At 34.3% G+C, this 72,089-nt stretch overlaps 2 protein-coding genes across 2 annotated transcripts; both read left to right on the top strand.

Annotated features, from left to right (window-relative positions):
• The first annotated feature begins 14,772 nt into the window (after positions 1 to 14,772).
• Positions 14,773 to 33,735, top strand: LOC149903688 (calcitonin gene-related peptide type 1 receptor-like). The gene is made up of 7 exons (XM_090108551.1): positions 14,773 to 14,874; positions 29,740 to 29,858; positions 30,204 to 30,314; positions 30,800 to 30,900; positions 31,529 to 31,620; positions 32,257 to 33,019; positions 33,372 to 33,735. Exons 2-7 carry the CDS (start codon positions 29,783 to 29,785, stop codon positions 33,414 to 33,416), a joined length of 1,188 nt encoding a protein of 395 aa, XP_089964677.1. The 5' UTR covers positions 14,773 to 14,874; positions 29,740 to 29,782; the 3' UTR covers positions 33,417 to 33,735.
• A 4,569-nt stretch (positions 33,736 to 38,304) lies between these two features.
• SMC1 (structural maintenance of chromosomes 1) lies at positions 38,305 to 71,483 on the top strand. Its single transcript, XM_090108547.1, has 27 exons — positions 38,305 to 38,535; positions 39,093 to 39,213; positions 39,975 to 40,074; positions 40,796 to 40,944; positions 43,106 to 43,274; positions 44,085 to 44,297; positions 44,980 to 45,119; positions 46,462 to 46,570; positions 55,159 to 55,317; positions 56,466 to 56,573; positions 57,529 to 57,690; positions 58,404 to 58,615; positions 59,363 to 59,537; positions 59,968 to 60,090; positions 63,603 to 63,734; positions 64,293 to 64,358; positions 64,862 to 64,995; positions 65,321 to 65,442; positions 65,874 to 66,055; positions 67,160 to 67,282; positions 67,411 to 67,508; positions 67,957 to 68,101; positions 68,510 to 68,614; positions 68,760 to 68,834; positions 69,254 to 69,432; positions 70,011 to 70,188; positions 70,864 to 71,483. The coding sequence occupies exons 1-27, from the start codon at positions 38,424 to 38,426 to the stop codon at positions 70,921 to 70,923; spliced, it is 3,651 nt and encodes a 1,216-aa protein (XP_089964673.1). The 5' UTR covers positions 38,305 to 38,423; the 3' UTR covers positions 70,924 to 71,483.
• Positions 71,484 to 72,089: the final 606 nt, after the last annotated feature.

The following is a 72,089-nucleotide window of genomic DNA, read 5'->3' as shown; positions in this document are numbered from 1 at the left end:
TTTTAAAGCTATCTATACTAATATATAATACTAGCAATGCCCTGCGGTTTCACCCGCATTGATAGCGATATCGTGACAGTGAAAAGTCTACTATAGATCGGACTATAGGTTTAATTTTTAATCACATGAAAACATCGAGATAGTATGTACTACGTACAATATTAGTATATAAGTATAGATTATATTTATAAAGAGGAAAGGTTTGTAATTATGTATGTATGTATGGTTTTCACGCATAAACTACTGGACCGATTTAAAAAATTCTTTCACCATTAGTAAGCTGCATCTTCACTGAACATTATAGGCTATATTAGGTACATTTTCAAAAAAAATAGAGATCCTTACCAAAAATTCAATAATGTAACCCAAAGTGTAAAAAAATCCTTAATTAAAATTTTGTCATCGCGTGCGCTGCGGAATCTATTCCTTGAAGTACGAGGATGGTTCATATGAAAAAAAAAAACGTAAACATGTAGGTACCACAGGTGAAGCCGGGGCGGACCGCTATTATTTTAATAGGTTTACAAAATATGACAAAATTTCATTTTTATTTTTTACATTTAGGATTAACTAGGTACTACCTATAACTACTTACTTTCTACTTACTTGTTTTTCTCTATAAAATTTCCATAATTTGTTTCTATAATCCAATATAAATTCTTCCATTTCCACATGACTTCCACGGACAGCATCCATCAATCCCTTATTGCCAGATCCTGCTCCAATTTTTCACAAATCAATTCAACGCGATAGGTACCTATATTTCCGATAAAAGGATTTGTATTTGAGTCACGAGTTCCAATTATTTTGGTTACTGTTGAGTGACTTGAGTGTGATATGGAAGAAAATATAATATTTAGGTAGACCCCATTTAAATCAATTGTGTAAAAGTAGGTACCAAAGAATTATATCGACGTAAGAAATGTGTAATTTAGTATTGTTAAAGTACCTAAAATTATAAAAATGAATAGGTACACACATTAGCATTTTATTTTATTGGACAATATACGGTGGTAAATGTTAAAAATACTTATGTAATGACGATTCGAAAGTGCTAACTACTAAATAGTAGTCTAATTGAATAAATGAATGTTTGAGTTTGAAAAAAATAGGGAAGCGCATCGATCTCGCCTGTTAGTAAGCTAAGAATTAAGATGTGGCCTAAGAACGCGCTTCACTATATACCTGATGGTTCCATACAATCTGTATTCGAAGCAAATATTTATTTATTCAAATAATGCCTCTACCCCGTACAAAATGAATGAAATCGTAACGTAACTACAAACCCACACATTTTCAAATAAACACGAATTTATTTCTGAACCTACACTATCTATATACATTTGTAAAAATAAACATATAGATTTATTATATACAAGTTGTAGAAGTCGGATTCCTTTAATCTCAAATCTATTTCGGACAGATTTGAGATGAAAGGTTAAAAGCATGAGACTTTGACCCTCATACAATACTCCTTGTAGGCTGAGGGTCTAAAGGGCCACAAAGTATATTTTGATCTTCAGTACCCGCGATGCAATTATCTAAATTTTAGATTCTAAAACCTATATAGAATTGTAGCTGTCTGTTAGATTAAGGCAGTCGTAGTTAAAATTAATGTTTTCTTGAAATTCCCTTTTAAAATCCTTTAATTTGATGTAATACAAACTTGCTATGAATGATTTGAATAAGGAAAATGATGACGTAGAATTTGGCGCAAAGGAAATTACCTACTTATATTTTGTCCACTTTTAAATGGCGTATCTATCAAAAGCATTTAGTCAGAAGTATATTTGAAAGAGAAAGATAATTTATCATAAATAGCCTACATAGGTATTCTGTGTATAAAAATATTACCCTATTTATATTGTCATTCATTATTTTTAAGAAGAATTTATTCTCGACTGGCTTTCCGCCCGCGGCTCCGCCCGCGTTTTCAAAGAAAAACCCGTATACTTCCCGTTCCCGGGATTTTCGGGATGAAACCTATCCTATGTGTTAATCCAAGTTACCCTCTATATGTGCGCTAAATTTCATTGTAATCGGTTCAGTAGTATTTGCGTGAAAGAGTAACAAACACACACACATCCTCACAAACTTTCGCATTGATAATACCTATTAGTATTTAGTAGGATGTAAAATCCATCAAGGCGGAGCTTTCCACAAAATCCCATACATAAATACATACATTCACTTGATAAAAATTACTTTTCAGCGAGATCGAATAAAAAGTTCAATTAAAATGCGTTTTATTTCCCCATAGCCCAAAATATATCACACCAAAGGGAAAATATAAATAATTTATTTCATGTCAATACCAATCTCGTTCCATGTTTTATGCTGTTAGGCGCACTGTTAAATTCTTAATACTTTTAAATCTTTGATGTTTCATATTAAAATGTTTATTACTCTGTTTATTACTGTACATTATTCATTGTAAACTCTTAAAAATGTTTAATGAACAGTATAAAATTATTAAAATGTGTATCTTAATTCTTAGGTAATACAAATGCTAGGCCTGTATTTATAATTATTTGCTCTGAAAATCACATCGAATGATAATAATTTTATAATGTACTTTCAATTTAGGTACATGCAATGAAAAATTTTGCAAAATATTCCTTTGAGACAAAATTTGTGTGGGTCAGCTATACGTCGTAATAAAATCGTAGGAAAGTCTGAACTGTACATTGAATATTTTTTTAAATAATACGTGATTTTAGAATTTTTGTCTCTATATCTGTATGTCTGTTGGTCTGTTAGTCTGTCTGTCCGGGCTAAACTCAAAAAGTAATAAAGTAATAAGTAATAATGCATGGATTTACTTAAAATTTGGTACAAAGATAGCTTGAGACATGAGGAAGGACATAGGCTATCACATGGCGGAAAGATTTTTTAGTATTCTATTCTATAGAGAAATTCTATAGAGAACGGCACATAGGTACATACTTTATGTTTATTACTAGCTATTACCAGTCACAACAGGTGGGTCACTTCGCGAGGTACGTACGTACATACATACAAACAAAGCATCTATTTTGGTCATGATATCGGCCAGCTGGTTGACGAATGAAGTCATGGCAGACTCGTAAAAGTATGCTAATTTAAACGTCAACAATTGAAATGACTACTATTACGTCTTATAAATATATTTTTTGTCAATTCAAAGTAAAAAATATGTACCTAATACTACGTAAGTAATAAGCATACCACGTAAAGTTCAATCTTTACCATTTAACGTCTGATAAATTTTCAATTTAAATAAGTTAATTAACTGTCTGAGAACCCTTAATTAACATAAACATTTATTAAACAATCTCATAATAATATTTAAAAATATATAAGTTGTTCACTTCCGTCGCCATAGAATTATTAACAACGTTGATATGTACCTACCTATATGTATTTCAAGACGATCAAATTAGGTACTCTTAATGATGTCCTACTAATTTCAGGACACTACGGCCCGTCCGACTAGAGCCCTTCCGGCCTCCTCCACTCAAGCGACAGTCCAAGCCGAGGGTCGAGATCCCCGTCAAGGGGGGACGCCCTTGCGCATGTCGCTACCAGGGTGAACCTTCAGTTCACCCACGCGTCCGTGTTAAAATGTAGAAGCCCTTCTGGCTAACATTCACCACACACAAAAAAGGACACTACGGGTAAATTATTTCCTATAAAACCGAGTCAACTATGACATGTACATGAACAATTCGTCTTAATACCTGTAGACAAAAATAAAAGTCAAGGAATGCAAACAAATAACGTTTCGTATGTTTGTTCCGGAAGAGCGCAGTAAAACTCTAGTTTACGGCACGCCTCCGGGAACCCTGACTATTTTTACGGTGTTCATATTGGAGTAATCACGTCGTAGAATAGTACTTTCAGAATAACGTTTTAATTGATGCTGTCGGTAGAAATTAGATCTATTAGAGCGGTGGAAATAGCGTAGTGTAGCGTGAAATAGCTTTTTGTGTAACTATGAAGGGGCTATCTATAACTTACTAGAGAATAATTTTCTATCATTTAGAACTAAGTAATAATTCCAATATTTACGTGTATAAATCTCTGTAGGTAATAATAATATCTTGAATAATATTTTCGTTCGTTTAGTATTTAATAGGATAGAATCTTACATGAGGAGTTCATTGTTTCTTCTGAGAAAACATCACAAATCACAAGATTCCAATACATGATTGCAATCAAGATACAACCAATGACATTATTCAGCCTTGCTGATAGTTACAATGCGTCAAAATATGCACCTCAATTCCGTAGATCTAATGTATTCAGAATATGTGCATAGCAAACACAACAGGGTCGCGATCGTGTCACGGGGATTAAATTCAACTGACACACGAATGTTAGGGGTGTTAAAGATTTATGATTTTGCCTTAGTATTGGAGAAAGATTTATAACAAGAATACAGGTAAGGTACCTATAGTAGGTAGGTGGTAAGGTACAGGTAAGATATAGCAGTTTAATTTAATAAGACCAAATGAAATAGCGTGTTTTCTTAAAGTCTGCTGTTCGAGTTGTCATTATGAATGGTGGTGGCTCTGTGGACTTCTTTAATCAGCACACTCGGGACCATTGTGAAAGTAATGGTTACTCCTTTCCTTTCTCCTTTCCACTATATGTATTGAACCTGCAACATGAACAGAAATACTCTTATCACTAGGTACATAGTATAAAACAAAGTCGCTTTCTCTGTCCCTATTTCCCTATGTCCTTTTGTATGCTTAAATCTTTAAAACTACGCAACGGATTTTGATGCGGTTCTTTTTAATAGATGATGTGTGTTCAAGACGAAAGTTTTAGTATATAATTTATTAGGTTTTAGACAAAGCGGGCGAAGCCGCGGGCGGTAAGCTAGTTACCTATATTTCTAAGTAACCTTTTGAAACTCAAAACACGTAAACTTTCACGATATAGTTCTTAACTACTTAGTCAACTAACTTTAACCTGCTGTAAATATTGCAACATTTACAGCAGGATATATCTTGCAATCGACAAGCAAATGAATTACGACCAAAATAAATTAGGCATAGACAAACGTTAACCAGAGACAACCCTAACAGACCGCAGAGTCTGGTGTCTCACACGGTCTTGACACGCTTTAATTAAAACTCCATTTTGACTCTTTTCTTTGTTTCGTTATCTGTGATTTGTGCGGTTGACATTCATTTTGCTATCTTCACAGATAAGCGTTTAATTAAAGAATCTATAGCTCAATTAATATAATCTTTTTTGGTGTATAAAAAAAATTGTAGGGACGACGAAGAATGCTTTCCTATGCCTCTTATTTTTAGAGTCTGGAAAAACCTTGGAAAAACTTAATTGTCATCACATAATATTTTTATCATTTAATCTTCATTTAATATTAAGAAGTTTAGAAATTGTTATTTATGTTCAATGGTTACTGTTATAGAAATCAGAGTAATCAGGCTAGGATAACATAGTTTTTAAGTAAAATACAAATATCTTTTGAAAATATCAATTTAAAAGAAGTAAGTAGTTACCTAATTTTTCTCGTATGTGTGACCTTAAAATTTTCGTCGTTATTGAGCACATTTTAAAATAGATACATCGCAAATATTCAAAGTTCAGTGAAGGGTCTTACGATCTGACTCGTAGTTCCGTTTGATTTGACTCTAGGTATTTTTATAGAGCGATTTGTGTGTCAAATGTTACATCACTATTGAGATTTTAACGACACGATAACGATGCGACTGATGTATAGAAATAATTATTAAACGTACCTTTTTGTCAAACTTTTAGCAAGAGTTCTGTAAAGTGTAACGAATGTTTTTGAGTAGAATATAATGTTTTTTTTTAATAATTACCGACTTAAAGACAAGAGTCCTCCCTTTCCAATTTTCCATTGACAAATATAACCCTAAGTAACAAAAAAGGAAACCGCCTGCAAATGGCCAGAACTGGACAAAATTTAAAAGGAACCAACCAAAAGCTAGTGCCTTTCAAAGAAAAAAAGAATTATCAAAATCGGTTCACGCAGTCGAAAGTTCTGTAGTAACAAACCCAAAAAAAATTAAATACAGTTGAATAGAGAATCTCCTGCTAAGAAGTCGCTTAAAAAATCCCTTCTTTGGATTGTTAAAAACGCCACAAAAATACCTTCCGATGAAATCGTTGTTTATAAAAGTCCCTGCAGAGATTTCAGTAATTCAACATCTATATCACAGCTCACTGACTCAAGAATAAAGCTGTGTGCGTCAAAGAGTTATATTTTGTCGAATGAATTGTTTATAAATGTACCGTTTCTTTAGAGAATATGTTAATGAAATGGCCGAGCGTAAGAATGGCTTGAATTTCCTCTTGCTTGAGTGGGTTTTACTTTGTTGGTATGAAAATATAGGTAGAGACTGATTTTAATCAATAGTGCTAGGAAGATTTCCTTTGAGTTAAATATAACGTAGGTATGTTTTGTGTTTGTAGTTACAGTTATTACCTCTATGTATTTGAAATCCAGTAAGGGTGCTTTTCCACTAATAATCTGCGAGGATGTGTAGCGAGGAATGTGTTTGAAAATAACCAATCATATCGCTTCATATAGTTTGAAGTTTGAAGCGTTTAGCGTTTGAAACGATACTATTGGTTTTTTTACAAACACATTCCTCTCTCGCACATTATTGGTGAAAAAGCACTTTCGATTCCTGTGAAGTGTGAATGAATTTTACTCTCTATTTTTCTCCCAGCCCTATATGGTATGTTCTTGACTTATTTAGGAGACCACTATTTATGATATCTCTTATTATTAAAGGAAAGTCAAAATATTTATACCCGGAAACGATACATAATTTTCCTCGTGACCAATTTGTAGCATAACATTTCGCGAAGCTGTCATCTTGATTTTGTTTTTTAACCAACTTCAGAATGGAAGGTTCTCAATATCTCAGAATGCTGTCATTTATAAAACGATGAAAATTAATAACGTTTCAAATAAAAAATATTTTTCTACGCTCAAATTATTTTTAAAGACAACTAAGGATACGATTAAAAAATCTAAATAAATAAGTATTTTGATTATATAACAATTTTACACAAACTTCTTATTATGTAATATTATGTTTATCCTAAATAATCTTCAATTAGCAATACGACGAAGAAAATTTTCCTTTCATTAGGTAATTAGTCTTCAAACGCACGCACAATCTTTAAAGTATACAGACGATTTGTGTGTCATAACTTTTCCGTAACAACTCTGTAGTTGTAATGAAAATTTCTGGAATACTTGCCGCTAAAAATGGCGTCTTATTTATAGAAGTTGAGGTGATTGTGTCGACAGAGCCGGAAAACTTATTAAACTCATTATTTTCTTTGCATTTAATCAGGTTTTCTTAAAATTTTCCTGGAACGTAAGGATTTTTTGCAATTTTATTCATTTTATAATGGACTACATTAGTCTCCGACGTCACGGCTTTAGTCATGGTTCAAATAATTTGCCTAGCTGTTTGACAGAATGGCTGAATATCACCAGGCTATTAGTTGAACAGCGATGTTTTATAAATATAATAAATGAATTTTATTGGCTGTGATAATTATAATAAAATAAAGAAAGATAAGGTAGGAATAGCTGTTCGTGCAATTTCATTTCATGCTTTTTAGGTTTTTAGGGAGCATACCTATAGGTATAGGTAATTAAGTAAAAGTACCTACCTATAGTACACGTACCTTCGTAATTTTGTCCTTTTTTATCAAATGAAAATCCATTTAATTGTTAAATAAATCGTAGATTTTTTCGTAAGATTTATTTATACCTAAAAAGCTATTTAGCACTACAAATTCTGTTTAGAAATCCTATCCACTTGAATTCTGTTTCATTAATTTGGAAAACAACGCTGTCAACGCTATTGTTTTGTTAATCGTTTGAAGTGAAAGCTTTTAACGAAATACGATTAAAAATAGGCATTTTATTTTATTGTATTTTTTTCGCAGATTTCAGAGCTTAGAGCTTTGAACAATCGGTGGTTCGAGGTTATGTTTTTCTAAATTTATCTACAAAATCATTTCACAAGTTCACTACTGCTACGATTGATAAAGATATTCCTTCGTCGTGAAAAAAGTTTTAACCTGGCCAGTGTGGTGGATTAGGCCAGAAAATTCTAAAGGATATGGCTAAAATAAGGTACCTATATGGATAGATAAATGGACTTAGTCGGGCACAGCTTGAAGGTTGGCTATTTACTGCTATTTTCAACAGGACTGCAATGTGAACTGTAAAATAACGTAAAATAGTGTATTAAGTATTTTATATGTAAAATAATAATCTTTTATCTAAAAAGATTGCAGTTTCATTTATCTTTATCATATTTTTCGTTAAATAGGTTTTCAGTGCAATATATTTGAATCCCCTATAGAATACTATACTCTATTGACCGCCTCCTTTGACCGCCTCCTTGGTACAGTGGTTGACGCGTGAGCGTAGAACCGAGGGGTCCTGGGTTCGATTCCCGGTGGAGACGAAGAAAAAAAAAATGTCTCGGTCTGGCAGGACACAGAAGGCTCATCACCTACTTGTCCCTAAAGAAAATCGATCAGTGAAACAGATGTATGAATAATGCATCTGCCCCTTACCCCACTACGGGGACACGGGACTTCACACACACCTACCTATAGAATACTATAGCTTAAGATATATATGAATTTAGTAAGAGTTTGTACTGTGTATGAAAATGTGTAACTTCCCAAGGGAATGTGACCTAATTCGAGTAGTGCATACGACTTCCACACTACATTATAATTTATATTTCATGTAAGATAAGCATATTTTCTATTATTTTCACCAAAACATAGGCATAAGGAATTGATATAAAAACGATCATAATTGTTTATAACGATCATAATATAATATATTGTCCTATAATAATCTTCCTATAAGGCGAAAGATTACTATGTATGTATGGTAATATGTACCTACACTGACAGTACATATTTACTTATTTCTTTTACAGAAACAGCAGTAATATTAGAAGTTATACTAGCTTTATGGTTTTTTTATATGCTTATATTAGCTTCATTTTTATGATTGTATGTAACCAACTGTTTTTAGAGTCGATAATGACCCACTTTAAACGAACAGTTTTCATCTTTGTACACTTATCAAGGGGTTGGTGACAATACAATATCTCATGAGTTTATCTCATTAAAGTGTGATTTTAGTTTTTTGAACTACATTTATTTATTGAGAGAATCGTTAGAATCGTATAGGTATAAGAATGTATTATTATTAAAGGCAATTTAATTAAGTCATTAACAATTATTTTTCATATTTCAAATATAATTCGCTATCTTCTCTACTAGTCATATTCTGTCACGTTTCCCAAATTCCATTTCCCCAGGGAGCTAGCTGCTCGTATAATGGGACATCGTCAAAGAATTATGAAGTGAGCGATCACGCCACAGGGACTCAATTAATTATCATTTACGATTAATATAAATGATCAAAGAGTTATTTATTAACACTGGTATATTAAAATATTGGGCTATATTTATGTAATACTAACTTGTTTGTACCTACTACTACTTCATTGATACCGGTCAAATGTGGCTACTTGACCACATTTTTTTACTTTTTCTTAGCTAACTTATTTATATTAAACTTTTATTAACATTTTATGATTTGTTCATGTCATGAATGATTTCATCATTCACTTTTACTAGGTATTTCTTTAAAATATATTGAATCTGACATTATTTACAAATAAACGTAATACAGGTCAAGTTGACACTGATGTGGTATCTTGACCTTGCACATCAGTTTTCATAGGTAGATGCTTAACATTCTTGTTTTAGGCTAAGTTGCTATTACTTTTTAATTCTTCGACTTTTTAAATATTGCAGCCCGAAGCTTTACAATAAACTGTTAGGCTCTGGCTACCTGGTCAAGTTGCCACGGGATTTGTAATGATTTCATACAAAGCATTACATGTCGGATAGGGTTGTCACAAACAAGACACAAATTTTAATGAACTATTTATTTATTAAACTAAATTTAATACATATGTATATGTATATTACTTAATACTTATAGGTATTTATTAATAGGTAAGGAAACATTTATTTTTCATTAGAAATATGCTAAATCGTTGTCATCAAAGAGAGTATAAGTATCTGGATTGTCCGAAATTTGCAGCAAATTTATTGATTTTACTATGCAAAACTCGAAACAGATAAAAAAAGGAAAAAATGCAGTCACGTTATTTTTTGTGTCAACCCTAGGCGTAGGTCAAGTTGCCACGCAGCGGTCAATGGCAACTTGACCTAACCTGAGGCATCAATGCCCAAGCAAATATTTCGACAGATGAGCCTAAAGTTGGATAGTTCCCACTGTAAAATCAATCTCTAGGGTGTGCAGTTTAAGCTCTACAAACATAACAATACTGACACCGGCAAAAGATCCTTAGTCACAGTCACACTTCGATACGTTATATTGCGAGAACCAACAGCGTTACCGCTTTAAAATTAAAATATGTTGCCAATTAATATTTTAAAAACCTACCAACATCGATACGTTAGGTCAATTTGCTTTCAATTCTACAAAATTTGATATTTTGTTGTTAAACGGAAGGTGTGGTCAAGTTGCCAAGTAAAGGTCAAGTAGCCACATTTGACGGTACTAACCCGCTCGTTTCGGTTAGATAAAACCGAAATAAAATAGCCTATGTGACGTAGAAAAATGTATAGAGCCTTTCAATAGATGAAAGAATTACAAAACGGTCCCGCTTTTATTGTGTAAAAACATTTCAACATACAAAAGCACAAATCTTTCTACTTTATAATATTATAGTTAAAACTAGCGTAAATACTAGATACCTACGTAATTTCGTTTATTCTCAGAAAAATAATCTCCAAATCCGATCTCTATGCTGCATTAAACCATATTTTATAATTAGTTAGATTATTATAAAGATTATATTAATATTATATTCATTGTATAAGAGCTAGTCAGCTAGAGCAAGAGCATTCTTTCATCCAGCGTTCGTTCGATGTAAATACACCGTAACTAATATAATGAACTAATTAATACAAAGAATAAACAAAATATGTTTCAATAGTTGAACACAGAGAGTTGGTCTAGCAAACTAGAAATAATTTTAATAATTCCCGTAGACACGTTTTTACTTGAGAAAGTCTGAGTTGAATTTATTCATATTTTTTAACTTCTCTGATACTTTGAAGAAGGTTCTTACGGATGAAAAATTATGAAAATGCTGCAGAAAATTGAATCAACTTTATGACTACGGGGCGTTGACATTTTACATATGAATAAAATAATATAGGAGTTTGAAAAAGCTCCCATATTAGTTATTTTAAAAAAGTAAAAGAACGTGCTTTAATAAGATAAATTCATGAGATTATTGTAGTATTGTCAAAGTCTATATATATAAAAATGAATCCCGTTTTCCTTGGTCACGGTATCACGCGTGAACGAGTGGACCGATTTCGATAATTCTTTTTTTATTATATTCCTTGAAGTACGAGGATGGTTCTTATGTGGTTCTTATGTAGAGAAAACGTAAATATGTACCACGGGAGAAGCCGGGGCGGGCTGCTAGTCATAAATAAATTCACAGCAAATAAAGCAAGTTAAAATGGACCCCGGCTTCTTGGCTGACTTAATATTTTATAAACATGCCGACTCAATACGTAGATATTTTTCCCGATGTAACTAACAAAATCTTGGACTCACCAAAAAAAAAATATCAAGATCGGTCCAGCCGTTTAGCTGTGGTTTAGTAACATACATAGTTCAGAAACACACACATGTACAGAGAAAATTTCATAAAAATTAGTTCAGTAGTTTAAGATTAAATAACTTCTATTTGAACATTTAAATAACTTAGTTTTTCTGCACTTATTTGCCGAAGCACTTTCAACACAATAAAAAATGTTCTTTGTTATGAGCTGAATAAAGGGTTTAAATTTTCATATGAATTCATTAATTTTCTTAACACAAGGAAAAACTGCAACGCATAAGAACATCTTAAAGAATGTTTCACAGTTAAAAATGCCAACAAAGTTTTGTTTTCGTTAAAATCTTATTTTCAACTGCTGAAAAGCTGTTTTCACCGACCTCCATTGTGTTGAATATGAAATAATTTATTATTATTACTGGTAGTAATATTTATTTAAAGTAGGTTTTTTGGCCATAAAATAATGAATTTTTTTAATCAACTACATTTTCTTGTTATATAAAAAATTAGGAAAATTATTCGTAATTATATAGAGCAGATGCATTTCACATTATTTTTTAATGATCGATAAATAATATTTACGAAATGATTTTGCAAATTGCAACTATCATTTTAATTTAATACGATTGAATAATATGCAAATTAAATTTTCATTATTAGTACTTGTTACTTCATGGCAATGGTAACAGTGCACCGGAAAAAAAATGAGAAAAACTTTACCGCTAAATTGATGGAAAATGCAGATCAAAGGCGTTACAGGAAGTCTACATGAATGAATATTTCCTTCGTTTAGGACAGGAAAAGGGAGTACAAATATGTTTTTTTTTGTATGTTATAAGCGATATGACGATGTACGATTTTCATATGTACTATAATCTTAATATATATAAATCTCGTGTCACAATGTTTGTCCTCAATGGACTCCTAAACCACTTAACCGATTATAATAAAATTCACACACCATGTGCAGTTCGATCCAACTTGAGAGATAGGATAGTTTAAACATGTAGGTACCACGGGCGAAGCCGGGGCGGAAAGCTAGTCTTATTTTATAATATATTATCCAGCTCTAGTTATGTAGAGTCATAAAATTATTTTATGACTCTATCTAGAGATAGGTAGATTTTTGTATTCGTACACTATAGTTATTTATAAATCTGGTATATTGAATAGGCGAAATTTGAATATTATAATTCCCCGATTTCTCAACCCGAAAATTGGCAGTGCCGCGAAACAAATAGAATTATACAAAGCTAATTTGCATTTGCAAAGCAGAGGCAATTAACTAATTGTTGAGCAGGCGGCCACTGCCACGGAAATAACGTTGACTCATTGACAAAACTGGAACTCAAACTTGAACTCAAGCTTCTAATCAACTAGATTACTTAACTTTCTTTTAGTCTAGTTATATTCATGAATAAATCTTATATAATATAGCTGAAGAGTTTTTTTGCTTGAACGTGGGAATCTCAGAAACTACTGGTGCGATTTGAAAAATTATTTCAGTGTTAGATAGCCCATGTATTGAGGAAGATAATAGGCTATATCGCATCGTGATAAGAGCAATAGAAGCGGATCAATGTGGGTAAATCCGCAGGGCATGGCTAGTTCATGATATATTGCTTAAAAATATATTGTTACCTAATTTGTTAAAGTTCTTAGGTTAAGTAAGGTATAAATGGGTGAATAAATAAATTTATTATTATGAAAAAAATCCTAATTTGAAAAGTATATATATTAATTATATTATGTAAGATATAGTATGCCTTTTCCGGAAACTTACTTTACTTACATAAAAGATCTCTAAGTCTACCTATAATTCAGCTTTCTGTTAGGAAAAGTCCCATTGTAGTCGTTACGAACATTGTCCTATACAAACATAAACTTTGTGCTAGTATTTACTTTCACATGCTCTTAATATAAAGTTGTTGTCATGACTCATGATACTAGAGCAAGATACTTCAATTTAATTTGTATAGAAGACTCTACAATCTAGCTACCTTTTCTTAGAATACAGTTCGCATTCAGAAATGGACTTGAGATTCTCGACTTGTCAAGATCAGAATTGATGAGATTTTTCACTATTGAATATACATATTTTTATCTTACTAATTTACTATACTGCTAGGAAAGATCACTTTTTGACTCTACTTAGGGCTGATTTTTCAATCCTTGGATAAAACTTATTCGTCGAATAATGTATAAAACTACCATTTTAAAAACGTATTCTAATTGTCCGTATTTGACAGTTTACGTGACATTTTAATATTATCGTGTAATACTTTATTGGACGGATAAGTTTTAACCGAGCATTGAAAAATCGGCCCTAAGTGTATAAATATTTCTTTGACATGTTCTGTACCGTGAACTTTAATTAATTATGATTAAATTTATTTTTGCAAGTGTCAAACTGTCAAGAGAGTTTTATTTTGAGTGTCACGGGGTGTCTTTGGGGTGTATTTAAACAATTTAATTTATTTTGAGTGTCACGGGGTGTCTTCAGGGTGTGTAAATTATAAAAACGTCTTTTCTATAGTATCATTTCTATAGTACATAGTCTAAAAGATGTTGATGTAGTTAGTTGATTATAATGTAAAGATCTTTTTTCGCAAAATTTCCAGCTGTATATTTTTCAATAATTAGGTACTTGTTAGTGGGAGTAATAAAATGGCTAATGGCTTACATAAAAGTATCTTCAAATTCTATTAACATTAGGCATATTAATCTTATACCGAGAAAAAACCAACCAAATCTCCCTTTCAAAGATAGCCGTAACAATATTTAAATAAAAGAATATGCTTCTAATCTTCCATTCAATTATCATAAAGGGGTTCTTACGTCATTCTCAGTATTCTTCAAAAGGTAACCTCAAGGAAAATATTCAAAAATAGCAATTTTCTTAACAATGTAACTTTTTCTATTATTTCTAATAAGAGCGGCAGTGTGTGTTGGGCGGTCTTCATGGTCGGATGTCAGTTTGGCTTGCAAAAGTGGTTGCGGAAAAATTTGCGTTTTAAAATAATTTTGTGTGATTTAATAATAGATTGTGTTTATTTATAAATATATGCGGTTGTTTGGATTACGTGATAATTTAATATAGTGTTTAATTTTGGATGCGTTTTGTGTTTGTGAAGTTTATTGCGACTATAAACATTGGAATTTGGTTTGTATTTTCTCTACATTTTATTATACATTTTTATTTATTTTTTTCTCATAATACGTCATATAAATGTTTAAATCATTCTATGATTTAGTAGGTACATAGAAATCAATATTTACGACTTATATTTATTTTAATTTCAGTATCGTATTCTTATACATATTAGCGGCAAAAATTATGTAGAGTTATGTATTTTGTACCTTTTTTATTAATTTTCAGTTTTATAACTTATACTAGGTACAATGCATATAGAAGACGACTGTGTAATGCTTAGATATCATTACAAAAAAATAAACTACAATTTAATCGAGCCTACCCAGTTAGATATATTTCTTTTATTGAGACAGTTTTGTTAGATTAGTCTTACATCCAAAATTGTTTTGCCGTTTGAGAAAATATGAAATCACACGTGAATGACTTCTGAAAACATTACACTTTTTTTGTATGTTCTTATTAGGTATTTATCAATATGAAAATTCATCCTAAAATGGATCAATTGATTAGAAAATTTGATCATAATCGGTTCAATGGTTTCAGAGCTTAATGACGTCAAAACTCTTGCCAAGTTATTAAGTTTAAGCTACTATAACTGCACTGGAAAAACATACGGAAATGTGAATTTTCTTCCTCCATTATATGAAATTGGTTAAACATTAATAAGATTCTATTCTCAGTTTATTATATTCTGAATAACTAAGATCAATCCATAAATACGAGATTCCTCGCGCGTGTAATAATTCATATTATAATCTCTATAAAATTGCATAAATAACCGTTTCATAAATGAAGCGTGGTTCAAAAACAAATATGATTTTATTATTATACTTGCTAATCCCAATATTATATAAGTTTGTGAGGATGACGTGTGTACCTACTATGCATATTTGTTATTCTTTCACGAGAAAACTAACGGACGGATTTGATTCAAACTTAACAGTTATAGGTTGTAATGTATATAGTTTTTACATCAGAATAATACATTAGATATACTTCACATCAAAACGGAGCCATTTTAATATATTATTTTAGTGTCTGGAGATGGTTAGAAGGCTAAAGAGCGACATAATTTTCTTTTTACCGAGATGAAACATATTATTACCATGAGAGTTTCCTTTTACTACCCAAGCGAGGTGTCACCATAAAAATCTACCTATGTACTTTCCACTTCAGGGACACAAGCCTAACTTAGGTTTTACACTGGCCAAGCGCAAATTGCCAAATTCAAACATTTATTTATTCAATGAGACTTCTTCTAGAAGGACTTTTGAATCGTCATTACATATTTTTAACATTTACCACCGATTCGGAAAGCAGTATCTATAGAGAAGAACTGGCAAGAAACTCCATAGTTGCTCCTATATCGTCAAATTCTTGTTTCATCGGGGTGTATTATTTCCACTAGTGAGTAGGTATATACCTACGAGTGATATGAACAACGTGCAAATAAAATCTCTGTACATTTTAAGTACCTCATTAAGTTATTTTAATTGTCATATATGTTGTACAGTGTAAATAATTTTCATTCATTCATATTATAATGTTTGAACCTTCGACATTAAATTGAAGATCTTAACCAATGATACACTGCTCTTTAGAATTGTATATGTACATCTAAATGTATGTAAATACATAGATAATAAGATGTGTAGCAGGTCTCTTGCCCCTAATTGATTGAAAGCATTTTGTATCGAATTACCGATAAAAATCAGCCAATACCGAGAATTTGATTCAACGGTATGGAATATGTTTATAATAAACTGTTTTTAACTAGCTATTAAAAGTAACATAGATATAATTTATTTTTCACAGCTTATCAGTAACTAGCAGTGACCAGCGGTTTTATCCACATTGCGCCGCTCCTGTTGGTCTTAGAGTGATGATATATAGCCTATAGCCTTCCTCGATAAATGGGCTATCTAGCAGTGAAACAATTTTTCAAATCGGACTAGTAGTTCCTGAGATTAGCGCGTTCAAACAAACAAACAAACTCTTCAGCTTATAATTTTAAGTATAGACGTATAGACGTAAAATTTCATGATGATCCAGCCGTTTCAACTAAAAAGTAATAATGTTGTAACTTGTAACAGATAATTTATAAAGGTTACAATAATCCTTGTGTGTTTTCATTTGTCACAAACCTTCTTCTGTCGTCGGTTATCTTCGTGACAAATTTCATCCGAGCCCGTCGAGCTATTTCAGCGTAAACAAACTTTAAAAATTAAAAGGTTATAATATTTTATATTAATTGCAATTATTACAAGTTTTGCTTGAAATTCCCATTCAATTTTCCATTGTGTCATTTTTACACACTATACGCCATGAATTTAAAACTCTACAAGAGAGCTTACATTGTCAGTTAAAAGTTAATAAAATTGGTTTAATAGAATACATAAAAATATCAGTTTAATTCAATATAGTATCCATAAATTGATTTATATTGCGTTTCTTGAGTTCTGAGATGGCATATAATTCAGTTATTGGAAACGTGATAAATTGATTCAGACTTCGTTGCGACAATTTTGTAAAAAGCTCTACAGTTGTACACTCACGCGAATAATTATGGAATTTTAGTAGTTTCCGAGATTAGCGCGTTCAAACTTCAAACAAACAAACTCTTCAGCTTTATAATATTAAGTATAGATATTGTATCTATTTTTAATTCCAGCTGCTGATTTATATTTCTTAAATCTGAAATTATAGATAGATTGACCTGTCAAGCTTCAAGTTATCTACCTACTACGTTATTGGTCTAGTTTTGAAATATATATAAGTAGAGTACTAAGCATTTTATTTATTTTAAAATTTATATAAAAATAAATGAAAAGTTTTGGCACGGAATAAAGATAAGTAAAAAACTCATCCTCATAAATATTTTCGCAATGATTTCGGAAACACCCACAAAATAATTTTATCACTTATATTCTATTTTATCTTCTCACAGATCGTGAAAACGTTGACAAAAACAATGGTCAACATTATTTATTGCAAAAGCAATAATACCGTCATTAGAGGCCTCGTATTTATGACGTGCCCAAAATTTTTACGAGCACTCGTCAAGTCATATAATATGACTTAGTCATATAATATGACTTCTTTATATGTTATACTAGGTACATAGTAAATATATGATAAAACTAGCGGTCCGCCCCGGCTTCGCCCGTGGTACATATTTACGTTTTCTCTACATAAAAACCATCCTCGTACTTCAAGGAATATAATAAAAAAAGAATTATCGAAATCGGTTCAGCCGTTCTCGAGTTATGCGCTTACCAACACATTTTGCGATTCATTTTTATATATAAGAAGAAGATTATATAGATAATGTCCGTGGCCTTGATCGCTAAAATGAGATTTTTTTAACAAGTGTCAAAAAAAACCTGAAAAAAGAGCGTGTGTGCCGATCACACATGCCAGAAGTGAAACTTCTTTGGCAAGATTCAAAGATACCAAAAACGTCGCATTTCTCCATGACGTGACGGTATTGCTATCACGCGACCTTATTTCTTCCTTCCTCTTACATTAAAAAAAAAACACTCAGTACCAACTACTTTTTAACAAAAGTTACTTTTAAACAGGTCCGGTTATTTCAGCCTTATTCAATAAATTACGTTGATTTAAGATACACTCATTTATCTATTTCATATAAAACTTTTAACAGGAGATACTTATTCAAACTTACAAAAGTAAACATCTAATAACACTATGTTTGACGCAAATCTATAAGGTACGTGATACAGTAAATCAAATTTAATTATAAACAAGTAGCCAAACCCATTTTTTTCGGGCTAAAACAAATAAACTACACAGGTGTAATGTATTTTCCATTGGTGAAGGAATTTTCGATATCCATTACAACTTTTGAGTTTATCAAAATAAACAAACATTATTTTCCTTTTAATTTCAATATCTATAGGGTTAAATCTTAACCCGGTTAATATAAAACTTGCAATAACTGTTTTTCAGTTCAAGTCTCTTCTAAATTCGACGAAAATGTCATCCTAGAGCCCATAGTAGAGCCATATTACATAGTACAGGAATTGACCGAGCTGAAGTTGGCATTACTGTCCTGCTTATGTTGGTATTTTTATTACAGACTAGCGGTCCGCCCCGGCTTCGCCCGTGGTACATGTTTACGTTTTCTCTACATAAGAACCATCCTCGTACTTCAAGGAATATAATAAAAAAAGAATTATCGAAATCGGTCCACCCGTTTTTGTTTCTAGAGATAGTTATAAGCACAGAACATATAAACTTTTATATTATGTTCTGTGGTTATAAGTCTAGAGAGTGGCCTATGCCTACTTTTTGCTGTGGGAATTTCTTTTAAACATGCGGGCAAAGCCGTGGGCCGTAAGCTTGTAAATAATCATTTAACTAGTAAAGTATTTTATGTGTTACAATAGTTATTGAAATAAAGAACTCAACTACTAGTATTCTCAATGTTATCACCGCGTCTAATATTATTATTTACGCCGGCTCATTTTAAACTGTACAATCAGCTGTGGTTGTATTAGTCATGATAATTTAGCGTAAAAACAATTCAACTGAAACTGTATGGGACTTTGAATGACTGAATTACGCAATGTAAGAAAAAATAGTTAAGTATCTAATACAGAAAGTGCTCCTGATAGTAAGGTTAAGTAAAATTGAAAAATCAATTGCCTGAATAATAACTTTGACACTGAATTTTCCTCAAATTTGATTGATTTAAAAACTCAACTGTAATTAGATATTAAAATGGTGTATAAAAATATTCTTGGGTTTAATTAACGTTGATTTTACGCGGAATTAGGAATCAGAGGTTTTTTATCGACATTTTAAATTGAGAAAACTTAGTGTTGCCTTCATTGCACTTTGACATAAATATAAATAATGAAAAGCCTTCAATTACCAATATTCTCTACATTTCATTTAAAATAGTACATATGTTAATAAAGTTTTTTTTTAATATAATTTGACTGAAGTAAATATGAATAATTTGGAAAATCCAAAAGTGCACGCCTCATAATTTTTTTTTAATAAATATTTATTAATTATTATTTTTGTTTATTTAATAACAATTAAACCACATCGAATCAGACCCTGAAAAATGAAAGGGTTCTATTCCTGAGCATACTCAAGCGTAAGAGAAAAAAAAAGACTCGATTAGTAAAGTATTTCGGTCGCTATCGTGTTAACAAGAAAAAGGATCCGCACATACAGACACACGGACGTCCAAGACAGAACTTTTTTAAACTGTTTTTTAACTAGTTTAAATAACAAAAATGACATCAAAAATATCATGAACGTTAAAAATAGTGTTTTTTCTTAATATGTGTGTGTATGTATTATCTTACAAGTGCAATGTATGATACATAAAGACATTTTAAGTTTGAAAAATCAGATGTTTTGCGCGAAGTGACAGTAGTACCCACCTCAACGCTTCGCTTATGAGGCGTGCAAAATAAAAATTATCAACAAACCAATTCATAAATAAACAACTTCCTATCCAATAAGTTTAGGCTTTGTCATCGTTAGTTTACTTATTTCACTCACACAATATCGAATTCAAACTCAAATATATTTATTTGCTCGTATATTACAATTTTTTCTCGCATATACCTAGGTACTGGCCATTTTAAATGGCGTGCAAAAATTTTTTTACGGATTGAAACATTCAATTAATACTGTCAAATTATAAAATACCTACATTAATAAACAATTACAAAAATTACACATAAAATTGCAATCAAATTAAATTACGATTCATTTAGATTAATGTCACGATCAATTAACTATAATAATTTTTAGCTCAAGTAGCAGTCTATACAGTTTATTTTTGATAAAATTCAATATCAAATACAAATATAGCACACAGCTTCTTATTTAGCAAGATTTAAGATGATGAGAAATGATTCCAAATTCTCACTTTATGGTGGTTATTGACAAACATACAGACATTTTGTAATAAAGTATTTCTATGGTGAAATTAAATAAGGCGGTTTCGCCTCGATATTAAACCGTGCATGAATCGCTTCAGGAAATATGACAGAAAATTTGGATCGTAGATTGATAAAATTGTACATAAGTACAATAAAGGATGTCAAGGTTTAAAAAGCATTTTTGACTTCCCTTAATCAAATCTCAATGTCCCGTCAAGATCGGTCAAGCCATGTTGGAAATAAACCAACAGAGACAATAGGCATACATTCTCATAATTCATACATTCTCATTTGATAAAAAATCTGTCAATTTAACATTAAAATAGGTTTCAATTAGTAAATAATAGTAAAAAAGAATCAACGGCTTCGTATTCCCTGTAGAAATTGCTTTCCAAACTTTTAATATTTTGCATTTTCACAAAAAGTGGTTTTTATTTTCCACTGCAGTATATTTTTACACTTAACTAGGCACTCATCTCGTGCGATAAGATTAAAAATAAAATTGAAAATGGTCCAGTAGTTTCGTACAAACAAAAAGCTTTCCTCTATTCACACAATACCCGTAGATTTTAATTTGTAGTTTTATTGCATTCAAATGCTTTATAAATGAGAATATTTAAAAATAATTTGGAAAATCCAAAAGTGCACGCCTCATATTTTTTTTTTAATAAATATTTATTAATTATTATTTTTGTTTATTTAATAACAATTAAACCACATCGAATCAGACCCTGAAAAATGAAAGGGTTCTATTCCTAAGCATACTCAAGCGTAAGAGAAAAAAAAAGACTCGATTAGTAAAGTATTTCGGTCGCTATCGTGTTAACAAGAAAAAGGATCCGCACATACAGACACACGGACGTCCAAGACAGAACTTTTTTAAACTGTTTTTTAACTAGTTTAAATAACAAAAATGACATCAAAAATATCATGAACGTTAAAAATAGTGTTTTTTCTTAATATGTGTGTGTATGTATTATCTTACAAGTGCAATGTATGATACATAAAGACATTTTAAGTTTGAAAAATCAGATGTTTTGCGCGAAGTGACAGTAGTACCCACCTCAACGCTTCGCTTATGAGGCGTGCAAAATAGAAATACATAGTATTCAGTATTCACTGGCTGAAGGCTTGAGGCGCGCAGTGGTCACGCCACGCCACTACGATGGCGAAAGGTTCGAATCCCGCCTCATGATTTTTTCTATACCTACATATCTACTTGAAATATCACCCAGATTTTTATTGAATAAAATAAATAATCAGCAGAACAAAGCGTTACGAAATCTATTTCATTGAATAAATACTAAAACGTACATTTCAGTTAGTTTACCTCAAGACAAAGGTACTTACAGGTCCAATCTGTTCCCAGACTCTGATTCAGAATCGTAAAACCATCAGTTAACAAGTTGAAATAAAAATAAATTCACGTAATTTATTACTGACAGTTCCGTTGCTTCAGTAAATAGGAATTACGTATAAATAGTGTATCTGTTAGCAGCAACGGGCCATAAAGTTGTTTGTAATAACAGGGACAGCTGGGATACATCACATAGTCGATGTTTGATGGATGTCATGTGGTGAATGGTGTTTTGACTACCTAGCTGAGTATCAATCCTTCAAACAAGTAAGATTTGAAACACCAGGTTACGGGCCTATAGAAAAGTGTAGTGCCGCGTGGTTTCACCCGCGAACGATCCCGCAGGAAACCCGGAGAAAAGTATTTCTTTACTTAATTTGTTATTCTGGTACATAAGCGACATCACAGCTAAGTATTAGTGGTTTTCCTGTGAAAGAGTAAAAACATACATACAAATATTTACGATATTGACTAAGATATTGTAGATAATTACAGATAGTAGCTGAAGATTTTTATGGAAACTGCCCCTTAATTTCCTAGAAAAATAAAATATTACACAAGTAGTAAGGAACCCACAATAAAGATAAATAAGTTTATCCATAAAAATAAAAACAACTAAATAACGCTCTACGCGCTCTACGAAATATTTAGGAAACTCATTAAGTTTTTTCAGAAGTTAATTATTAAAGAAAAAGGGAAAAATTAAGTTCCTAAAGGTTAATCATAATCATAGTTCTTAGTAATTTGTTGGGAGATTGTTTACAGAAGGCCTCTTGATAACCATAAATATAATATCACATATAGGTATAATAATATTATAAAGCTGAAGAGTTTGTTTGTTACTTTGAACGCGCTAATCTCAGGAACTACAGGCCTGATTTGAAAAAATTTTTCGGTGTTACATAGCCCAGCTAAGACCAAAAGGAGCGGAACACTGCAGGTAAAACCGCGGGGCACAGTTAGTTATACTATATAATGAAAATACTTACTATAATTTTCTATTTTCGTCCAAAAACAAAACTATGAGGAAAACGCAAGAAAAACTTCGTCTAACGATGGAAAACAACTAACATCCAGATGGTACCTACTAATAAGTTCGCGTTGTAGAGAAACAATAAAACATACTACGATAATAGGATCGTTATTTTACTGTTATTATGTTGTCTTTATTGTTGATTTTCTGTGATTTAGAACGCTGTAGAGGCCGTACTTTGATAATACCTACTCCTCACTAATATTATAAACGCGAAAGTTTGTGAGGATGGCTGGATGGATGGATGTTTGTTATTATTTCTCGTAAAAGCTACTGAACCGATTACAGTGACATTTTGTGTGTCGGTAGCTGAAGACATAGGCTATTGACTAGACTAGACTAGGCTAGACCCAGAATAAGACATAGGCTAGACCCAGAATAAAACATAGGCTACTTTTCATCCCGGAAATCCAACAGGAACGGGAACTATGTGGGTTTTTTTTTTTGAAAACGCGGGCAAGCCGCGGTGGGTCTAAGTATCAGTCGAATCTAGTAATTTATATCTAAATGCAAAAGTTACTATGTCATCTGGCTCTTCTTCGCGTCTAAAAAACTTAACCGATTTAGATGAAATTTGGTAGGTACAGATATAGTTTGAGACCGCAGAAAGCACATGGGATAGATTTTATCTCGTAAATCGGGGAACTATGCTGGTTTTTCTTTGACAAAGCGGGCGAAAAGCTAAAATTATTGGATCGACTTATTTCTAACTGTGTCCAGTTTACAAGGGTTTTACTCAGGTACTAAATAATAACAATGTCTATCACGTACTGTAGAGGCTATTCTGAACTTCGCTTTATGACCTGAAGGTGTCTTTTGCGATAAAACAGCTTTCAACCATGTTTATAGCAGAGTACCTACCTACATTCTTTATATCTGAGACATTAAACTCTGTGTATCTATTATTATGTTTTACGACATTTTCTTTGTTATGGGATACTTAAATTTTTTAAATATGAGTTATAAACGCAGTTGAAATACCTTGTTTTTTCAAAAATAAATTCTAATAGGTAATAGGTTCTAAAAATACAACTATCATCTGAAGTTGATTACAATTTTCGGTATTTAATGAATTACCATACATAATATATAGGTAAACTCTGTTAAAAATTTTTTTAACAGAGTATGTGTGCGTGTACTAGTGTACACACGTAAGAAGTGAAACTTTTTTATGACCTTATTTTTCAAAAAATAATTTACTATATGCAACTTTACAGAAATACGTCGAATCACGCGTGGTAGGGATAAGAAAAAGATGACGCGTAACAAAAAAATGTTACACTAAATTTTTTTCCAACCCCGATAAAGAAGTTTCACTTCAAAATCTACGCTAGTATTAATACAAACATTATTTATTAATTAAAACTACTATCAACATGTAACTCTTTTTCCGCCGCGACTACCGGATACATATCCTATGCCCTTGAATGCAATAATGAAACGTTAAAAAAACACTAAAGTAAACAATTGATCTAAACAAAGATTTCTATAGCCCTAATCTCGTACAATCGGTCACAACATAACTTGAAAATGGCTGAAGCAAAGCGCTTTCCGCGTACAAAGCTGTAAGCAAATCTAATTTAGTTCAACAATAAAATCATGAATACCATAGCACGGCGAGTTCATTGAATAGTATTTTATTACGTTATTTCCTCGGTATAATGTACCCATTTCATTATTTGCACAGCAAACGTCTTTAATGCCGTTTTAAGAGAGCAAAGGGTCATTGTGACTAAACTTGAACTATTGATGATGTTTGTGGTGTTCTTTATGAAACCACGATGGCATAAAACTAACGTAAAATTTGAAATTCTTAGCTTTAATTTGAATACCAATAAACTGAATATGCAGGAGACGATTTCTTCTTTATTTTATGCCTTATGGTAGCCACTGGCCATAGCTGAGAACCATTTGAAAATCACGACATTCGACATAATATTTTAGGAGTACGATTCCACAGACCGTTAGATCTCCCGTACCAATTTAAGAATAAGATAATTTTATCTAAACTAATATTATAAAGCTGAAGAGTTTGTTTGTTTGTTTGTTTGAACGTGCTAATCTCAGGTAGTATTGGTCCGATAGCGATTGGCGTGATGATATATTAGCCTATAGCCTTCCTCGATAAATGGGCTATCTAACACCGAAATAATTTTTTCAAATCGGACCAGTAGTTCCTGATATTAGCGCAAAAAACAAACAATCTCTTCAGCTTCATACTATTAAGTAGTACCTATAGATTTCGATACGACCTGATAATGTTTTTGCTTGAATGAAAAACCCGGGATTTGAATGTCAAACAATAAGGGCGTTTGTCCACTACAAGGAATTTTACGGTCCGGCATTCCGATTTCTTACGGTCCGGTATGGCACGCCATTAATCTATATACTAGCTTGTGCACTATACGTAATTTTACTGTCCGACATTTTACTTTTCCCTATTCCGGATGGTTTTTTGTGTCTACGAGTCGCTGTAGGTATAATTGTTTTCAAATGCCCACTTGCTTGGATTTTACTGTTTTTACTGCATATGCCAATTAAAAGCAAGCTCTTGTTTTACTTTCTTTTAGTTGGCAATGAGATTTGAGAAGTCGGTATTGTTATTTTATATACATTGACCAAGCATTGACCTATAGGTAATTATTATCTAAGTAAGTGTTGGTAAGTTAAAGTTCAAGTGGGAATAGCTTTAGCTCCTCGTCACCGATTAAAATAAATAAGTGAAACACGCATTTTAAATCTCTTACGGAACTTTACTTTTTATTATAACGAAGTAATATAATATTTCACCTTCTATACTTTTTACTCGTTTCTTGTAAAATGCAAAAACAATCATTTATGATAGCATTATACCGCCAAACTTCCTTGAACTGTACCGCACTGATCCGAGTAAAGACGGACAGGTGCACAAGCAATTCATCGGTTTTTTCATGCCACACCGGACCGTAAAAAATCGGAATGCCGGACAGTAAAATTCCTTGTAGTGCACAAGCGCCCTAATTCGAACAGAATCACAAGCAAAACTAGTCTTTTATAACTCTAATAAATAATTGAGCAGCAAATTTTCTCATCCACATGAGGAATGTCACAGGCATTTCGTAATTAATGTGTTTTATCACTTTTTTTATTTCCTTTACGATGTTAGAAGGAATTACGGACATGTTTATAACGTCATAATGCGATGTTTACAGCTGCAGTTGATAAAATGTTTTGGTATAGCTTGGGATAACGTAATTTGGGATGATTGCGGGTAGTTTAGAAATGAACGCTTGGAAAATTTTATAGCAAACTACCTCTAGAAGACTAGTTAACGATATTTTTTATTTTAAGAATAGAATAGAATAAGAATTTATTCGCAGTAAAAATCAAACACATAAACAAAAAAAATACACAAGAAAAATATATAAATAGTGCTTTCACCGCTGTTTTTCAGCCATAGCCTGTTGTAGCCACAAATTTTCATAGAAATACATACATCTTATAAATACTTTAAAAATTTTAAACGCATTATCTATTTTCAGCTTTATGATAAGATTATTGTATTATTCACCTTTTCCCAAGTTATTTTGCCTATTTTACATTTATTTGTTTTGCCAACATGTTTATTGGAAATACGGTTATAATTACTGAACGTCGCATCGACTTTTTTTGCGTTATTTCCATACTAGCTTTCCGCCCGCGGCTTCGCCCGCGCAGTCAAAGAAAAACCCGCATAGTTCCCGTTCCCGTGGGATTTCCGGGATAAAAACTATCCTATGTCCTTTCTCGGGTATCAAAATATCTCTATACCAAATTTCATGCAAATTGGTTCAGTAGTTAAGGCGTGATTGAGTAACAGACAGACAGACAGAGTTACTTTCGCATTTATAATATTAAGTATGGATGTATAAATGTGTGCGTAGGTACCTATTAAAAAAGGTTAATGCGACCCAAACATGGTCAATTTACCTGCCAAGAGAATCAAATAATGTTAAATTACTGGTTCTGAACCGTGATTTACGGTATCCCGTAAATCCGACCTTTGCTGTTAAAGCTACCTACTGTATTACGGCTTAGCTTAGCTTTTTATTACCCTTAAAGCTTAGGTCTAGTCTAGTCTGTTTTATGTGGCGTACTGCCCCCTTGTGGTTTATTTTATTTTATTATAAACCGTTTTCTAATTATACAGGAATAACAGTAGGTATGGAATACGATAAATTATAGAGCTGAAGAGTTTGTTTGTTTGAACGCGCTAATCTCAGAAACTACTGGTCCGATTTGAAAAATTTTTTCGGTGTTAGATAGCCCATTTATCGAGGAATGCTATAGCTTATAATATATCGTCACGCTAAGACCAACAAGAGCGAAGCAATGCGGGTGAAACCGCGGAGCACAGCTAGTATACGATAAACAGGAAATAAATGTGCCACATAAACGAACTTTGAACATTAGTCCATTGAATGAGTCCCTCCAAGGGGGGTCTAGAGTGCGTGAGTTAGTAACGTAAGATGTTTCTTCGGAAACATGTCAAGAGTCCCTAGGTAATAAACATACTAAAACCCCGGGACACTAGGAGGAGCCCCGGAGTGGGGGGAGGGGGGAATGGGTCCATTTTTTTCATTTTTCGCTTAAATCTCAAAAACGGTACATGTTAGAGAAAAACTTTCAAGAAAAAGTTGAAAGGCCATAAAATTATCTACAAGTTGTACCTTTATCATTTTTTCCTATATCCTACGGTTTCTGAGTTATACGCAGTAAAAAATGATTTTGGCTCAAACAATTTCCCCATACCGATCAAAAAATATTTCTTTCTTCCAAAAAACTCAAGTGTGCAACTTGTGACCGGTACTGGTAGATTGCTCTTAAATAGGTCTATAATTGGTAAAATAAACACATTCCTCCATGGAAGCCTTTAGGAGGAATCGATTGTCAAAATATTGTATTAGGGCAGTTTGAGTTACTGAACTTGATCTTTTTATTTTTTCTTCCAAAAAACTCAAAAGTGCAACTTGTGACCAGTACAGATAGATTGCTCATAATTAGGTCTATCATTGATAAAAATACCAGATTCCACCACGGAGGCGTTTACGGGGAATTGAATTTTATCAGGGTAGTTACGATACTTGATCTTTTTATTTTTTTCTTCCAAAAAACTCAAAAGTGCAACTTGTGACCGGTACCGATAGATTGCTCATAATTAGGTCTATCATTGATACAAAAACCAGATTCCACCATGGAGGCGTTTAGGAGGTATTGAATTTTATTATGGTAGTTACGATACTTGAACTTTTTAACTAACTACCCTAATAAAATTCAATTCCCCGTAAACGCCTCCGTGGTGGAATCTGGTATTTTTATCAATGATAGACCTAATTATGAGCAATCTATCTGTACCGGTCACAAGTTGCACTTTTGAGTTTTTTGGAAGAAAAAAATAAAAAGATCAAGTTCAGTAACTCAAACTACCCTAATATAATATTTTGACAATCGATTCCTCCTAAAGGCTTCCATGGAGGAATGTGTTTATTTTACCAATTATAGACCTAATTAAGAGCAATCTATCAATACCAGTCACAAGTTGCACTTTTGAGTTTTTTGGAAGAAAAAAATAAAAAGATCAAGTTCAGTAACTCAAACTACCCTAATATAATATTTTGACAATCGATTCCTCCTAAAGGCTTCCATGGAGGAATGTGTTTATTTTACTAATGATAGACCTAATTATGAGCAATCTATCTGTACCGGTCACAAGTTGCACTTTTGAGTTTTTTGGAAGAAAAAAAATAAAAAGTTCAAGTATCGTAACTACCCTGATAAAATTCAATTCCCCGTAAACGCCTCCGTGGTGGAATCTGGTATTTTTATCAATGATAGACCTAATTATGAGCAATCTATCTGTACCGGTCAGAAGTTGCACTTTTGAGTTTTTTAGAAGAAAAAAATAAAAAGATCAAGTTCAGTAACTCAAACTGCCCTAATATAATATTTTGACAATCGATTCCTCCTAAAGGCTTCCATGGAGGAATGTGTTTATTTTACCAATTATAGACCTATTTAAGAGCAATCTACCAGTACCAGTCACAAGTTGCACACTTGAGTTTTTTGGAAGAAAGAAATATTTTTTGATCGGTATGGGGAAATTGTTTGAGCCAAAATCATTTTTTACTGCGTATAACTCAGAAACCGTAGGATATAGGAAAAAATGATTTAGGTACAACTTGTAGATAATTTTATGGCCTTTCAACTTTTACTTGAATGTTTTTCTCTAACATGTACCGTTTTTGAGATTTAAGCGAAAAATGAAAAAATTGACCCATTCCCCCCCTCCCCCCACTCTGGGGCTCCTCCTAGTGTCCCGGGGTTTTATTATGTTTATTACCTAGGGACTCTTGACATGTTTCCGAAGAAACATCTTACGTTACTAACTCACGCACTCTAGAACTTTTTATTCAATGGACTACATACAAAAAATGATTTGTAACATTTACTGTATCTACCTATAATTTTCTTAAAAATATATGTCAATTAAAATAGAACTGATAATTCAGCAATCTTAAGATTAATTAACTTCATTACAGGCACGATGGTAAATTCAGCAAGATGAAGTAGTTCTGAGGCATCATGGACGACCCGGAGAGGATCGCGCGGGAACAGATAGCTTGTGACCTTGCCAATAATAACACTGTACCACCACCAGGTAAGGTTTTTAAGGGTATTTTATCTTCTTCGAGTGAAAACTTCTTTAGAAGTTATTAGCCACGCCACGTACACGGTAGAGAAGGCTAATGTTAAAAAAAATTAAAATTTACAAAGTATTTTAGTGCTCAGTTTTGAAATATTGTACTGAATTGACGTGGTTAAAAAAGTTTTCATTTCTATCTAAATTTTCAACAAATCGTTATCCATTTAAACTATTTTCTTTTTATACATAAATTTTTAAAGAATATAAATTTTCGATCATGATCTTCGACCTCTCGGCCACCCGTGATGCCGCAATTTTCACATGCATTTTCTTTTTCTCTTTAAATAACTCTATTTGCAGGTCTATACTGTGAAGGCACGTTTGACACTTGGCTGTGCTGGCCGCACACGCCAGCCAACACAACTGCGTACGCGCATTGCCCAGTATTCGTTCCTGGGTTTAGTACTGAATGTAAGTAATGTTTTTCTTCATGTGGTTAATTCTGTAAAATCTCAAATTATATTTTGTAAGCAAAGCAAGGAATTCTCTCTAATAAATATCAAAGTTAGGTACTACCAAAGTGATTTAAATGTACCTACCTACGTTGGATATTTTGAAGTGAAACTTCTAGCGCGTTGAGAGTAAAATTTCAAGGTCGCGTCATGGCAATATCGTCACGTCATGGATTAATGCGACGGTTTTTGGTATTTTTTAATCTTGCCAAAGAAGTTTCACTTCTGACACGTGTGCTCGGCACACACGCTCTTTTATGTATTTTATTTCTGTCAACAATATTTCCATAACGTGAATGGTATGAAGGAAGTCTTCTAACTTCAACTTAAGTTGTATAGAATTTTCTGCTTCTTATTTAATGACAATTTACATAGAGTCACTACAGTCTACAACATAATTATTAATTACGAAGCATACATAACACATTTATTTACGTTTTCCAGTGTTAGCTTATAAGGAATGTACAGCAGATGGAACGTGGTGGCGACATCCTGACTCGGGAAAACCCTGGTCGAATTACACTACCTGCGTTAAACCTGAAGAAGTAAGTGAATTTGTATAATATTCAGTTACGTATTATGCTATTTCTAATATTCTTATCGAAATAGTAGATACATATTTATTTCTCTATTCCTTTGATTATTAAAAAGCTTAAATTGAGAGATGCATACATGTTTGCAGATCAGATCTGAATAAAATCTGGTAGATTTAGCCCCTTATCTGTTAATACCTTGCCAATGCAAATACCTTCTTATAAATTAGGTACCTAACTACTACACGTACCTAGGTATTTATATGCACTTCACGAAACCGCGTTAAAGCTTTTTTTTTAGATTATTTTAGGGAATCTTCTTATATATAAAAATGAATCGCAAAATGTGTTGGTAAGCGCATAACTCGAGAACGGCTGAACCGATTTCGATAATTATTTTTTTATTATATTCCTTGAAGTACGAGGATGGTTCTTATGTAGAGAAAACGTAAACATGTACCACGGGCGAAGCCGGGGCGGACCGCTAGTATTAGATAATAGTGTGAATTATTCCGTTGAGAAGTATTTGATTATGAGTACGATAAATAGATCTCTACAAAGGCTTCCTATTACACTTATTTCAATTTCACATCGCAATATTTATTAACTGTTTTTAATGATTTTAAAATTATTTTTTCAGGATGTAAGCGAGGTGATAGTGCTCTACGAAACCGGCTATAGTATATCTTTAATTGCTCTACTTGTGTCCCTGGCTATTCTCACATATTTCAAGTAAGTATCGACCAGAATATAAAAATAGTGTGTATCAGAAATGAAACTTCTTTGGTTGGTGAAAGTTCTTCAATATTCAAAGATACTAAAATCGTCGCCTTAATGACGTGACGAAATTGCCATGACGCGATCCTGATATTTTACTCTCAACTCGGCTATCGAAGTTTCACTTGAAAAACTATAATAAAATGTCCTTTATTATCATTACATGAATACAAACAAACGTTTATATGCAATTAAAGCTTATGATACAAAATCATTTCTACTGATAATATGACCTTGAATTATTTTTGTATGACATTGTGTTTTAACATGATAATATCATGACAGAAAACAGTAAACAATTTGTTAAAAATTCGCATATAATGCAAGGTAAACGAATGCGCTAAATGATTCACGTAAAACATAAAAAAATAAACAACAAGTGTACATACAGTTCTGCCTTCTATACAACGTTTTAAAAATAAATATTTACTATTCACTCCACTTTATTTGACACGAATTTTTAAAAACCTTGTTATAACTGACAACTCATATCTCTGTTCATTTATTGTATACCTAATTGTTAAGAATGCGCCATGTTTGGATGGATTTGACTAGCAAGTATATTAACAGAAATTATGTATTTTGTTCCAGGAGTTTAAGATGCGCCAGAATCACAGTACACATGAATTTATTCGCTTCTTTTGCCCTCAACAACGCGTTATGGCTCGCATGGTACGGCATGGTAGTGAACAACGCAGATATACCCAAAGAAAACCCAGTCTGGTGTAGATTCCTCAACGCCATCCTGCAATACGCACTTCTTACTAACTACACATGGATGTTATGCGAAGGGCTTTACCTCCACACTGTTCTAGTCAGCGCTTTCGTATCAGAGCGACGTTTAGTTCGAGTTTTATTAGCCGCTGGATGGTTACTCCCAGTGCCATCAGCTATCATCCACGCAGCCAGACGCACGGCTTCAGACGACCCGTTCTGCTGGGCAGACGATGGAGCCCCACGGCCAGAACTCGCTGTGCTAGTCTGCGCTACTGTTATCCTAAACTTGGCGTTTCTGTGCAATATCGTCAGGGTGTTATGTACGAAGTTACGGGCTGGTGGTGGAGCGGGGATAGCCAGGCCATCAGCGACGGCATTACATGCTTTGCGGGCTACGTGTCTCCTAGCTCCTTTGCTCGGAGTTCAATACTTGTTGACGCCATTTAGGCCAGAGAGGGATGCAAGCTGGTGGCGGGCGTACGAGTACGTGTCAGCGATTATGACGTCACTGCAAGGGTTGTGCGTGGCGGTGCTGTACTGCTTCTGTAATGGAGAGGTGCTGGCGCAGTTACGGAGGAAGTGGCGCGTGCTGACGTTCCGACCGAGGGCGAATTCCACGACGAATACTACTGTGTCGGTGAGCACTTTTAAATTAATTACAAAAAATTTGACTTCTCTTCACTTGTCAGGTACCTATAACAAGTGAACAGTAGTCGCCTATAAAACAGGTATTAAATTTAAAGGAAACAAACGAAAATCACAAGTAAATTTTTTTGCGAAGTTTAATACTTTTAAAGTTAGTGAAAGTGTTAGATTTCAGTGTAAGTTTTTAGATATAAACCTATAAGCATAATAATTATCATCCCTATATAATTTTTATTTTTGAATCTTTAGAATTACCATTCAGAAGATTTTACAAATGTTTTGTTAATAAACAAGCAAGTTTTATGACATAGCCTTTAACATAATCCTAGTTACATCTATTTCAGTTCGTAAGATCAGCAGGCGCGGGAGGCGGTGAGGATAAAGTCTGACTAGCGGCCGGCGGCGAGCCCGAAGTCGTGGCGGAGCGGCAACGCCGCATACGCTTCGAGAGAGATAGCGACGAGGACGCGCCGCCGGATGCTAGACTCATTTAGATTTAAAAATTTGAATTTATTATTATGCCCAGTTTGTATTGTGAATGCTTGTATAGTGCGATTTTATCTGTTAATACTATCATTGTTAATTCTGTTGTACTTAAGGCGAAAGTTTAGGAGGAAGTTTTTAATAATCCCCACTTAGAAATTAAAGATTTTAACGGATTTTAAACGCGATTTACTACACTATAAAATACTATTATCCCCACTTTCTAACATAGATACTTAGTACTGTTTATTGGAAGTGTACCTACCCAGTGGATCAGAATAAATAATTGTAAAGATTTTTTAAGTAGATAACTATAAGATTTATAGTAGTTACCTACCTACTTAAACTTCTAAGCTAGTTAAAAGCGAAAGCCGAAAGCTTGTATAAATGGAATGAGAGCAAAATTTTATGATATTGCTTGTAGGTTGTACCTAAAATTTTGTGTAAGTAGTTACCTATAGGTACTGTATAAAGAATTTAATCTCTAAATTACATATTTAAATATAAGAATATTCTTTAATAGTGCATTTAACACAAAGTTTTTAAGTTATACTTACATTAATTTTTTTTCGTTATTTACTTTAAATATTAAGTGTTATTTATCAGTTACTTCTTTATGTAGTGTAACTATTTACTATTTAAGTATGTATCTTGTAAATTTTACGATTTAAGATTTTATATTGAATTTTTTACTATAAATATTCTATAATTATTATATAGAAAAAATTGGTACTACTAATTATGATTAGTTAGTTATGTATGGTATCAATTTATGAATATCATTTTAATGAAATCACAGCCTAATTTATTATCTATATTGTATGCTAATCTTACAGATCTAATATTTGTGTAAATTTTGGAGAAATATTCATCTTTAATGTCTGTAAATCATTTTAAATTAGGTATAAAATTGTTAAAATTAATTCTAAAATATAACAGTTGTTATAATAAAAAAAAATGTGTGCGTGTACTAGAGTACACACGTAAGAAGTGAAACTTCTTTATGACCTTATTTTTCAAAAAATAATTTACTATCTACAGTAATATTATAAAGAGGAAAACTTTGTTTGTTTGTTTGTTTGATTGATTGTAATGAATAGGCTCATAAACTACTGGACCAATTTTAAAAATTCTTTCACCATTCGAAAGCTACATTATCCACGAGTAATATAGGCTATATATTATCACGCTAAGACCAACAGGAGCATAGCCACGCGGGTGAAACCGCGCGGCACAGCTTGTATACAATATTACAGAAATACGTTAGTCTAACACGCTCGTCGTTTCGCTCCTTGCTACCTACTTAAATATTTACACCGGCCGCTGCTGCAACTCGCTCGCTTCGCTCGCTCGGCTCGTGCGGTAGTTCAAAAGTTAACCTAAGATGCTCGTCGCTTCGCTCCTCGCTACCTATTTGAATATTTACGCCGGCCACTGCCGCGACTCGCTCGCTTCGCTCGCTCAGCTCGTGCGGTAGTTCAAAAGACCAAGGGAGACGCCAAAAAATTCGAGTTATATAGAGTTTTCAACTTATAAAGGATTTCGACTTAGGCGGATTTTGATTGGACATAAAGAGTTTGAGGTTTATTCTTATAAATATTGAATTCACAAAATCATAATTGAACACCAATCAAGCAAACACGTGTTAACGTGAGTCATAGATTTATTATCGTATACTCCTAAAATGTTTTCTAAGAAACAATACTGTACTTACATTGTCGGCAAGTTCTTAAAGGCGGTAACTTATTTTTGTTCGAACAATAGAGGTAATTAATATAAATTCCTAATGTCGAAATCTCGAAACAGTCAGAAATTAATGACGCACATAGTATATACATATTATGACAGAGGTTAAGCTTAAATAACTTGAAAAATAAATAACATGATCTCGCCCACGTGTTGGTGTTTTAAAAAATTCAATCAAAAACTGAGGTTAACTTTAAATACAATTTTAGAAAAATAAATACCACAATCAACATTCAAGTATTAGAAAAAATTGATACCATAATTCCACCCACGTGTTAGTGTATTGAAAAATACAATCAAAAAGTGAGGTTAATCATAAATAACTTAGAAAAATAAATACCATTATTACACCTAAGTATTAGAAAAATAGATGTAATTACTTATTTACTTTTTTTAGAAATTCACTGGAATTAGAATTAAAACAAACCCTTTGATTTTGCTGATCACTTTAATATAACATGTATAATGTATATAGTCACGAGTACGGCGTAACGCAAAAATGTCACGAGTACGGCGTAACGCAAAAATGTCACGCGCGCGGCGTAACGCAAAAATGTTACACAAAATTTTTGTCCACCCCCGATAAAGAAGTTTCACTTCAAAAATATATATGTATTGAAGCTAAGAGGGGATTGAGCGCTTAGATAATTGGAATTTTTAACTGAAATTTTTTATTAATAAGGGACTTCGATCAACTTTACTTTTGTATATTAATTAGGTCTCAGTTTAATACGGGTCACATAAGTAATATTAATGTATGTAATGTAGAAAATATATATAACAGTGTTGAATATTGTATTCTTTACATATTTTATAAAATATAATAATTATGTAAGTATGTAAAATACTTTAATAAGGAATATACTTTTAAATAAAATGAATAACCTTTATTCTACTTTATAATATTATATTTATGTAAGATAATACAAGATTGTATATAACTAATATAATAAATTATAACATAATACCAATAGTTTTTCATTAATGAACCTGCTCATGGTCAATATATTGAATACTAGCTTTCCGCCCGCGGCTTCGCCCGCGTTTACAAAGAAAAACCCGTTCCCGTAGGATTTCCGGGATAAAACCTATCCTATGTCCTTTCTCGGGTATGAAAATATCTCTATACCAAATTTCATGCAAATTGGTTCAGTAGTTAAGGCGTGATTGAGTAACAGACAGACAGACAGAGTTACTTTCGCATTTATAATATTAGTATGGATATTGAAAACTGGCTACTCACCTACCTGCAGCAGGGGCAATGCTGGAATTGCACCCTTAATTGGCTCCTTAATAATTGTGATGTGTATGGGCAAGCAGGGGCAATTTAGAGAACAGCTGAAATAGCTTCAACCACCGTGCAACCGAGATTGTTTCAATATTGCCCCTACGGCAGTTACGTGAGTAGCCAGCTGAACAGAATTACACGCCTCATAAGCGGAGCGTTGAGGTAGCGCTCTCGGCTCTACTCTCGCCTTGTCTCACAGTGTCTACTGTGGTGTATAGTATCTATTACTTGCTCTGTGATGTCTACATTTTTATTTTCTACCACACTCGTTGAGCTCGTAGAAGTTTCTTTTTCTTTCTTCATGGCAAGAATATTATTACTAAATGACTAACACTAATAGTCTTAACCCTCATGGGATTTTTAAAACATGTGTTTTGCTTCTTATTTAGATAAAAAATAATGTTAAAAAATAATTAGTACCTTTTCGTTAGTATGTATGGAAACCGGCGTGGTCACGATAATTCGTGGAAAACTATGGGAAAACTTATATGTATAACGACATTCGAACAAAATCTGTGCGCCATTTTTTTGCTCTAACTAAGTTTTAAAAATTATTATCTAGTTAGGTACTTACCGATGAAAAGTTATGTAAGTCACTTTTCCGTATTATTTGTATTATTTGTGCAATATCGTAACACACACGAAGGCATATTTGATGCGTTCCACTTTAAAACAAATAAAAAATGAGCGTGCAGTTAAGCCATATGGCTTATGTTGAGCAGAACATAAGTGATGTAGGCGGTGTCGTCTCCATAATATGTATATCTCAATGGTAGTCGAATTCATTTTTTGAAACGCTTCTTTACGATCTCAATTTATTTCCTTTCGAAGATCACGGTCTTCTAATTCAACGTAGTAGTTTAAATTTAATTAACAAAAGCCACAAAAACTAAAACTCACATAAGTATATATTGATTGTTTATCTTTCTGTGGTAGGCATGGTAGGTATACATATATAAATTATTATAATACCTTTTTTTGGACAATGGCGCGAAAGTTTCAAAAGTTTTTTAAAATTATTCCTTTTATATTTTTTTATACTGTAAGTATAATCGCTGTGAGGCGTGCATTTTGGATTTTCCAAATTTTATTTTAAGATTTGATTTAACCACGATACTAATAGACCATTCTACTAAACATAACAAACAAATACTGATTTAATGAACGGAACGTCGTTATAATGTTAAGCGTCAGTTAATGTTTTTACTTTTTGATCACTAGAGATCTTACTCTAAAAATGGAAAGCTGATATCGAGAATCGAATGCATGATTACTTGTGAAGAAATATCACCAAAATTAAAAACCGCGTTGTGATAATGATAAAACAGATCTTGAGAGTACACGGTTACACTTGTGTTTACACTAGATAATATACATTTTTTTAGCACAGTTTTAAATTGTACTAGTCTTATTTTACTTCTAAAATTTACGAAATAAATATTATAATGGGAAAGGGATTTGATTGATGATTTTTAAAATTCACATAATATATTTAAAATTCACATAAGCTCATAGTGATTAATTCACTTTAATCGATATTTAATTGAGCTAAGACGTCAAATATTGCCCATTAAAATGAATCCACTATAGTTGCTAGTATTTATAACCAAAACTTTCACTCTATTCATATTTTTATGTTAATTTCAAAATTTAAAACTACTAACCAAAACGCCTTGTATTCAAAGCCATTGAAAGTATGAAAAGTCCACATTAAAAACCTCATTTGACGTTAACAACTTGACAGTTGACGTTTACACATTCCCTTTTGCGCCATTATTTTTCGGGTATTTGTTATTGTACGAGCGTCATGTATGACGCGAATTTGAATTAAAAGTAGTGTTTAGTTTGAATTAAAGCTATATTCATAAAAGGAGTAAAGATGCCGGCGTTTTTAAAGTATATAGATATGGAAAACTTCAAGTCCTACAGTGGACATCATCAGATTGGACCTCTGAAGTCTTTCACTGCTGTTGTAGGTCCCAATGGATCAGGTAATTTTCTTTTAGAGTATGTAATAACGAAATTTATAAGTTTATCAAACTGTATTGATAACAATTAAATCATTTAAACAGGTATTTCACTAATGAATTAAACATAGGTCATGGTAACATTTGGAAAATATGTTACTTAGACTTCTATAAAAATTGTTAAAAGATGCTAAATTTCACGTATTTAATATAGAGAAGGGTTTATCTATAAAATATACTTGATTCTCGTCAGTTTTGATGACTGCCTTGTATAGACTAATATAATAGCCAATCTAATGCTTTGTATATTTTTATTACAACTGACTTGAGTACATATGATATTTGCAATATTATAAACAGAAGCAATGAAATGCTTGTGATGTCCGAACATAGAGGTATTGGTGAATGTGCACATTTTTCACTTTTGTAAAAACGCTTCTATTTAACGTGACAATTACCCACTTTTAATCACGAAAGGAATGGCGTGCACATGAAGAGGCCTATACCCAACTTTGGGTTACACCGGGCTGAAAAAGAAGAAGAAGAATCATATAAAATTAACCTTTCATATCTACTTTTAGGAAAATCTAACTTCATGGACGCTGTTAGTTTTGTGATGGGTGAAAAGACATCTCTGTTGCGTGTGAAACGACTTAGTGATCTCATCCATGGAGCTTCTATCAACAAACCTGTATCCAGAAGGTAATCTTAATATAATATATAAATCTCGTGTCACAATGTTTGCCCTCAATGGACTCCTAAACCACTTAACCATTTATAATAAAATTCGCACACCATGTGCAGTTCGATCCAACTTGAGAGATAGGCTACGTTTTATCCCGGGAAAATGACACAATCCCGGAAATCCCACGGGAACGGGAACTATGCGGGTTTTTCTTTGACTGCGCGGGCAAAGCCGCGGGCGGAAAGCTAGTTATAATATAATTACAGTTATAAATTAGTTATTTTGGCTTTAAAAATATTTTAGTTCCAAGAGATGTCAATGAAATAGAAATTTTCATAATTAAATGTCACAGCTTTTCTTTTTTGTGTAGAAAATGTATTCTCAACCATATTATTAATTTTTTGAGACAATTTCTTCACAATATAAGTAGCTTCATATAAATAATGCTACAGTTTAATATAAGAATAGGTACCTCAGATTTGTTTTTATTGTATGGCAAGCATTCAATCTCATTACTACTTTAATTAAAAATTCATAGAATGCGAAAGTTGGTGAGGATGTGCGTGTGTTTGTTACTCCTTCACGCAAATACTATTGAACCGATAACAATGAAATTTAGCACACATATAGAGGGTAACTTGGATTAACACATAGGATAGGTTTTATCCCGGAAATCCCACAGGAACGGGAACTAAGCAAGTTTTTCTTTGAAAACGCGGGCGAAGCTGCGGGCGGAAATCTAGTAAATTAATATATCTAAAACATTTTATTATTTTAGTGCCTCCGTAACAGCAACATTTGTGCTGGAAGATATGACTGAGAAACAGTTCCAGAGGTCTGTTATCGGACAGTCTTCAGATCACAAAATTGATGGACAGGTTTGTTTTACAGTTATTCTATTCATATTAAAGACATAAAGATACCAAAGATATCTTTTTATGGCCTGGATCAGAGAAAATTCATTAAATTATTGCACGCCTCATAAGCGAAGCGTTGAGGTGGGTACTACTGTCACTTCGCGCAAGACATCTGATTTTTCAAACTTAAAATGTCTTTATGTATCATACATTGCACTTGTAAGATAATACATACACACACATATTAAGAAAAAACACTATTTTTAACGTTCATGATATTTTTGATGTCATTTTTGTTATTTAAACTAGTTAAAAAACAGTTTAAAAAAGTTCTGTCTTGGACGTCCGTGTGTCTGTATGTGCGGATCCTTTTTCTTGTTAACACGATAGCGACCGAAATACTTTACTAATCGAGTCTTTTTTTTTCTCTTACGCTTGAGTATGCTCAGGAATAGAACCCTTTCATTTTTCAGGGTCTGATTCGATGTGGTTTAATTGTTATTAAATAAACAAAAATAATAATTAATAAATAATTATTAAAAAAAATTATGAGGCGTGCACTTTTGGATTTTCCAAATTATTTTGCTTTTGCGATAAATACTTGCTGCTTACTTATAACTGAATAAAATACCATAACTTATACTGCTTATAAAGATCTATAAGAAAGAAGAAATAAAGAAATTCTCTTAACAACATTTTTTAAATGAATGCATGTTTGCATTATATATGTTTATCATTTCAGTCAGTAAATATAAGTCAATATCTAGCTGAGTTGGAGAAACTGGGCATCAACGTTAAGGCAAAGAACTTCCTGGTGTTCCAAGGGGCTGTAGAGAGTATCGCTATGAAAAATCCTAAAGAGAGAACTGCTTTGTTTGAGGAGATTAGTGGGTGAGTGACATGATCGTAGATTCTGAAGGAATGATAATTTAATGAATATAACATGATAGTTTCTGGAGTTAAAATCTTAATATTATATATAAATCTCGTGTCACAATGTTTGTCCTTAATGGACTCCTAAACCACTTAACCGATTATAATAAAATTCGCACACCATGTGCAATTCAATCCAACTTGAGAGATAGGATAGTTTAAACATACCACGGGCGAAGCCGGGGCGGACCGCTAGTAAATTATAAAAATATCATAGTTAGTGTCCTGTGTGTCAATCCATTTTATAAACTGCTTTTTTTTGTCAGAATGGGCCACCTGATATTAAGTGGTCACAACCAGAGGCGGCTCGCCCTAAGGAGCGCTGGTGCAGTGAACTCCCATAAATAATTATAATAAAATCATACTCCTTAATTTAATTATTAACATTAATTATTACTATTTAAAATCAATCGTAATCTTTAAAACTAATGTTAATACCAATGAATATATCCATCATTCCATCATCACATAAACCTGTATAATACCTACTATATTATGTAACGCGCGAAGCGGTGCGCTCACGATTGCGCTCCAAGGAAAAAAGATTTAGTACATTTCCTAATACGAAATCCAATAGGAGTGAAAGAGAGGGTTTTGCCAGGGCGCTGCGCGTGAAACAAAAGATTTTCTATGGAAAAGTAGCAAAATTCGTAGCGCCGCACCCGCAAACGTTGCCGGTTCGTTTTTACCGCCCGGCAGGACAGCGATTGCGCGCGCGGCGCGATGTTGCCAGTTTCCACTTCTATAATATAAACAAACACTCGAGTCAACTTCAATGCACGCGCGCGATTCATGCAATTTTCTAATTAAAATTATAAAATACGTGTTGAAATAGCCTGTAGTTATCAGTATTACTTGTGAGTGTTAAAATGAACAATAATTATAATGTGGCGTTCATTTAAAAAGTGTGATAAAACGTTACAAATTCGGCTTGAATGTAAAGCTAAGGGACCGCCACGGCCTGAACTTGATCTTACGCAAAAATGTACGACAAAAACGAAAACATATACGCGTGTGTTTAAATCTGAACAATATGTGAAAACACCGTGGTTGTGTGGTTGTGATGAAAGCAACAAACTAGGTATTTTGTTTTCCGTGTCTTTTATTTAAAGCGGGCGCGGCCGGCGGAGGTGAGAGTGCTTGGACTGAAACGGGCGTTGACGACTTAGCTCATCTTTCAATCAAGATGAAAAAACATTCACAATCTCGGTACCATTTGTTGAATGAACTGCAATTGGCGTCTATCGGACGACAAGACATTCGTAAAGCACTAGATTCCGCGTACCGAAAGTCAATACGCGAGTTCAATGACCGTGTCGATGAAAACAGACATATTTTACGAAGGTTAATAGATTGTGTCGTATTTTGTGGTGCATTTCAAATTGCTTTATGGGGGCATGATGAGTCTTCGGAATCCCTGAATCCCGGAATCTATATATATATATATATTTTTAATTAATTGTACTGATTTACACCATGTATTTTCAGTGTTTTATTTCAAGTGAACACCCATAAAATTTTGTCACGAGCCGCCTCTGGTCACAACCGTCCATAAACACTTGTAACAGTGGTGGTTTACAGGTGCCTTGCCAGCATGATTGAAAATGAAACCCGTTTTCCATTGACACGGCATCACGCGTGAACGGATGACCAATTTCGATAATTCTTTTTTTATTATATTCCTTGAAGTACGAGGATGGTTCTTATGTAGTGAAAACGTAAATATGTACCAGGGGCGAAGCCGGGGCGGACCGCTAGTTCGACATATTTTTGCATGATTTAATATTTAATATTTTTTTATAACTTTCATACATAGAACAATAATTTTCGTATTTGATTATCATTAGATGTTCCCTACCATCTACAAAATTCAATCATATTTTAACATGATAACGTTTTTAAAATCGTTTTAGTCGAGTGACATATTCAGAAACTTGTGTCACACCAAAACCTCACGAGCGCGATCGCAGGTATAACGAGAGAGAGACGGACCGATCTCCCGTCTCATCTCGAGCGCTGCCACTGCATTATGTTATCACGTAAACATCTCGATAGTAAACCTACTTTACAAACAACCAATTCCTTTTTTTAATACTTATTATTTACTTATACCCTACAGTTCTGGAGTACTAAAAGAGCAATACGAGTTATGTCGCGCGGAAGTTAATCGCGCAGACGAAGAAGCACAGTTCTCGTATCAAAAGAAAAAGGGAGTGGCCGCTGAACGGAAGGAGGCTAAGTTTGAGAAAGAGGAGGCCGAGAAGTATACTAGGCTTAAGGAGGAATTGGTATGAAGATATTATTGTATATTTAAAAATGGCTCCAAGGCTTGAGGCTTGATCTGATAGTATATATACATTGTTTTTAAATGACATAAATTAAGTAATAGACTTTTTTATGTATGAACAAATCATATATAAATGTTTTCTTTCCGTCTTTCTTTATATTGTATATAATTATAATGCATATTTCATTGTATTATGTGGTCTTCTACAAAAGGAAGAGCGACTTTTTTTTGTGTATAACAAATATGAATTGTAATTTATTAAACTATAGATGAAATAAATGAAAATAATATGATACCTTTTTGGTGAATGTTCTCCATATAATACAGTAGAATCCTTTTATTATGACTCCAGTTTTATCTACCAACCGCTTATTATGACGTAATTACACAATAAAGTTTGGTTTTTATATAAAATTCTTAATAAAAGTCGGATAAAATGACTTTGTTTATAGGGACATGTCGTTTATTGTGACCAAGTTTTAATGAATTGTCCGGTTATACTGACTGAAATGAATTCTAACTTAAATTGAGTGAGAAAATTAAGTGATATCCGACAATACTTTTTTTTTTGTTTGTTTTGAGTCTCAATGTGTAGGCATCTCAATTTTGTTTCTCTGTATTAAATACTAACAAAAACAGGACATTGTTTATTTTCTACAAAATGTTTTGTATGACGTCCGTTTATTATGTGTTTCATATTTGCATTCAATGTCATTATAAACGGATTCCACTGTAATTATTAATTTGCAAATATTATTAGAAATTTAAATCCTTTTGCTAATGCTTGAATTAACTTTAAAATTTGCTCCAGCAACAACAAAAAATTGAGCTCCAACTCTTCCATCTCTACCACAATGAGAAAGAGATCAAGTCCTGCGAGGAAGACCTTCAGTACAAGCAGACGGAACTCACCAAGATAGAGAAGAAGCGGCAGAAAGCAGAAGAGGCGTTGAAAGATAAGAAGAAAGCAGTTGGCACTGCGCAGCGAGATCTGGCCAAGATTGAACAGGATATACGGGAAGTGGTATGTGTTTTTGTTTATATTATTACAAAAAGATAGGAATTATTATATATTATACTTTTTATATCTATAAAAAGTATATAAAAAGTTCCTATCTACGAATGCATGTTATTTATTGAGGGAGCAAATATTTAATAATCAACTATGCCGGGTAAGTAGATATTGGTTAGAAAAACTATGTATTACTTTTGTAAATAGATATATAGATCATTTCGATGCGCCCTCGCTTTTTATCATTGTCTTACATGTCCTTTATTTTTATGGTTGCCTGGAAGAGATGCTTTTAAGCAATAAAGCCGCCTATTGTACACTTTCCAATTTTATGTATTCATTTATTTTAAATTCCTGATAAATGTACAATGAAGTGTCATAAATAAATAAATTGATAATTAATGTAAGAAAAATATAAAATAAGTAGTTGTTCGATACTTAGAACTCGACATAAAGAATTGAACATTGTTTAATCGAAACAGTTGACTTGTAGCAGCTGTAATATGTTCTAAACGGCAAAAAATTAAATAATAAGTAAAATGCGTCAATCTTCAACATAAATATAATGAATAAAACGTGTTTAAAATCCGTTAAAAATCTTTAATTTCTAAATGTATAATTTCTAGTAAAATCGGACTAGAAAAATCTCCAAAATTACAATTTCTTGCATTTAACTATTAAATGTTTTTTACAGGAAGCAGAAGTATCCAAAAAGCGTCCCACCTTCATAAAGGCAAAAGAACGAGTGTCGCACACGCAGAAGAAACTAGAAAGTGCGGTGAAAACGCTCGAACAAGCTCGCAAAGCGCATGAGGCTCATCAGGCTGATATACGGTATAGACAGACATACATACAGATTTTTCATTTTCTTCATTGGAAGATAGAGACAGACCTACGAACAGATTGTTTATTTTCTTTATTGTAAAAGATGTAGAGACATAGACATTATTAAAACGTATATAATAACAAAAAAAAATATTATTTACTAAAAATACATGAAAATGCCTCCTTAAAATCTTACTACGAACATTGTGCATAATATTATCGGATAATATAATACATAATTGTTATACTATGTGATTCAACTAAGAATAGGATCGATTCAGCGCCATTTCGTGACGACATGTAAAAATATTCCAAAACATCGCAATCTTCCCCAACGCCAAAAACGTTACGTGCCGACAATTATACTCAAAACATTCGAAGGTAGTAATAATTGTATGATGCGGTTATAATTTTTCCCTATCACTACATAGTATAAAACAAAGTCGCTTTCTCTGTCCCTATGTCCCTTTGTACGCTTAAATCTTTGAAACTACGCAACGGATTTTGATGCGGTTTTTTTTAATAGATAGAGTGATTCAAGAGGAAGGTTTATATGTATAATAACACCCCATTAAATAGTGGAGAAGTACTGTTATTTTTGAGGTTTCTAATGTGATGTCGTAAAAAATTATATTTTTTTCCGCTTACATTGCAAACGCAGGCTGAACCCTACGAGTTTTATCAAAATAATGTACTAAGTATTATACACATTGAAAAGGTCTACAGAAAAGTCCGCGATGGTATATGTCTATCTCTTATGGATAACCCACAATAACTTTTTTTGTCATTTACTTTTTACGACAAATAATGGATAATTTTCGAAGCGATTCTAACCAATACAGCATTAATCCTTAACCAATTAAATACCTTGAATACATTGTTCATTTAATATAGATCTATATGGCCCTTTACACCGTATGATTTAAGTGAATATTTTCGAAGATATTACAGATTTAAAAATTGCGGGACGTAGCGTTTGCGGCGGTACCGGCCGGCCGCCCGGCTATATTTTATACCCGTGCGAAGCCGGAACGGGCCGCTATGTTTTTATATACAACGTTCACAGTTTTTCTGTAGTGTATTTAGTATCAGCATTGCACCCGTGCGAAGCCGGGGCGGGTCGCTAGTTTTCAATAAATTAACCATTCTTAAAACTATGTATAAATTACGCATATAAATTGATAATTACGCATAACTTCATGAACTTTCCTTTCGCCACGCAGTTACAGCCACGAGAGAACAGCTAATTAATATTAATCACATCAAACCCTCGTTTGTAAAATAAAGATTAAAAAAATAATAATAATCACGGTCTATCAACACTAATTTGTACAATTTAAACATATTTCAGTAAACTGGAGGGTGAATTACGCGAAATAGAAGAACAGAAAGCGACCTGGGAGCAGACGCAGCTCGGCACTAGTGCTACTAGAGCTGACGTGCATTTGGAAGAAGCGCAGGTATATAAGTATAGTCTTGTAATGAATGTATGTTTGTCACGTGTAAGATGTTTGTATTTTCCACTGTGTATTTTCCACAAAGCGTGTTCTACGTGTTAGCCACTCTACAAAGCGTGTTATACGTGTAATTCGGTCTGTAAAGCGTGTTATACGTGTTAGTCGCTCTGTTAAGTGTGTTATACGTGTAAGTCACTCTATAAAGAATGTTATACGTGTTAGTCACTCTGTTAAGTGTGTTATACGTGTAAGTCACTCTATAAAGCGTGTTATACGTGTTAGTCGCTCTGTTAAGTGTGTTATACGTGTAAGTCACTCTTTAAAGCGTGCTATACGTGTTAGCCACTCTACAAAGCGTGTTATACGTGTTAGCCACTCTACAAAGCGTGTTACACGTGTTAGCCACTCTGTAAAGCGTGTTACACGTTTTAGCCACTCTGTAAAGCGTATTACACGTGTAAGCCACTCTGTAAAGCGTGTTACACGTGAAAGCCGCTCTGTAAAGCGGGTTATACGTGTTAGCCACTCTATAAAGCGTGTTATACGTGTTAGTCGCTCTGTTAAGTGTGTTATACGTGTCACTCTATAAAGCGTGTTATACGTGTTAGTCGCTCTGTTAAGTGTGTTATACGTGTAAGTCACTCTATAAAGCGTGTTATACGTGTTAGTCGCTCTGTTAAGTGTGTTATACGTGTAAGTCACTCTATAAAGCGTTTTATACGTGTTAGTCGCTCTGTTAAGTGTGTTATACGTGTAAGTCACTCTATAAAGCGTGTTATACGTGTTAGTCGCTCTGTTAAGTGTGTTATACGTGTAAGTCACTCTATAAAGCGTTTTATACGTGTTAGTCGCTCTGTTAAGTGTGTTATACGTGTAAGTCACTCCATAAAGCGTGTTATACGTGTTAGTCGCTCTGTTAAGTGTGTTATACGTGTAAGTCACTCTATAAAGCGTGTTATACGTGTTAGTCTCTCTGTTAAGTGTGTTATACGTGTAAGTCACTCTTTAAAGCGTGTTATACGTGTTAGTCACTCTGTAAAGCGTGTTATACGTGTTAGTCGCTCTGTTAAGTGTGTTATACGTGTAAGTCACTCTATAAAGCGTGTTATACGTGTTAGTCGCTCTGTTAAGTGTGTTATACGTGTAAGTCACTCTATAAAGCGTGTTATACGTGTTAGTCACTCTGTAAAGCGTGTTATACGTGTTAGTCGCTCTGTTAAGTGTGTTATACGTGTAAGTCACTCTATAAAGCGTGTTATACGTGTTAGTCACTCTGTTAAGTGTGTTATACGTGTAAGTCACTCTATAAAGCGTGTTATACGTGTTAGTCGCTCTGTTAAGTGTGTTATACGTGTAAGTCACTCTATAAAGCGTGTTATACGTGTTAGTCACTCTGTAAAGCGTGTTATACGTGTTAGTCGCTCTGTTAAGTGTGTTATACGTGTAAGTCACTCTATAAAGCGTGTTATACGTGTTAGTCGCTCTGTTAAGTGTGTTATACGTGTAAGTCACTCTATAAAGCGTGTTATACGTGTTAGTCACTCTGTAAAGCGTGTTATACGTGTTAGTCGCTCTGTTAAGTGTGTTATACGTTTAAGTCACTCTACAAAGCGTGTTATACGTGTTAGCCACTCTACAAAGCGTGTTATACGTGTAATTCGCTCTGTTAATCGTGTTTTACGTGTTAGTCGCTCTGTTAAGTGTGTTATACGTGTAAGTCACTCTATAAAGCGTGCTATACGTGTTAGCCACTCTAAAAAGCGTGTTATACGTGTTAGCCACTCTACAAAGCGTGTTACATGTGTTAGCCACTCTGTAAAGCGTGTTACACTTGTTAGCCACTCTGTTAAGCGTGTTACACGTGTAAGCCGCTCTGTAAAGTGTGTTATACGTGTAAGTCACTCTCTATAAAGCGTGTTATACGTGTTAGTCGCTCTGTTAAGTGTGTTATACGTGTTAGTCACTCTATAAAGCGTGTTATACGTGTTAGTCGCTCTGTTAAGTGTGTTATACGTGTAAGTCACTCTATAAAGCGTGTTATACGTGTTAGTCGCTCTGTTAAGTGTGTTATACGTGTAAGTCACTCTATAAAGCGTGTTATACGTGTTAGTCACTCTGTAAAGCGTGTTATACGTGTTAGTCGCTCTGTTAAGTGTGTTATACGTTTAAGTCACTCTACAAAGCGTGTTATACGTGTTAGCCACTCTACAAAGCGTGTTATACGTGTAATTCGCTCTGTTAATCGTGTTTTACGTGTTAGTCGCTCTGTTAAGTGTGTTATACGTGTTAGTCACTCTATAAAGCGTGCTATACGTGTTAGCCACTCTAAAAAGCGTGTTATACGTGTTAGCCACTCTACAAAGCGTGTTACATGTGTTAGCCACTCTGTAAAGCGTGTTACACTTGTTAGCCACTCTGTTAAGCGTGTTACACGTGTAAGCCGCTCTGTAAAGTGTGTTATACGTGTAAGTCACTCTCTATAAAGCGTGTTATACGTGTTAGTCGCTCTGTTAAGTGTGTTATACGTGTTAGTCACTCTATAAAGCGTGTTATACGTGTTAGTCGCTCTGTTAAGTGTGTTATACGTGTAAGTCACTCTATAAAGCGTGTTATACGTGTTAGTCACTCTGTCAAGCGTGTTATACGTGTTAGTCGCTCTGTTAAGTGTGTTATACGTGTAAGTCACTCTATAAAGCGTGTTATACGTGTTAGTCACTCTGTTAAGTGTGTTATACGTGTAAGTCACTCTTTAAAGCGTGTTATACGTGTTAGTCACTCTGTAAAGCGTGTTATACGTGTTAGTCGCTCTGTTAAGTATGTTTTACGTGTAAGTCACTCTATAAAGCGTGTTATACGTGTTAGTCGCTCTGTTAAGTGTGTTATACGTGTAAGTCACTCTATAAAGCGTGTTATACGTGTTAGTCACTCTGTAAAGCGTGTTATACGTGTTAGTCGCTCTGTTAAGTGTGTTATACGTGTAAGTCACTCTATAAAGCGTGTTATACGTGTTAGTCACTCTGTTAAGTGTGTTATACGTGTAAGTCACTCTATAAAGCGTGTTATACGTGTTAGTCGCTCTGTTAAGTGTGTTATACGTCTAAGTCACTCTATAAAGCGTGTTATACGTGTTAGTCGCTCTGTTAAGTGTGTTATACGTGTAAGTCACTCTATAAAGCGTGTTATACGTGTTAGTCACTCTGTAAAGCGTGTTATACGTGTAAGTCACTCTATAAAGCGTGTTATACGTGTTAGTCGCTCTGTTAAGTGTGTTATACGTGTAAGTCACTCTATAAAGCGTGTTATACGTGTTAGTCACTCTGTAAAGCCTGTTATACGTGTTAGTCGCTCTGTTAAGTGTGTTATACGTGTAAGTCACTCTACAAAGCGTGTTATACGTGTTAGCCACTCTACAAAGCGTGTTATACGTGTAATTCGCTCTGTTAATCGTGTTTTACGTGTTAGTCGCTCTGTTAAGTGTGTTATTCGTGTAAGTCACTCTATAAAGCGTGCTATACGTGTAAGCCACTCTAAAAAGCGTGTTATACGTGTTAGCCACTCTACAAAGCGTGTTACATGTGTTAGCCACTCTGTAAAGCGTGTTACACTTGTTAGCCACTCTGTTAAGTGTGTTATACGTGTAAGTCACTCTATAAAGCGTGTTATACGTGTTAGTCACTCTGTAAAGCGTGTTATACGTGTTAGTCGCTCTGTTAAGTGTGTTATACGTGTAAGTCACTCTATAAAGCGTGTTATACGTGTTAGTCACTCTGTTAAGTGTGTTATACGTGTAAGTCACTCTATAAAGCGTGTTATACGTGTTAGTCGCTCTGTTAAGTGTGTTATACGTCTAAGTCACTCTATAAAGCGTGTTATACGTGTTAGTCGCTCTGTTAAGTGTGTTATACGTGTAAGTCACTCTATAAAGCGTGTTATACGTGTTAGTCACTCTGTAAAGCGTGTTATACGTGTTAGTCGCTCTGTTAAGTGTGTTATACGTGTAAGTCACTCTATAAAGCGTGTTATACGTGTTAGTCGCTCTGTTAAGTGTGTTATACGTGTAAGTCACTCTATAAAGCGTGTTATACGTGTTAGTCACTCTGTAAAGCCTGTTATACGTGTTAGTCGCTCTGTTAAGTGTGTTATACGTGTAAGTCACTCTACAAAGCGTGTTATACGTGTTAGCCACTCTACAAAGCGTGTTATACGTGTAATTCGCTCTGTTAATCGTGTTTTACGTGTTAGTCGCTCTGTTAAGTGTGTTATACGTGTAAGTCACTCTATAAAGCGTGCTATACGTGTAAGCCACTCTAAAAAGCGTGTTATACGTGTTAGCCACTCTACAAAGCGTGTTACATGTGTTAGCCACTCTGTAAAGCGTGTTACACTTGTTAGCCACTCTGTTAAGCGTGTTACACGTGTAAGCCGCTCTGTAAAGTGTGTTATACGTGTAAGTCACTCTATAAAGCGTGTTATACGTGTAAGTCGCTCTATAAAGCGTGTTATACGTGTTAGTCACTCTGTTAAGTGTGTTATACGTGTAAGTCACTCTATTAAGCGTGTTATACGTGTTAGTCGCTCTGTTAAGTGTGTTATACGTCTAAGTCACTCTATAAAGCGTGTTATACGTGTTAGTCGCTCTGTTAAGTGTGTTATACGTGTAAGTCACTCTATAAAGCGTGTTATACGTGTTAGTCACTCTGTAAAGCGTGTTATACGTGTTAGTCGCTCTGTTAAGTGTGTTATACGTTTAAGTCACTCTACAAAGCGTGTTATACGTGTTAGCCACTCTACAAAGCGTGTTATACGTGTAATTCGCTCTGTTAATCGTGTTTTACGTGTTAGTCGCTCTGTTAAGTGTGTTATACGTGTTAGTCACTCTATAAAGCGTGCTATACGTGTTAGCCACTCTAAAAAGCGTGTTATACGTGTTAGCCACTCTACAAAGCGTGTTACATGTGTTAGCCACTCTGTAAAGCGTGTTACACTTGTTAGCCACTCTGTTAAGCGTGTTACACGTGTAAGCCGCTCTGTAAAGTGTGTTATACGTGTAAGTCACTCTCTATAAAGCGTGTTATACGTGTTAGTCGCTCTGTTAAGTGTGTTATACGTGTTAGTCACTCTATAAAGCGTGTTATACGTGTTAGTCGCTCTGTTAAGTGTGTTATACGTGTAAGTCACTCTATAAAGCGTGTTATACGTGTTAGTCGCTCTGTTAAGTGTGTTATACGTGTAAGTCACTCTATAAAGCGTGTTATACGTGTTAGTCACTCTGTAAAGCGTGTTATACGTGTTAGTCGCTCTGTTAAGTGTGTTATACGTTTAAGTCACTCTACAAAGCGTGTTATACGTGTTAGCCACTCTACAAAGCGTGTTATACGTGTAATTCGCTCTGTTAATCGTGTTTTACGTGTTAGTCGCTCTGTTAAGTGTGTTATACGTGTTAGTCACTCTATAAAGCGTGCTATACGTGTTAGCCACTCTAAAAAGCGTGTTATACGTGTTTGCCACTCTACAAAGCGTGTTACATGTGTTAGCCACTCTGTAAAGCGTGTTACACTTGTTAGCCACTCTGTTAAGCGTGTTACACGTGTAAGCCGCTCTGTAAAGTGTGTTATACGTGTAAGTCACTCTCTATAAAGCGTGTTATACGTGTTAGTCGCTCTGTTAAGTGTGTTATACGTGTTAGTCACTCTATAAAGCGTGTTATACGTGTTAGTCGCTCTGTTAAGTGTGTTATACGTGTAAGTCACTCTATAAAGCGTGTTATACGTGTTAGTCACTCTGTCAAGCGTGTTATACGTGTTAGTCGCTCTGTTAAGTGTGTTATACGTGTAAGTCACTCTATAAAGCGTGTTATACGTGTTAGTCACTCTGTTAAGTGTGTTATACGTGTAAGTCACTCTTTAAAGCGTGTTATACGTGTTAGTCACTCTGTAAAGCGTGTTATACGTGTTAGTCGCTCTGTTAAGTATGTTTTACGTGTAAGTCACTCTATAAAGCGTGTTATACGTGTTAGTCGCTCTGTTAAGTGTGTTATACGTGTAAGTCACTCTATAAAGCGTGTTATACGTGTTAGTCACTCTGTAAAGCGTGTTATACGTGTTAGTCGCTCTGTTAAGTGTGTTATACGTGTAAGTCACTCTATAAAGCGTGTTATACGTGTTAGTCACTCTGTTAAGTGTGTTATACGTGTAAGTCACTCTATAAAGCGTGTTATACGTGTTAGTCGCTCTGTTAAGTGTGTTATACGTCTAAGTCACTCTATAAAGCGTGTTATACGTGTTAGTCGCTCTGTTAAGTGTGTTATACGTGTAAGTCACTCTATAAAGCGTGTTATACGTGTTAGTCACTCTGTAAAGCGTGTTATACGTGTAAGTCACTCTATAAAGCGTGTTATACGTGTTAGTCGCTCTGTTAAGTGTGTTATACGTCTAAGTCACTCTATAAAGCGTGTTATACGTGTTAGTCGCTCTGTTAAGTGTGTTATACGTGTAAGTCACTCTATAAAGCGTGTTATACGTGTTAGTCACTCTGTAAAGCGTGTTATACGTGTAAGTCACTCTATAAAGCGTGTTATACGTGTTAGTCGCTCTGTTAAGTGTGTTATACGTGTAAGTCACTCTATAAAGCGTGTTTACGTGTTAGTCACTCTGTAAAGCCTGTTATACGTGTTAGTCGCTCTGTTAAGTGTGTTATACGTGTAAGTCACTCTACAAAGCGTGTTATACGTGTTAGCCACTCTACAAAGCGTGTTATACGTGTAATTCGCTCTGTTAATCGTGTTTTACGTGTTAGTCGCTCTGTTAAGTGTGTTATTCGTGTAAGTCACTCTATAAAGCGTGCTATACGTGTAAGCCACTCTAAAAAGCGTGTTATACGTTATAGTCACTCTGTAAAGCGTGTTATACGTGTTAGTCGCTCTGTTAAGTGTGTTATACGTGTAAGTCACTCTATAAAGCGTGTTATACGTGTTAGTCGCTCTGTTAAGTGTGTTATACGTCTAAGTCACTCTATAAAGCGTGTTATACGTGTTAGTCGCTCTGTTAAGTGTGTTATACGTGTAAGTCACTCTATAAAGCGTGTTATACGTGTTAGTCACTCTGTAAAGCGTGTTATACGTGTAAGTCACTCTATAAAGCGTGTTATACGTGTTAGTCGCTCTGTTAAGTGTGTTATACGTGTAAGTCACTCTATAAAGCGTGTTTACGTGTTAGTCACTCTGTAAAGCCTGTTATACGTGTTAGTCGCTCTGTTAAGTGTGTTATACGTGTAAGTCACTCTACAAAGCGTGTTATACGTGTTAGCCACTCTACAAAGCGTGTTATACGTGTAATTCGCTCTGTTAATCGTGTTTTACGTGTTAGTCGCTCTGTTAAGTGTGTTATTCGTGTAAGTCACTCTATAAAGCGTGCTATACGTGTAAGTCACTCTACAAAGCGTGTAATACGTGTAAGTCACTCTATAAAGCGTGTTATACGTGTTAGTCACTCTGTTAAGTGTGTTATACGTGTAAGTCACTCTATAAAGCGTGTTATACGTTATAGTCACTCTGTAAAGCGTGTTATACGTGTTAGTCGCTCTGTTAAGTGTGTTATACGTGTAAGTCACTCTATAAAGCGTGTTATACGTGTAAGTCACTCTATAAAGCGTGTTATACGTGTTAGTCACTCTGTAAAGCGTGTTATACGTGTTAGTCGCTCTGTTAAGTGTGTTATACGTGTAAGTCACTCTACAAAGCGTGTTATACGTGTAAGTCACTCTATAAAGCGTGTTATACGTGTTAGTCACTCTGTTAAGTGTGTTATACGTGTAAGTCACTCTATAAAGCGTGTTATACGTGTTAGTCACTCTGTAAAGCGTGTTATACGTGTTAGTCGCTCTGTTAAGTGTGTTATACGTGTAAGTCACTCTATAAAGCGTGTTATACGTGTTAGTCGCTCTGTTAAGTGTGTTATGCGTGTAAGTCACTCTATAAAGCGTGTTATACGTGTTAGTCACTCTGTAAAGCGTGTTATACGTGTTAGTCGCTCTGTTAAGTGTGTTATACGTGTAAGTCACTCTATAAAGCGTGTTATACGTGTTAGTCGCTCTGTTAAGTGTGTTATGCGTGTAAGTCACTCTATAAAGCGTGTTATACGTGTTAGCCGCTCTGTAAAGCGTGTTATACGTGTTAGCCGCTCTGTAAAGCGTGTTATACGTGTTAGCCGCTCTGTAAAGCGTGTTATACGTGTTAGCCACTCTACAAAGCGTGTTACACGTGTAATAAATGTTAGGTTTATCGTAAAAGCTAAATCACGGAGACGATCACTAAAATCTCCAATCTGGCTTCAAATTAATTAAGTAATTGTAGATGTCTAAAGATATTTTCTTTTTTTTTTACAAGCTTTATATTAGCTTCACCTGTATGTTTGTAACCGACTTCTTTGGGCGCGATTTTGACCCACTTTAAACGGCCAGATTTCGTTCAAACTTTCTAGATTTATTGAGGACCGATGACAATACACTAATTTGGTAAAATTTTCTATTTTTTAGTTCGGTTTTCTATAAAAAGCGTGTTTTTTAGTTTTTTTTAACTATTATTATTTATCCAGATCCGCGAATACGAAGAGCTCAAAATGGAGGCGTCCCGCCAAGCGGCTAGATATCTACAAGAGTTGGATTCCGTGAACCGAGAGCAGAAGGCTGATCAGGATCGGCTTGATAACGAGCTGCGGAGGAAGGGAGAGTTTGAGAATAAGCATCGCCAGAAGGTATGGCAAAAACTACATTTGGATCTTTTAAAGTGTGGAAAGATGACGTACTATGTGCTGGTTTAAATTTTGAGTGGTTATTGATGTACAATATTTGAGAAAGATCCGATCGGCTGTGAATAGTTCAGTAAAATACATATATGTCGCAGGAAAATTGTATAATATTGCCGTTTATAAACGGTCGGCATTTTGTAATATGCCGAAATTCGTCTTTTTCCAAAATTCTACAAAAAGACGGTCGCGAGTCAACAGGGCCCCACTTCGTGGGGCTCCTATTTCTGTGTAGTTTTAAAAAACACGAACCTAACCTAACCCACCCCCTTATCCAAACGAAAAATTTCTGATTACGAATTTTCGGCATATTACAAAATGCCGACCGTTGTTTGTAAACGGCGAAATATTACAATTTGCCTGCGACATATATATTGCCCTCCTCACAAACTTTCACATTTATAATATTAAAAATTCAAATCATTCATTCTCAATATTTTAATATTCTATTAAAATATAATATTGAAAGTTATTAGTAGGAAGTAGAATTTATACAAAAATTCCAAATTTATTTATTTGGATATCTTACAGAAACATTTAAATAATTTGGAAAATCCAAAAGTGCACGCCTCATAATTTTTTTTAATAAATATTTATTAATTATTATTTTTGTTTATTTAATAACAATTAAACCACATCGAATCAGACCCTGAAAAATGAAAGGGTTCTATTCCTGAGCATACTCAAGCGTAAGAGAAAAAAAAAAGACTCGATTAGTAAAGTATTTCGGTCGCTATCGTGTTAACAAGAAAAAGGATCCGCACATACAGACACACGGACGTCCAAGACAGAACTTTTTTAAACTGTTTTTTAACTAGTTTAAATAACAAAAATGACATCAAAAATATCATGAACGTTAAAAATAGTGTTTTTTCTTAATATGTGTGTGAATGTATTATCTTACAAGTGCAATGTATGATACATAAAGACATTTTAAGTTTGAAAAATCAGATGTTTTGCGCGAAGTGACAGTAGTACCCACCTCAACGCTTCGCTTATGAGGCGTGCAATACAGGAGTTTAAATAAATTAAGAACAATAAAATGACAACTTATAACAATTTGGTAGGATTTCATCAATATTTAATTTCGATAACAGGGTCACGAACGCAACGAGGCCATGAAACGAGTGGAGAAACTAAATGAGCACATCAAGAGCTCGGAGCAAGCTCTCGAGGAGCAGAGGAGGCTGCGAAATGAACTACAGGTTAATTTATATTTATTATGTGCCAGTTTTTGAATCGCAAATGTTTTTAAATTGTTCCCCTTGTTCTCAAAAATAATATTAGTGAAGGACATTTTTTTTAAATATGTAGTTATCTATTTAAAAAATAAAGTTCTTCACTGTATAATGCTTCAGTGATTATGCTGTATATACTTTTTAACACGCTGTTGGTATGTAATCGATCCCTTTATTATCTATTTTGATCTATTTTTAACCCATTGACCACGGAGAGGCCAGATCCGACCGCGACACAATAGATTTTCTATTGTGTCTGTGATTCCGGGGCCTGATGGGTTAACGGACAGATTTAATTGAAACTTTATTTGGAATGCAACAAGTCTGTATGTAGTGTCGTGCATGTGTTTTTGGAACGAAGTTCCTTATCGCGCCTTGTGAAAGGGGGCTAGACGGAAAAAATTCTTACGAAAAGTTGTCACGACACTTTTTGCTAGAGTTGTGCGGCGTTCTCTGTCTGTCTCTCTCTAACTTAACACTTCGTTCAATCCGGATGTCCCTTGACATCGCTCAAGATTTTTTTTTACACGCTTTTTATTAGCTTCACCTGTATGTTTGTAACCGACTTCTTTGGGCGCGATTTTGACCCACTTTAAACGGCCAGATTTCGTTCAAACTTTGTAGATTTATTGAGGACCGATGACAATACACTAATTTGATAAAATTATGCCATTTTTCAATTTGCAAAAAGCGTGTTTTTTTAGTTTTTTTTAACTATTATTTATTTTTGTTGTGTCCGTCAGTGTAATTACATAATTTTCTTTTTCTTTCACTTGTCTTTGTTGCGTTCTCGTCGTCCCTATAGCAGTTATAGTGACTCCCTCCCTCTTTAAGACGGAATTAAATTGCCACCTATATATTTATATTTATTTTAGCATAGAATTCGGATATCGCAGATTCATTTTAAAATAATATTGTCCAGGCGGACGTAGGTTCGTGCCGCGGTAAAGCAGCAGCTCTCCAAGCAGCGCTGGAGGAAGTCGCCTCACAACTCGGAGACGCGCGAGTAGACAAGCATGAAGAGGCACGACGCAGGAAGAAACAGGAGATTGTGGAGAGCTTCAAACGGGAAATACCCGGTGTGGTGAGTGTATTTATTTTATTTAATTATTTATTGCACACACAAAAGAAATAGAGACACATAAAGTATAGATAATAGGAAAATAATGTGTACAAACGGTGGCAAGTGTACAGTGTAGCAAGTGCCGAATACTGCAGATAACTTCATTTTGCAATATAAATCGTGGTTTAAGAGGAAAATTACAGTAGACAAATTTTTTCCAGTTTTTTTTCTAGGTTAGAGTCGAGAATAAACAAAAAACAAAAAAAATCAACAGCACGTAACGTCTACTGGCGCATTTGAGTTGTTTAGTAAAAAAATCTAAAAATTTTATGAGTTTCTACTTTATAAATTGATTTTTGATGACAATTTTTTTATGAATGAATAAAATAGATACATTTTATTCAATATGCGAATACGATGGTATTGAACTTGTGACAATACCATGGTATTCGCGCAACTATACTTATATTTACAAAAACGTGATAACAGATGACATGATTCACCAATAATAAAAAATTGGTTGTCTTTAAAGTCGGTTTAGTGACGATAGTTGAACGTGACAACGTCCGATTGTGCTTCTTTGTCGCTCGTTCCGCGCTCTCGCTCGCACTTCAAGCCTTACATGGAACGCCTCAGAGCGTGGTAACGCCACATGAGTAATGTTTTTTCGTGCGTGCAACCGGATCTATCGAATTATAAGACGTTGTCACGTCAAAAAACCTTTTCGTTCACAGTACGACCGCATGATAAACATGTGCCAGCCGACCCACAAGCGATACAACGTGGCGATCACAAAAGTCCTCGGGAAGTACATGGAAGCAATAGTCGTGGATACAGAGAAGACGGCCAGGAGATGCATCCAGGTGTTGAAGGAAAGGATGCTGGAGCCTGAGACTTTTCTACCCCTGGATTATATACAGGCGAAACCGCTGAGAGAGAGACTGCGGTGAGTTTAATGTTGGAAAGAGAAAGAATTATAAGTAGAAGACAAAAAGATAATGTTACTAGCTTTCCACCGGCTTCGCCCGCGTTTTCAAAGAAAAACCCCTGGGATTTCCGGGATAAAACCTAATATGTGTTAATCAAAGTTACCCTCTATATGCGTGCTAAATTTCATTGTAATCTGTTCAGTATTATTTGCGTGAAAGAGTAATAAATACACACATACACATGAGGATGTGTGTGTGTTGTGAGGACAAACTTTCGCATTTATAATATTAGTAGGATAAAGATAATGAAACAATTGCAATTAAATTAAGAATTAAAGATTGTATACGAGATAGAACATAAAAAAGTAGAATTCACGTAACAAATGCAATTAAAACAGAACTAAAATTAATATGAAAGTAGAGATAAACAATTATAACATTGAATGATTGCTACTTTAATAAAGGATTGAAAAAATATGTAAAACATGCATAAGGTGCTTAGGAACGTCCACAAAATGCAATACTTGTGATTTGTCTAAAGCTTTCGACTGCTTGGAATATAAAACTTCATTAAGAAAATGAAATATTTTTAGACTTATGAATACCTTTCAAGATCTGATAGCCTTTTAATTAACTAACTAAATATTAAAGTTTCATTAGAGAAAACTGACCGGATACGAATAATTCAAACGGGTGTCCCACAAGGTTCCATATTAGGTCCACCATTATTTCTAACCTACACCAACGACATTATTTTCTTCCAGCGACATAAAAGAGCCGAAAAACGTCAAGTTATTATTCGACGTGCTCCGATTCGAACCCGCAGCCATTCATCGTGCGGTATTATTTGTTACAAACAACGCGCTCGTGTGCGAGACGCCGGAGGACGCTTCACGTGTCGCGTATGATCTTGATAGGAACAAGAACAGCCGATATGATGTGAGTACACAAACAATAATAATATTTTTTTGAAGTGTTGGAAAAAAATGAGTGAAGAATGAGTTCTTTATCGGGGTTGGAAAAAAATGAGTGTAACATTTTTTCGTTACGCGTGACATTTTTCCGTTACGCGCCATCTTTTTCTTATCCCTACCACGCGTGATACGACGTATTTCTGTAAAGTTGCATATAGTAAATTATTTATTGAAAAATAAGGTCATAAAGAAGTTTCACTTCTTATGTGTGTGAACTAGTACACGCAAACATTTTTTTCCTTTTAAATCAAACAACCACCTATCTAATTTTAATTTTTATGACAAATCCTTTCCCAAAGGTTGCCTGGCAGACATCGCTTATAGCGATAAGGCCGCCTATTTAACATATTATGATTTTCCCTGTGCTGTGATCCTAATCACCATTATATCCCCAGGCGTTGGCATTAGACGGTACTTTCTACCAGAAGTCTGGGATCATTTCCGGCGGTTCGCTCGATTTGGCGCGAAAAGCCAAGCGCTGGGACGAGAAACACTTGTCGCAGTTGAAGGCTAAAAAGGTACCTTTAATTTTTTGTGTATGAATGGATTTTTGAAGTGAAAACTTCTTAACGACGTTGAGCACTTTTTCTGTAATGGGTATAAAATCTTAAACTCACGTCAGGACACGTGACCTGATCGAAAAAGCGAAGACGGATGGATATCAAACTTGCTCAACGTTAATAATCAAGTTTTCACTTCTGCCGGCACTCCCGGAGTGCAACCTGTCTTTTTTTTTATTGTGTACAGAAAGTTAATTATTTACATGAATCTTCATTATTTTAATCTAGCTGTGCTTCGCGGTTTTACTCGCGTTGCTCCGCTCCTGTTGGTATTATCGTGATGATATATAGCTTTCCTCGGTAAATGGGCTATCTAACACCGAAATAATTTTTCAAATCGGACCAGTTCCTGAGCGCGCAAACAAACAACCTCTTAGTTTTTATAATATTAAGTATAGATTTTATAACTATAGTAGAGCCATTTTAATAGGTAACATTTGACAGTTCAACAAAATTCAACAACGTAACCTAGTAACGACAACATAGAATAACATGATATTTCGTTTTGTTAGAACTGCACATTTGCTTAACTTTTTTCAATTACGACCACATATCTCTTATATATAAAAATGAATCGCAAAATGTGTTGGTAAGCGCATAACTCGAGAACGGCTGAACCGATTTCGATAATTCTTTTTTTATTATATTCCTTGAAGTACGAGGATGGTTTTTATGTAGAGAAAACGTAAATATGTACCACGGGCGAAGCCGGGGCGGACCGCTAGTTTATAATAATAATGATTAATGACCAATACATGTAATTTTAAGATTTCATTTTACTGATAAACCATTCTAAACATAATAAACAATTTCTGAATTGAAGAACTGACGTCGCTACAATTTTGTGTCAATAAACCTTTTTTCTTTTTAAATACCAGAGACGTTACTCTAAAAATCGAAATCTGACATCTAGAATCGAATGCATTGATTACTTGTGAATAAAAATCATCATAAATTAATAAATTCGATTGACAAATGTTTCAAATCCGTATCGATTAATTCACTTTAATCGATGTTTTTAAGCAGGTTACCTCTCTTCGAAGATAAAATTGATAGACGTCAAATGTTGCCTATTAAATTGGCTCGACTATAATATTATAAATTTGTAATGACAATAATTTTGTTATCTGAATTCGGGCAATTGCGCAAAAATATGCGGGCAATCACCAATGCTCGCTCTATTCCAACATTAACAGCCAAATGTTCATATATATTATTTTATTTCATTATATTTAGTTATTTCTTTTTTCCTGCTAAAATCTCCCAACAAAATATAGCGAAAGTCGCTCCAGTTAATATAAAAATGCCAATATGTTATATGACCTATTATTTTTATTAAATTACTTTAAATCATTTAAATAGTTAAGTCTACACTAAATTACTATTTACACAAAATTTTTAAATAAACTTACAATTAATATTTATTTTAGTTCATGCTATCGATGTCACATTTAGTTGCTTTATATCCGTTAACATTCCTCACGAACACAGCCATACCGTCATAAGACGATATTATTGCACAAAATAATCTCCACTCACCCGCAATTTTTTTTATTTTTTTTTTGTCAAGGTGTACAACTTTATAACACTATTGTGAAACGTTAGAATAATTGAATTGTAAAATTCTTTGGGCTAAACTGTACATTATAGGGCGTGGAGTTGAGAGTCGTAATTTTTTTTGTGGTTAGCTATTGTCCTATGGAACCTAAATCTGAAATTTCACAGCGCGAAAACTTTTTGTTTTTGAGTCACGAATTTTTGAAAATCGGAAAATTTTACTCCATTTTATCTTTGAAACGCGAACTTACTGTTATGACAGTGTCAAATTGACCTACAGCGATTGTCAAAGGCGTTTCATTTCAGGTAAAACATTTCTATCTAACAAAAAAAATATTATAATTTAAATTTTATTTATGAAATTTGTATATTTTTTAACAACAACATTAAAAATAATTATTATTAAGTATAGTTTTTGTAAAATAGATTAAATAAAATAAAATTATTAATATTCGCAATTTATAATTTAACAAAAATATTAATCGAAGTGTCTAGTCGTCCCCTAAACGGATGAATAAAATAAATTAGTCGTCCGATTACCGGATGAATAAAATAATTTAATCGTCCGATTATTCGGATTACTAGATAACCTTTTAACACTAAAGCTAGTTGGGTTGGACTAAAGCAAAGGGGGCGCAGGACTTTTGATGGAGTTGGTGTCATTTTAAAACCTATTTATTATTGTTTTATCGTAAAGATAACGCTAATATAAGCATGTTTTATAGGAACAACTTTTCTCTAAAATCAAAAATGGCGGAGATATTCACCCTCAATTCGTTAGGTTAGGTTAGCCTTTAGGTTAGGTTAGGTTAGGTTAGGTTTCTTAAAAAAAAACTACACAGAAATAGGAGCCCCGCGAAGCGGGGCTCCGTCGACGCGCAAAAAAAAATCTAGTTTAGGTTAGGTTAGCCGTTAGGTTAGGTTAGGTTAGGTTTCTTTAAAAAAAAAACTACACAGAAATAGGAGCCCCGCGAAGCGGGGCTCCGTCGACGCGCAAAAAAAAATCAAATACCTACGTGTGTTGTTTTATCGTAAAGATTACGCTAATAAAAGCATGTTTTGTTGGGGCAACTTTTCTCTAAACTTGATAATTACCAAGATACATGACGGATTGTAAAATGTAAATTTTTTCAATGATGGAATATTATGTATTCAATATTAAGCTGCGAAAGTCCGAATCTAGCTAAAAAACGTTACGCTAAAATAAGCATTGCATTATCATAAGACTTGCCACAGAACCGAAGCTGTCAACCCCGAATTCCACGTGGTCTTGTCTGCCCTACCCCTAGAGTGTATGTAAAAAGCCGGAGGCGCGGAGGGAGAGCAGCCCTCGCCCGCCGTGACAAAGCTCGGGAGCCGTGCGGAGCGGAGCGGCTGAGGCTGGTCGCCGAAGGCGACCAATAAGCTGAAGCTGCGAAGTGGAGTGCGGGCGACCGTGCTTTGTCACGCAAGGGCGGAAGGGCTGCACTTCCCGTAGCGCCGGAGCTAAGGCAGTGTCTGAGACAATATAAAAAAGACATGAGGAGATAGGGAGAGGGTTAGGTTAGGTTTTATCATCAATCATCAATAATTTTAGAGAAAAAGTTTTTTTTATAAAACATGCTTATTTTAGCGTTTTGAATAAAAATTATGTATTTTATGATTCCTATACAATTTTCACTTTAGATCAAAAATTTTCTAAGTCCTTACTTTGCGCCCCCTTTGCTTTAGGCGGACCAAAACTTAATTTCTAAATATCTCGAAAACTATTAATTTTCGCGTCCCCCCCTTTACAGGGGAAGTTCCTAGTACCCACCCCCCCTCTCTCCACCCCCCACTACCCCCAAATTCCACGCCCTATAATGTACAGTTTTACCATTCTTTGAAATAAATGTCTCTAAACCTATTTACTATATTTTTTTATCATTTAACAGGAGAAACTAACCGAAGAACTCCGTGAGTCGATGAAGAAATCTCGCAAAGAGTCGGAACTGACGACCGTCGACTCGCAAATACGGGGACTTGAGTCGAGGCTGAAATACGCTCTATCAGATAGGGATGCTACGGTATGTATGTACAGATAAACAGATATAACCACGATTACAGACAAACAGATACAACAAGATTAACATAGTATAAAAAAGTCGCTTTCTCTGTCCCTATGATATATATGCTTAAATCTTTAAAACTACGCAACGGATTTTGATGCGGTTTTTTTTAATAGATAGAGTGATTCAAGAGGAAGGTTTTAGTATAAAATTTATTATATTTTAGAGAAAGCGAGCGAAGCCGCGGGCGGAAAGCTAGTAAAAAATAAAAAGCCTTTATTGTTGATCTTCAATTTAATTTACATTTAAGTGAGTTTAGTTCGGCAAACAGTAGTTACTTGACAGATATATTGACAATAAATACCACTAACAATCTTTTCATTCAAAAATGAAACACTACTCAATGTCTAGCTCTTTTGTGGACTAAATTGCTAGAATGACATTTAAAAATATTTTTCTTCTGTGAAATCAAAATTTAACTGGTTTAAATAGCGCATCAAAACGTAGCTTGAATCATCAAAATCAAAGCAGCAATTTGTGAGAACACAAAAGATGAATGTAAATAATTGATTTCAGCTGAAACAAATCAAAGCGTTGGACGCGGAACTCGCTGATCTGGAACGCAAGATGGATAATTTCGGCGTAAGTAATTACTTAGTATTGTACAAATTACAAAAATTACAATAAATAAATTCTAAGTTTACATGTTATACACAAACTATGACAACTTATGATAATTTGCTGTTCTTTTAATAATAATTACGATAAAAGTCTATTTCGGAATTTCTGTTGAGCAAAACCTTCTATTAAGTAAGTATATTATATTATGACTCAAAGTAAATTTTTTGTAAAATTTCACTTTCTACGTTGATAATGATATTTTTTGTTGATCCTTCATGTAAGACTTGCTAAACTTAATTATTGAATAATTTAAAAAAAACCTGTCCAAAGACAATTTCAATTTTTTCTTGACGAGTCTAGTTTTGTAAACTTGCATGTGACTTCACAGTCACGCTAACGCACAGTAACGCACAGTAACGCAGCTAAGTTAAAGCTACACAGTCAAATTTGAAACTTTATAATAACCTTAATTAAGATCTTGTGCGAATAAATACTAAATAACAACTAAAGTAATATATTTTCAGCCGCAAATTGAAGAAATAGAGCGCACTATATGCGCACGCGACGCTAAAATACAAGAGATCAAAGAGAACATGAACAATGTTGAAGATGTGGTGTTCCGCGCCTTCTGCAGGGACATTGGGGTTGCCAACATACGGTATTTATTTATTTATTTTCTACTAGCTTTGTCTCTAATGTCACAAACTATCTCTGAATCCATTCAGTGGATTAGGCATGAAGACGAGACAGACTGACAGACATACAGACAAAATTACTTTCGCATTTATAGCTACGATAGAAATCCATATCCTATGGAATAGCAGAAATATCTGAAATTCATTAGAGACTTGGGTTCGCTTAAAATAACTTTTTAGCTTGTAAGTAAAAACTTTAGACTTTTTTTCTCAATATAAGTGTATAGTGCAGTCACGATCCTATCCTGAGTGTTTTATATAATAATAATTATTATTTTTTATTCACAGGCAATATGAAGAACGTGAACTCCGTGCGCAACAAGAGCGTGCCAAAAAGCGTATGGAGTTTGAGGCGCAGATCGACCGCATCGCTTCCAACCTTGAGTTTGAGCGCTCGAGGGACACTCAGAGTGAGTTATGTTTGTTTATATAGGTTTTATTAGGGATTTGGTCTTTTTTATTTCAGTTGATTATAATAATAATGTGCGCCCAGCAGACGTGTTTGAAGTGAAACTTCTTTGGCATAATTCTAAAATACCAAAATCGTCGCCTTACTCCATGACATGACGGTATCGCCACGACGCGTCCTTGAAATTTTACTTTCTAATTTTACTCTCTAGATATTATCCCTTTGAAATCGGTCCTTCGAGTTTTTTAAATAGCATTTTAAATTGTTTGCCTTGTGGTATTTCCATTTAGAATGAAGTAGTCTTCCTCTTTAAACCATTTTTTCGAGTTACAGCGAAAGAGTTATCCTGTCCGATTGGTCCTACGAGCCGGATCTTTCGCAAGATTTATTTAAAAAATTACTGCTTTATTAAACTCGAGATGTATGTGACAGAGAACGTGACGCGTTGGGAGCGCACGGTGCAGGACGGCGAGGACGAGCTGGAGGCCAACCGGCAGGCGGAGGCCAAGCAGCGGCAGGACATCGACCGCGAGCTGCGCCGAGCAGAAGCGCTCAAGGCGGACCGCACTGCTGCTCGAGCAGCGCTGGACGCGGCTGAGGAGCAGGCCACGCAGGTATGAGCTGTGCGGGTGCGAGCTGTGCCGTGCGGGTGCGAGCTGTGCCGTGCGGGTGCGAGCTGTGCCGTGCGGGTAAGAGCTGCACCGTGCGGGTGCAAGCTGTGCCGTGCGGATGTGAGCTGTGCAGTGCGGGTGTGAGCTGTGCCGTGCGGGTGTGAGCTGTACCGTGCGGGTGTGAGCTGTAGCGTGCGGGTGCAAGCTGTGCCGTGCGGATGTGAGCTGTGCAGTGCGGGTGTGAGCTGTGCCGTGCGGGTGTGAGCTGTACCGTGCGGGTGTGAGCTGTAGCGTGCGGGTGCAAGCTGTGCCGTGCGGGTGCGAGCTGTGCCGTGCGGGTGCGAGCTGTGCCGTGCAGGTGCGAGCTGTGCCGTGCGGGTGCAAGCTGTGCCGTGCGGGTGCGAGCTGAGCCGTGCGGGTGCAAGCTGTGTCGTGAAGGTGCAAGCTGTCTCGTGCGGGTGCAAGCTGTGTCGTGAAGGTGCAAGCTGTCTCGTGCGGGTGCAAGCTGTGCCGTGCGGGTAAGAGCTGAGCCTGGCGGGTGTGAGCTGCCCCGTGCGGGTGTGAGCTGTGCCGTGCTGGTAAGAGCTGTGCCGTGCGGGTAAGAGCTGTGCCGTACGGGTGCAAGCTGTGTCGTGCGGGTGCAAGCTGTGCCGTGCTGATACGAGTGCAACAAACAAGACAGTATCGTTTGGTCCTTCGAGCCGGATCTTCATTGAAAATCTTGGCCAAAATAGCTAATTTCAGTATTATTAACCGACAGTAGCCAATTTCATTATTATTACCGGACAGGAAATATTATGTGCTACAATTTGCACAAAAACAGTGCACTTCGATAAGAACTAGTAGATTAGACGCAGAACCATCACTAATTCGTACTTTTCGAAACACAGCGCTCTCCAACATTCCCTTCTTCTTTTATTCTGGTTTTGGTAAATTATTGGTTAGTTTTTTTATGGTAATTTGTATACGCTATTTTATGTATAGTATACAAGTATACATACAGTGTCCAGAAGTGTATATATATTGTATACAGTCACTTATTATACAATTTTCTAAGTGTATTACACAGTAATTCTCACTATAACACGAATTATTTCTCGTCCACAGGCTCGCAAAGACCTAGCGAACATACAAAAAGACATAGCAAGTGTTCAGAAGCAGATCGCGGCCATCGAGTCGCGCATCGAGACGCGCAAATCCGACCGACACAATATACTGCGACAGTGCAAGGTACAACTCAAACTCAAACTTACACTCAAACTCAAAAAAAATTCATTTCAACTTTTAATAATGAATTAGTAAATAAACCAAACTATTTGTGTTTTTTTACAAATGTTATGAAAAGCATTTCTTCATAGATCGACGATATAATAGTACCCCTAATGGAGGGTAGTTTACATGACACGACGGACGAATCCGAGCCTTCTTCTATGTCGTCCTCGCAACGCACCACTCGGTAAGTGGCTAAATAAGATATTTTATACGTGTTTTCATTTATTATATGTAATCTATTAAGCTCCCTAGCAGACCCTGTCTCGTGAAAGTATTGGTCCCTCGAGCCGGATTTATAACAGTAACTACATTTATTTAATATTGTTATCAACTTTTTTTTATGAACTATGTATAAATATAGTTAATAAAAAAAAGTAAATGTTTACTAACTAAATGTTTACTGTACAAAATTGTGCAGTAAACATTTAGTTTTCTCTGAATTCCACAACATTTCATAAAAAAAACTATCGTCTGTCTCATACATTTTGTGGTCCTTCGAGCCGGATTTCAACCAAATATAATTAAAATTTAACTTTTTCGTAATTAACATTGACTGTTTTCTGAGTAACTACCACTTTTTCCATGTATATTTAGTGTTTTTACTAATCTATATAATATTTAAATCTATCTAGGATCCGCGTAGACTACAGCATGCTCTCTGAAGCGCTGAAAGAACTCGAGGAAGCCGATGAGATCAAGCGCAAAGCGGACAAGCTGCAGAAGGGCATTAATTCGCTGCAGAACACCGTTGATAAGATTCAGGCGCCGAATATGCGGGTAGGTCACTCACTCACTCTCCAATCGTACATTCACTCACTATCTCACTCATTCACAAATCATTCACTCAGTCACTCACTATCTCGATTACTTGTCAACCATTCATTTGGACAATTACTATCTCACTTGGCAATCACTCACTCAGACACTATCTCACTCGCTCACCAATCACTCACTCACTCACACAGTACAGAACACAGTTGACAAGATATACATACAGGCACCGAAGATGAGTCACTCACTCAAGAACATTTGTACTAGATCGTAACATAAAATTTGGTCACTCATAACTTTTATTTTTTCAGTCATCTATTCACTCACACACTTACTAAAGCAAATCATTCATTCACTTAGTTTTTTAAAACTACCTCAAATATATATTTCTATTTTATACGTTTTTAATTCCAGGCAATGCAAAAACTAAATGAAGTGCGTGAAAAAGTGAACGCGACCAACGAGGCTTTCGTAGCAGCGCGCAAAAGAGCGCACAAAGCTAAATTAGCTTTTGAGAAGGTAATTAACATTAGAAAAAATTAATTAGGAAGGTAAAAAATATTGGAAACGTTATAATTGGATTTGGTTATTTAATTCGGACAATAAATTCATCTCAATATTATTATAGTGTTGAGGGATTTGTCTTAAATATTGTTATTTTCAGGTGAAAAAGGAACGTCACGACAAATTCATGACGTGCTTCGAACATGTAGCCAATGAGATCGACGCTATATACAAGGTAAAATACTGCTATAATAAAAAATATCTAAACAACTTACTACTTCATTTAACTTATCTTTTCTAGCCTGCTCATTGTTTCACTAATTCTGATATTTTGTTGAACAAAAATGTAATTTGATATACTTGTGTTCCCAATTCCTAAAAAAAATGATATAATATAAAATATATAACATACTATTTAATTAACTTACCTACCTTAACATGTTCAGGGTAATTATTTCTTATACCTTATTCTATAAAAAAATAATTGATGTACTTGTTGTTTCCATTTCCCAAAAAAATGTCTTAACATACTTTTTTTACTTTACCTATCCTGTCATACCCACGGTTTCATTAATTCCCTTTCTACACGCAATATAATTTAATATTTGTCATAATTCTCTCCCAATATACTAATAAATATTTATTTTCTAACAGGCATTAGCGATGAACCAATCTGCGCAAGCGTTCCTCGGGCCGGAAAACCCGGAAGAGCCATATTTGGACGGAATTAACTACAACTGCGTAGCGCCCGGGAAACGATTCCAGCCGATGTCCAATTTGTCCGGGGGAGAGAAAACTGTCGCTGCGTTAGCGCTGTTGTTCGCTATACATAGGTAATTAATTAATATTTCTTTATAATAAATGGTGGGTGTTCCGCAAGGGTCTGTGCTGGGGCCATTGCTATTTGTTGTATATCAAAGTGGTGATTGTATTGGTTATGAATATTTAATAATGAATTATAATTTAGAAATGAACAAATAACACGTTGGACATTATTTATTAGTTAATAAATAAGTAAATCGGTTGGTGTGCCGCAAGGGTCTGTGCTGGGGCCATTGCTGTTTGTTGTGTATGAAAGTGGTGATTGTATTGTTTGTAAATTAAATTTTGGTATAAATAATAGTGTAGAAATTAACAAACCACACAAAGCGACATTATTAATCAATAAATAAACTAGTTGGTGTGCCGCAGGGGTGTGTGCCAGGGCCGTTGCTATTTGTTGTGTATGAAAATGGTGATTTTGATGTTAGTGATTATTTAATAATGATTATCGCACATTCCAAATTATTTATTAACAAAAAAGTCGGTCGGTGTGCCGCAGTGGTGTGCACTGGGGCCTTTGCTATATTTTGTGCGTATATACATATAAGTAGATTTTTAACGAAAATTTATGTATTTTGTTTTATTCTAGCTATCAACCGGCGCCATTTTTCCTTCTCGACGAGATCGACGCAGCCCTCGACAACACGAACATCGGCAAAGTGGCCGCTTTCATTCGCAGCAAGAAGGGTTCTCTGCAGACCATCGTCATCTCGCTCAAGGAGGAGTTCTACGGCTGTGCCGATGCGCTTGTCGGCATCTGCTCTGAGGTCTGTCTGTCTGTCCTCATAATATTAAAGAGTTTAGTAGTTCTAAATTTAAAACTTATATAAAAATGTACTAGTTCAGAGAGCCTACTACAGTATTAAGGAATATATGGACGATAAAAACCCATGGAGGGTTGTCGCGTAAAAACCACAGGACAGTTCTTTGGCACATTACATATTACTAATGTTACATATGAATTTTGTAAAATTAAATTGTAAAACTGACATGATTAAAAAGAGCAAATATGGAGTTTCTTGCCGGTTCTTCTCCGTAGATACTGCTTTCCGAATCGGTGGTAAATGTTAAAAATATGTAATGACGCAAAAAAAATGCTTCTAGAAGAAGTCTAATTGAATAAATAAATGTTTGAGTTTGAGTCTGTCTCTCTGTCCGTCATTCCGTCTGACGTCACACGACGTATACATGACGTCATAATTTTAACACTAACTATAACCGCCGGTGTTTCATCGGTTAAAGCTATTGTTAACGTTAAATAACTGTCAGACACATTTGAATTCAGACTTTAATAACTATCGCTAAAAAATACGCTGGTGCAGCCCATTTCGTTGTAACTGTTACTGTTATTATTAAATTTGACGTTAACCTTAACTATAACTAAAATACCATAGTGATTAAAAATGATTTAAAACTAAAATTAAAATTTAACTTTGTTTCAGCCCGCGGATTGCCTCGTCAGTGACGTCATCACACACAGCCTTGAAAACTATCCAGATTAAACATTTATGCTTATTTAGAATAAATTTATTTTTCCAGTATGATTTTTTTTATTTCTAATCGTGTTTTAAGTTAAAAATAATTTTAAGTTTTAGTTAAGGTTTATGAACTCAGGAATAATTGACTTTCAGTTTTCTCATTTAATCTAATTATTTGTGTATTTTTGTGCAACGAAACAAGATTGTTTTGGCATTTTAAAGTTTTTTGTTTAAGTTGAAAAAAAAATTAATAGCTCACAAAATATTTATTTGATGATTATTTTGCCGTACTAAGTTAAGTTTATAATAAGCAACGTATGGTAGCGATTCATTTATATAATGAAGTAAGAAGTTAAAATATTTTTTTTTTGTAAAATGACTTTGTACTGATTCATTTGAACTATATCCATGTCATATATTTTAGTTACAATAATGTTTGTGTTATCTTTTTCATTATTACGAAAAAATGTTATGGGAAAGAGAAAGATAAATATAAGTTTAGTTAAGTCGAGTGTTAAGGCATTGTAATGAAACACCAAGATTTGTATCGATCTGTTTATTTACAATAAAATATCTTAATTTTACATGTTGACTTTTATTTACTCACAAACCTAACTACACTGAATTGCTTCCAAATAAAAATACACAAAATAAACTTAAAAACACACAAATTAGAAAAATTATTACATAGAAGAATGTAAAAAGTACACTAGATTATTATAACTTTGATTTCATAAATGAACAATAATTTCATTTTAAAATTCGTATATAATCAAAATACAGTATTTCTCAATTTCCTAAAAAAAATTTTACGACTAAAATCGCACTGTTAGGTAAGCTGTGTCCGCATAGCGGGTTTTCACTGCGCGGATTTTTTTTGTCGAGTATTAAATTCCGCTCTCAAAATTGTGCCTAGGTCTGCACTGCGATAAAAAAATCGCGTTTTTTGTAAGTTGAATTCTGTTTTCAACCGAAAAGATATATCTGTGCCTCCAGTGAATAAGGGAATAACTCAAAAACAGCACTTTTCAGGAGAGACAAAAAACTATATATCAATACTAAATCTTTATTTATTCAAAATTTTAAGCTTGTATGTGTAAGATATGTTGTTAGACTATATTTTTACATATGAACACATATTGTAACAACCCCAGAAATATACTTTTTTCGTGTTTTTTTGTAGTTGTGGC

This window comes from Colias eurytheme, chromosome 13 (genome assembly GCF_061535395.1).
Source record: "Colias eurytheme isolate Ceu_HAF_F1 chromosome 13, ilColEury1 Martin Lab GWU primary, whole genome shotgun sequence".
Classification (NCBI taxonomy): domain Eukaryota; kingdom Metazoa; phylum Arthropoda; class Insecta; order Lepidoptera; family Pieridae; genus Colias; species Colias eurytheme.
Note: the sequence above shows the minus strand (reverse complement) of the source record. Positions and strands in the feature narration are given on the sequence as shown.

Coding starts and splice junctions, on each gene's coding strand:
- SMC1 (XM_090108547.1), top strand. CDS start 38,424: ATGCCGGCGTTTTTAAAGTATATAGATATGGAAAACTTCAAGTCCTAC. Junction 55,318..56,465: donor AGAATAAGCATCGCCAGAAG/GTATGGCAAAAA, acceptor TTTCGATAACAG/GGTCACGAACGCAACGAGGC. Junction 58,616..59,362: donor CCGCTGAGAGAGAGACTGCG/GTGAGTTTAATG, acceptor ATTTTCTTCCAG/CGACATAAAAGAGCCGAAAA.
- LOC149903688 (XM_090108551.1), top strand. CDS start 29,783: ATGGACGACCCGGAGAGGATCGCGCGGGAACAGATAGCTTGTGACCTT. Junction 31,621..32,256: donor GCTATTCTCACATATTTCAA/GTAAGTATCGAC, acceptor ATTTTGTTCCAG/GAGTTTAAGATGCGCCAGAA. Junction 33,020..33,371: donor CGACGAATACTACTGTGTCG/GTGAGCACTTTT, acceptor CATCTATTTCAG/TTCGTAAGATCAGCAGGCGC.